The following is a 72,089-nucleotide window of genomic DNA, read 5'->3' as shown; positions in this document are numbered from 1 at the left end:
AAAGGAAATATTTCTTTGATCAGAGGCTTTGGTGATCTCTGCTCATTGAGAGGATCTAATATAGAATTGAATCTATGATCCTATGTGTTCTCAGGCAAGCTTCTGCTCTGAGTTATGCCTATGCCTAGGGTGTACTGTGATAGAACAGAAAGTTTCTTCTGTCATGTATTATTCTTCATCTCTAAAAGCCTTTGGAGAACAATAGAGTACAAGTTTCATAAGCTGCATGGTAGATGAATGCTATCCCCTCCCCTCCCCCCCGGAGTTTTGGTAGTAGAATTGAACCCAGGGATACTTAACCTCTGAGCCACATCCACAGTTCTTTTTTTTTTTTTTTTTTTTTTTTTGCATTGGGGATTGAACTCAGGGGTTCTCTATCACTGAGCCACACCCCCAGGCCTATTTTGTGTTTTGTTTAGAGACAGAGTCTCACTGAGTTCCTTAGTGCTTTGCTTATGGCTGGGGACTCCCAATTCTTCTGTCTCAGTTTCCCAAGCCATGGGGATCACAGGCGTGTGCCACTGCACACAGAATTTATATTTTTTAATATAAAATTATATTTCAAGAAGTTGCTTCTGCTGGTCAGCAAGTGGACTGTTGTTAGATTGATGGAAGTATATGGCAGGGGTGGGGGTCACTAATAGTAGAATAAAATTGCAAAATATTCAGTGATAAGAAAAAAAGAAGTTGCTTAGGGCCCTATTAACTTCTGGCTCACTTTCATATTGGAATCCTCCTGCCTCTGTATCTGAAGCAGCTGTGGATTACAGGTTTGTCCCACTGCACCTAGCTTGGATGAATTTCTAAAATTTCAGAGAAAAGGCTGGGACTGGGGCTCATTGGTAGAGAACTGGTGTAATCTAGGGAGCTCTAGTTTCTAGTGGGACTGAGGTGAATTCATTCCCAGCACAATTAAAAAATAAAATTAAATAAATAAAAGCCTCATAACATTTCTATGTGAATATGAGTCCTATCGATAGCCTAAGGTTCATTTTACTGGAAGAGTTGATGATAAGATTTAAAGAAATAATTGTATGCTTATAATTCCTAGTAAAACTGTATATATATATATATATATATATATATATATATATATATATATAGAGAGAGAGAGAGAGAGAGAGAGAGAGAGAGAGAGAGAGAAAGTAATTTTTTCATAGCATAGAATGGCTCCTCAATGAAAAGTAATGGTTTGTTGTAGTTGGAAGCATGACATTTTCTTTATCTAATCATAAATTGGAGATCATGTTTTCATTGTCATCCCCTACCATTTTTTAAATTATTATAAAATTAAATTGTTGACACTGCATTTTTAATGTGCTTATAAAGCACTCAAAATGTAGTTTCCATGTGCATTACTTCTGACAATTATAAAGTTCACATAACTTTTTGATCTGTTGGGAAAAGAATTCTACTTACAGGTGATCCAAAAAAACTAAAAAAGAGACCAGCATTTCAAAAGTCAAGGTATCCAGGTGCCCACTAGTGTTTTGTTACCACAACTGCAAAAGATACTTTTGCAAAATTGCTATTCCAACCTGGGTTCTACAATCAGTCCCCTTTGTGCATATGAATACATTCATATCCATATTATCACCGTTTCTGGTGATCAAATGTGATCATGAAAGGATTGTCCATGACCTACAATTCAGCATATATATCTCCACATGTAGAGCACAACTTTGGCCAATTTCAGGACATTCCAAAGGGTGGCCCTGTGTATGCCATCAGACTTTAGCGTCCTCTTGGAAGTCTTCTGAAGGCCAAAGGCTCTGTTATATGGGTATTGCCAGATACCATCCACTCTGATGTCCAAGCTGTGCAAGCAAATCAATTTCCTCCTGAATAATACACTTAACTTCTTCAGGGAAATCCTCCAGACATGTTCCTGGTCATCACTCTATTGCCCCCTATTTGGATGGCCTGAGCCTCCTCTAGGTGGTCCTCTTGGTACAGAAGCTCAGATTCCTTCTCAGTCTTACCCAGGCTTCTATTTGTACCTCTATTTTCTGAACAAGGTGCAGGAAAGTCACTTGAATGAGAGGGGCTCCAGAAGTGAAGGAGGGAGTAAATATGAGGTGTTGTGGCTTTCTCCTTTCTAAGCAATCTCAATCACATTGAAGTGGTATGTTTCTTCATTGGATGTGGATTTTTACAAAACACAAAAGTGCACAGATGAACCCAGGTGAGGAGGGCTCAGGTATCCAACTCACTGCCATGATAAAAATCGCTGTCTGTGCACAGTGCTGGGAAACCCATCTGGGGAACCTTTTTTCACCATTCATATCACACAAGTTGTATACCTGATGAACCCACAGCTCATCTCAGGAAGAAGCCTTTAAACATGTGGCCCTTGCAGGGACTTTCAGATCCCACCTATAGCAGATTGTGAACCTGGAAATCAATCAATTACTTGTCTATTGTTGACATTACTCATTGGTATTTTCTGCCCTTACTTGTTAACTGCAATTTGGGGAGCATTCTAGTGCTATAATAGTGTTTGTTGGTGATAACTTTTATTGGTTTATTAATCCTTTCTTTCACTCCATTTGTATCATGTACTATCTTGTAAACATTGCATTTTAGATACAGGGAAAATGCTAGTAAACATGACAAACACTACCTTCTGATCATGGAATTTAGAGTCTAATAGTAATAAATATCTATCATTTGATGAGAGTTTCTTGGAAATTAGGAGATGGTATAATATGCATGGAGTGTGTAATAAGAGGAACTGCCCTGGTCCAGGGAGGTAGGGATGGCTTCCCTGAAAATCTTTTGAGCTGAGATGTGATGAATGACTAGGAATTGAAGAGATGATAATCTGTTAAATACCAAGATATACCCAGCTACATCAGACTTCAGAGAAATCCAAGCACCTTTAGGAGCTTTCTGTTATTTAGTTAACTAAGACATAAGTCACTTCATCCTTCTGCAAGTGCTTGCCTCAAATATGTAGATAAAATATTTAGTTTGCAATGTGGGTGAACATTGACAGTTTTATACTAAATGATACAAAGAAGACACAAACAGTGACAGATATAATTCCATTTTCATGAAGTTTCTAGAACACAAATACATAAAGACCTAAATAGTTAAGAGATTTCTGGGTGATGAGGATGGGAAATTAATGGGAAGTAAACATAAATAGGTATGGAAATTCTTTGAAGGGACTGAAAATCAAGCTCCAATCACATAGTGGTATTTTCACAGCTCTTTATTAAAATAAAAGGTAATAAACAGACATATAAATTCAAAGTGGTTTTCACAATTTGTGATATTAAAATGACTATATTTCCATAAGTTAAAACAGGCCCACAAATATCTTGTATGGACTTCTAACAATGAATGAGAAGACCCATAAAAAGGTTTCATTAGACATGTGCATTTACCAATGAAATAGAATATTCTTTTCTATTCAATTTTATTTTCCAGTACAGAGGAATGGACCCAAAGCCTCAAACATGGTAGGCAAGTACTCTACTACTGGGTTACATCCCTTCCTCTTCTTCCCTTTCAAATCTCTTGAAAAATGCTCATTCAGGCTTCAAATTTTTTTGGTTCTCCTGTCTCAGCTTCCTTTGTATCTAAGATTTTATGTGTTTGACACCATGCCCATGGAAACTTAAATTTTATATAGAATCAAAGAAAAAAATTGGATTCAGAGAGGAGGCTAAGGAGGAAGAGAAGAAATTATATATGAGGAACCTTGGTAAACATCATAGAAGCTCATGTTTGCATTGTCATGATCCGGAAGAACCCCCAACAAAACTCTCAGGCCTTTGTCCATAATGAGATAAGTGTGAGGAATTGGTGAAGAGACTATACTGGTTGTTCATCTTCAAGGTAAATAGAAGAAATGCTTCCTCACAACCAAAACTGTCACTTGTGAAATCTTTACAGACGCCAAGAATCCAGTTGGGGATATTTGACATATCTACCTCCCAGTAGTGCCCACTGGAGGTAAAGGCCTCAACACCCCATGCAACATAGCATCCTACTCTCTGGGACTCTTCAGTTGCACTATCATCTCCAAATATTCTATTTCTAACTTCGTCAGAAAGGCTCTTATATTTGTTGGCCCAACCTTGAATCATTCTATTATTCATTGGGCAAAAAAAAAATCAACTCAGTAAATGACATTTACATTTCTTGGGGCAAAGATTGACTACCTAATCAATCCCTTCTTTTGTCACACCTGTAAGGAATGGTGGAGAGCAGAGAGAGTTCAGACTCACTCATATATGAAGAAGGGTTCCTATGCCCTCAGTAGCACACAGACATCTTTAAACTAGAGAGAGAGAGAGAGAGCGAGAGAGAGAGAGATAGAGTGCTGAAGTATCATGTACTGTGTTAAGGGGTGATTTAATATCTTTTTGTCAATAGAAAAGTAGGGACATGCCGAAAAACCTTTTTTTTTTTTTTGTAGAAATCTCTTCTTGAGATATTTTTGATATCATTAATAAATAGACATCAATTTGCTCTGATTGTGCCTGATCCATGATCAAACATCAAATAATTTGATGAAAAGCAACAATTTCACACTTTACAGAAAATAATCTCTGAATTTCATGATCTGTTGAGACCATACATTCAGTCTCATTTGGGTTTTGGCCTTCTGCTATCTAGACCCCTTCTCTACTGGGGCACAAACATGGCTTGGTTATGTTCAGAGATCACTCACCTTTCAGTTGTTTTGAAATCCATCTGATTGTATTAAAATTGTTCTATTTATGGCAAACTTAGTTCCTTTTTTGTTCATTGAAACTTGTATTTTATAAATAATATTCACCATTTTCAAATGCATAGCATAAAAACACTTGAGATATAGAATAGGTTAAAAACCACCAATCATATTTAAATCTTCAAAATTAGAATGAACTGAAGTAACACAAAATATTGATTGCTTCTCTAAGAAGGAATCATTGTATTGCTTAATAACCACAAAACACCAATAGTATTCCTTGTCTTGTACTACCTGTATCAGAACTAAATATGGATCTGAGCTATAAGTTAATAAGGGCGGTCTTGATCATTGTATTATGACTAGACAGAGAAAGAAGATACAAATGATTCTATGACAGAAAATTAAATGTGAGAAGCCTCTTATTTGAAGAACCTATTAAAAAAATAAATTTGTCTGCCAAAGGCTCACTCTTACCTCTGAACTTTTCCAGCATGTCCAGGATTCCAGTAATATGTAATGAAGACAGCTCTGGGTTCACTGGCTGGGTCTTCTGCATCTGCACCAACTCAATCCTGGGAAGAATTAAATCAGTTATACTTTCAAACCAAAGGTTAAACACAAAATAATTACAGAAATACCAATTTTAATCCAAGATATTTTATAAATCTCCCATTTTGGTGAATTAATTGTACATTTTATTCAACGCTCTTGGGGATATAAAATATGCTACTTTTTTCTAATATTAATGCACTAAAGTTCAATCTCCTTATTCTTCTCAAACATTATCCAACTTTAAAAATTAATAAGTGTCATTCCCTCTATTTGTGAACCCATCCTCCAGGAGTACAAAGATCCTTGGAATCTCACAGAGAGCAGAAAGTTCAACCTTTGAAATATCATTCCATAGAGGTCAGCAATGATTTCTAAAGGGTAAAGTACCTTGAACCAGTGATTTTGATAATCTCTACCAATTGAGGGGATCCAGTGTAGCCTGGCAGTACTGATTTTGAAGGTTCTCAGGCAGCTCTTGCCCTCTGAGTTCTGTCTACATGGGCCGTGCCATGATGAAGCAGAATGTGCTCTCTCTACTTATGGTAATGAAGCCTCCTTCATTTCCTATCCCTGTGGAGTATTACTCTTTCCAGTCTTGTTTACCATCTACCTTACTAGAATAGAACACTTTCTGGGATACCTTAAAAATTTTTATTTTCTAAGATTTATTGGGACTGGACTGAAGAGGATAGAAGGAATGGGTGAAAGAAAGCCCAGAACACTAAATCATTTGTAGGTATAATTGAATTCATCCATGTAAGAAGGACATTTTTGATACAAAGGAACATATTTTCTTGGAGCCTCTTTTCAAACACAACATTAAGTAACCACAAGAAAATATGTTAATAAATGAAATCATGAACATCCTCCTTTCAACAACAACAACAAGAACAACAACAATGTCTCATAAACCAGAAATTATATAACTCACCTTTAATATACATTCCCAAATCATATATATATATATATATATATATATATATATATATATATATATATATATATATATATATATAATAGTAATAATAAGATAGAGAAGAATCATCTCTAGTACTTCGGCATGCCTATTTATTCATTTGGTTTGTGTGACATTTTCTTTTCCTCAGTCCTCTCTAAGAAATCACCTCAGGCTATGTTAATACCAAAGGCCTCACTAAACATAAAAGACAGCCTTGGTGTACACTGAGAGGATGGAGTTAAAAAGGGGTGGACCCCAAAAGTGGGGTACCAGCATCAAAAGAGCTGTGGTTGCGCCACAACTAATTGTGATAGTAGAAGCAAATGTGACTCCATTTTGTTTTATGACTTCATCCTGTAAAACAACCATGCCAAGTAGAAGAACAATGACTGGGGCAAGATGTTCTTTTCCTTTTGCTATAGAAATCTTTAAGAACACAAAACTACCTTATGGGGTATTGTTTCTGTAACTAGGGTAAGGGGCTCAGTTTCTGTAACTGAAGTGACTAGGATAACTGTGATTGGTTAGGCTTCCCTCCACTTGACTGCACTCTTCTGCTTCTGTAACCTAGCTTGCTTGCATTGGCTAGACCCCCGAACAACCTTTTTGCAGTTTGCAGGCTTTTTGCAGTTTGGAGTTCCCTTGCAAATGTTCGGGGCTGATCAGGGGAACAAATTTATGTTCTGGTCAGTCGCCACCGGTGTGCTTCAATAAAGGCTTGATTTGATTATATATGAATCTTCTGGAAGTCAGTTTATGAAACCCTGGGACGAAGCTTTAACTATAACCCTATGGCTCTGAGAGTCCAGCCAAGCACTCTTGCTGTAAGCTTCAGGTGGGGGAACATGGGAGAGCTCTCTGCAGGAAAGCAGCTCAACTGGAATGTTTTCTTGGTTAGTGCTACAGAAGGAAATTCATTAAGGACTAGCCCCCAATTAGGACTGAGGTCTGTTTGTAAACATGCACAGAATGTGAAAAAATAAAATTGCCAAACTAAATTTTTTTTCCATTGTCGGCTCCTGCCATCCATCAACTAGCAACTTCTAAGCAAACTTTATTTCAGGGTTTCTGGTTCTAAGATTTTATAGTAAATAAGTAAATAAATAAACATACAAAAAACAAGTAAGAGTTTGACAAGAACATTGTCGTATAACAATCCAATCTTATTCTCATTTTTGTGGTGGCAGTAGATACCAGTGAACTGTTCAAAGAAAAAGGAAACATACCTGAACATTTCCGCTGACTCTGTTAACAACTTTCAGATCCATCTTGAAAGGATCTTGGATAGATTTTCTCAGGGGAAAGTGGTGCTTATTTCTTTAGGCAAAACTGAAAGTTTGCTTTCAAACCTTGAAAAACTTTAAGTGAATCATACATTATTTTTCTCGCAAACAAGGCAAAAATATATTTAGATTTTACTTGCAATTACACAAGAAACACATGAATTAGAATTATAAGGATTTTGTAATATACCAAAAAAGAAAATAATAAAATTAAATAATTTTACTCTCATTACTTGTACAGAAACTTTATAAATACTTTGGGAAAATATATATAATAGTTTCTTTTATCTTTCTTTCTTTCTATTTTTTTGTTTTGTTTTGTTTTTGTTATCTTTCAATGAAGGAGGTATAGTTACACAGCCCTTTATTATTCTAAAGGTCAATTTAATCTTTATTTTTCTTTTTTTGGAATAGAACCTAAGGACAATTAATTACTGTGCCACATACCTAACCTTTTTAAAAAATATATTTATTTATTTATTTAAAATTTTGAAGACACAGTCTATCTAAATTTCTAAGGTCCTCACTAAATTGCAGATGCTGGCTTCAAACTTTTGGTATTTCTGCCTCAGCCTCCTGAGTGGCTAGGAATACAGGCATGCACCAACACTCCTGCTTGGATTTTCTTAGTATATATTATTTTTTATACTTTACTGGGGAGAAGATGGTGCTAGAAAGTTTGATTTAGAACTGGAAATAAAGCCTTTGGTTTCAGCAATTTTAGGTCCTGAGATTGTAGCACATTATAATGAAAATGAGAAACATACATTATTTTAAAAGCCACAAGAGAAAGGAATCAGATTATATATAGGGGAACATCAATTAGGATAATGGCAGATTTTTCAACACAGACACTGAAAGCTGGACGATCCTGGGATAACATATTTCAAGTTCTGGAACATAATGGGTGCCAACCAAGAATCTTCTATCCAGCAAAATTAAGCTTTTTTTTTTTTTTGAAGATGAAGTAAAAACCTTCCATGATAAACAAAAGTTAAAAGAATTTATATCTAGAAAACCAGCATTAAAAAACAGCCTTGACAAAATATTTCATGAAGAGGAAATGAAAAACAACAATGAAAATCAGCAGAGGGAGGTCATAACTAAAGAAAAAAGAAACTATTCAAAGAGGAAAACTGAGTCAACTTAACTAATACTTATAATGCTATTACCCTGGCCCTAATGTTCATAATAGTGATAATATTTTCTTGTTTTGAGATGCTTATGTAACCATATAAAGGACACTGACTGATGTCCTGGCAGCATATTCAGAAAGGGAAGATGTGGGTACAAATTCATGGAGTATTGTATACATGGCATATGTTAAGGGTGTCTGCATGGCAATCCACTTCCCTCATACTAGGTGCTTGAGCAACAGGCTATTCTCCCTGTAGATGCAGCCCTGGGTGTGAGGCCATCTGTTGCTGTCCCTGCCTTGGCTCCACAGCCCTCTCCTTGATTGGTTGCTACAAGGACAGTTAGCAGACATTGAATTGGTGGCTGCCTCTAATCTGCTTAGCTACTGCCTGAGTATATATACATGGTAACTGCACAATAAAATCAGACCTGCTTCCTGTTTGGTCTCTGAAGGTCTTGATTAGCAACTCCACAGCCACACTCTCCTCTACCCTGTTCCATGGACCTCCGCACTGGACAAGAGATAGCTCACACATATATCCTTAGCTTTTTATTATTTTGTTTTAAGTCAGGATGTCAAGTAATTTTCCAGGCTTATTTCAAACTTTACTTTCTTATGCCTCAGCATCCCTAGCACCTGGTTTCCAAGACCAACTATATTCTATCACAGACTGTTTTAGCTGGCAGCCAGCCAAAAATCTTATGTTTTCTTTGTATTTTCTAGTGTTTTATTTTCAAATTTTCCTTATCAAAGTGCTTTAGTGTCTCTTCTGTGCAACAAATTGCCATTTATAGATTTATGATCTGATATCAAATTATCTATTTGTTCACTGGTCAATTTAATCTATTTATATTAAATCTAGTTATTATCAGTTTAATTTTTAAAGCTCATTGTTCTTGTATCAATTCCTTTTTCTTTTACTTTTGGTACTGGGAAATGGATCCAGGAGTTCTCTATCCTTGAAATATATCCTCAGTCATTTCTTTCTTTCTTTCTTTCTTTCTTTCTTTCTTTCTTTCTTTCTTTCTTTCTTTCTTTCTTTCTTTCTCTCTCTTCTCTCTCTCTCTTTTTCTTCTCTTCCTCTCTCTCTCTCTCTCTCTCTTGGTTCTTGAGATAGAGCTTGCTAAATGGCTGACATTGGCTTCTATCTTCCAGACCTCCTGCTTCTGCCTCCTGAATCACTAGGCATACAGGGGTGCACCACATTGCCTGGCCTTTCTTATTATTATTATTACATCAATCAATAAAATTATGCCTTCATGTCTATTTCCATTTTCAAAGAACAATTATGCTCGTATTTTTAAAATCTACATTTTAGTAAATATATATCTATTAGTTTTCTTTGCTTTAATATTATCGTTAATAAACTTTAAGGCATTTGATCATTTTTGTTTCACACATTTGTACATACTTTAAATTTGTTTTTATTTGATGCTTCCTAAAAATATATTAAAACATCTTTTTGTAGCAAACTTCTGAATCTAGTATACTTGAGAAATATGTTAACTGTGTCATCACATTTAAATGTTATTTGGTTAAATTTATGATTCCAGGCTTTACGTTTTGTCTTAGTAATTTAAACACTACTCAGCTTTCAATTGGCAGCCACGGATATTATGTCAAATATTGATGCTAATCTAATTCCCATTCTTTCAAAATAATCTCTTCTTTTTTACTCTTGAAAGATTATGTACATTTTGGCTGCCTTTAATATTCTTATATTAGACCACAATATTCTTATCTTTTTTGTTTTGACACCAGTGATTGAAACTGAGGAGGCTTATCCACTGCCCCACAACACCAACCCTTTTTACCTTATGAGACAGGGCCTTGCTAAATAAATAAGTAAATAAATGCTCAAATAATAAATGGTAGAAGATAGTCATAGATCAGACAATTGTAATGTAGAACACAAAAATAAGTCAAAGAAAGGCTAAAATACTGATTGGTGAAGAAAATTACTTCTTTTTGCTGAGAAGTTATTAAAATTCAGAAATATTAAGAATTAACAAAAAATTTCTAAAAATTATTTGTTTTAAATATTTTATTATGATTTACTATATATTTTTCTAAATTTCTCAAGTAATAATGAAGCATTTGGCCCTTTTGAAAAAATCTCTAAGACTATGTATTATAAAATACAATTAGCCTCCAACAACATTGAAATCTCTAGAGTTTTAGAATTTTTCTAGATTATGAAATATTGAAGAATCATTACTGTTGAAAAGCTCATAATGCATGTCTGCAAGGGTTCTCCCAAATCTAAGAATTTGGACATTTTATATTTTATAAATGTGGGTGGGGGAAGAATTTGTGATGGTAATGCTATCTAGATTTCATGGGATTCCTTTCTTTAACAAACCACTTTTTACAATTCAGATTAATCAGATATTTAAAATGAAATAATAATCTTTGAAATATTTTTTAAAGTTTCTTTTCTTTTTCTTTTTTCTTTTTTTTTTTTTTTGGCAGTTGTAGGGATTTAACCCAGGGCCTCATTTGTGCCAGGCAACAACTCTACAAACCAGTCAGTCATTTAAAGATTATCACTTTACCTCTTGCCCTCTACAGAAATATTTAATTTCATGGAACAATGTAAACCTGCACTGATTTGTTTTACTTATTGCAGTTTTCCATTTGCCATTAACATATTGCCTGTCACAGTGGCACATGCCTGTAATCCTACTAGCTTGCGAGGCTGAGGCAAGAGAATGGTGAGTTCAAAGCCAGCCTCAGCAATTAACATATTGACATACTGGTAATACCTACATGTGAATCCCAAGTACTTTGCTGAACCACACACCTAGCCCAGCTCACACACAGGTAACTAATGTATTCTTTGACAGATCTGGAGAAGGGAATTTCTGAAATCAAAAGTATGGGCTGTAGCTAGGCATGGTGATGCACACCTATAACCCTAGTTACTTCAAGCCTGTATCATGGAGATCACATGTTTGGGGTGAGGCTCAGCAGTTTAGCAAGTACTGTTTAAAAAATAATAACAAAGAGGGCTGGGGACATAGTTTAGATGTGAATTGCCCCTGGGTTTAATCTACAGTAATGAATACATATAAATAATCTTAATGGTAAGTTTTTAAAAGGATTCTCCACAAGTTATTAGCATTGAAGTATCTAAAGAGTTTAGTCTTCTAAATATTTTATTTTACACATTCTTGGCTATGTCTGTGTCTATCCATAATTTTAAAATGCTTCCAAAATTAAATCATATTTAACTATTTCTTGTTTGTTTCATTTTGTTGTGCTACTGGGATTGAACTCAGGAGCATTCTACTTTTGAGATACATTTCCTGCGCTTGTTATGTTACTCTGAGACAGGGTTGTATAGGCTGACTTTCAAATTGGAATCTTTATGCCCTCTACCTCCCAGAATAACTTGGATTACAGGCATGCACCCCTCTAACTTTATTTTAGTTACTATTTTGTAAAACTAACCATTTATTCAAACTTTTCATTTACTTTCCCAAACAACAATTCATTATTAGTTATAATCAGTTAAATATTACTTGGTAAATTATTTATATATAAAGATTTTGAGTGTATAAAATGTATCTTTAAAAACATGTTGAAGCTGCCAGGTGTGGTTGAGACATGTCTGTACTCCCAGGGACTTGGGAGAATGATGCAGGATAATCTCAGTTTCACAAACATAGCAAGAAACTGTCTCAAAAAGAAAGAAAGAAAGAAAAGTCCTTGTATGAAGCTCAGTGATTAAGTAGGCTCATTTCCCCTGGGTTCAATCTCTGGTGCTCAAGAAAAATTATATGAACAAATAGTCTTTTTTAACTTGTCATTGTTTGAATTGCAACATCTTTTGACCAATTTAAGTTTAAACAAATTGCTTTCAAGGAGATATATATATGTATTTTTTCTTATAAGTGCTTATTTCATATTCCTAGATTCCTAAATTCAAAATCAAATCAATCAGCATACAAGACATTTAGTCTCTACTTTTACTTTTGTCAAACTATCTAAAATAATCATTGCTATTTCAATTTTCAGTTCTAAAGGCTGGTAGAAATTGGCCAGAAGTGAAAGAAATTAAATGGCCAGGATGAAAGTGAAGATGACAAAAGATTGGAGGTAATAATGAAGAAAGGGCAATATTTTTGATGAAGAAAAATATTTATGTTAAAATATTACATTAAAACATTATCAAATAGGGAAACAGGATTGTAAGAATGTGGTACTATACAAAAATAGAAATAAATTTTCCTGGGAGTATATTTTTAGAAATCAGAGGGAGTGGGAATGTGATTCAGTGGTAGACAGCTTGTCCTGTGTCCCATCCCCAGTGCTAAAGAGAGAGACAAAGAGAGAAACCAGCATTAAGACAAGTTTGAAATGTATTGAGGAGATTAGTAAAGGAGATAATTGGTTCAAGAAATGGTCTTGACCTTTTGTCCTTTATGCTAATCCACTCTCCTGCTGAAATCTAATGAGGGTGGTGGACTTTAAGGATCCCAAATAATATAAGAGTTTCCTGAAGAAAAAATGTGTTCTCTTCAGAGGCACTTGAGGTTAACTAGATTTTGGAAACCTAAAGAGGTTACAGCTGTTATTCTGAGAGCTCAGAAGACACAGAACCCCTGAGCCACTTGGATGAATTTTCCTGCAAGCACTGAAAAGACCAATTAAAGAGTTTTCAGGTGAGCACCTAGTTCTGGGTAAATGAACTTATACTTTTCCTTGTTCTTTTATTTTTAATTCAGTTGTCAGAGGGCTTTCCAAATAGATGCTGAAGTCTATTAAATAAAAACCATATAACTATTTCCAGTTCATGATTGAGCTACAGAATTTTAAACTATCATTGTTTTGAGATGTAGAAATTAATATATTTTATTTTATGATCCATGTGTACCTAAATTGTGAATTTATGGAGAAAAAATTCTTGATGTCTTATACCTTTATTTTGGGAGTGGGATCTAAGCTTAATTGGAAAGCATTGAAAAATGTGCAAAATGCTGTTTTCAGGAACTTCAGGTTATGGCTTTGGTCTATGAAGTGCCCAATGGCAATCCAGGATATGGTGATGGCTGTGGAAGGATGATATTCATTGGTGAAACAATGAGGTGCAGAACATGAAAGGGTTTTCAGTATTCATTCTAGTTTAGAAGTGGGAATTTTGATGACCTCCAGTCATTCATTGTAAAAGCACAGTGTATTGGATAACACCAGTTGCCATTTAAACATGGGGTTATCATATTTCCAAATGTGGATGATTTTTTTTATCATAAGTCTGATATGATTGTTGGTGCCTTGCTCTTACACACTTCTTTCCAAATGGTAATTTTACACATCTATTTTTGAATACAAACACTCAGAATATATTCTATACTCTTTTTATTTTTAATAACCATCATTTAAAAATAGCTGGAGGCTTAAAACAAATGTTTGTTTGTTTGTTTTTGCAATGATTTCAGAGTAAGTTGTGACCATAAACACAATATACAGGGTTATTTTTTTATCTTTTTTTTTACATTATTGGGTTAATGTTACTTTTATCTCAGCTATGCTCACTCTTCTATGATTAAGTTTGTTTTTATTTTATTTTTCTAAAGACATTGATGAAGTAGGTATTACACTAGAAAAGACAAGGATGGTAAGAAACAGTAGGTACCAGATATGCCATGTGTCTAAGTTCTCTTAGGTAATACGTGTTCTGGAGTGACTATAGAAGGGGCAAAACTTTCACTGAGATTTCAATTTAAGAAACAGAAAGCCAAATAAAATTGCGAGTGTTATAATTCTCATGAAAATTGGCTGTCTGACAGCAGTTTTTCTGGGATATATTTGTTTCCGTCTGCAAGGTCCTGAAGCATCTGTCAGCCAATGACTTCAGGTTCCACCTTCCACCCATAGACCACAGTTAGGGGCATGGCATGTCTGGAGAGTTCATTGGATTATCTTGTTTCATTTTCAGTTTCTTATCTTTAGCATTAGTGATATATCTTTGGGCTGCACATAAAAAATTGCTTCTCACTTAGGCCACTACAAAATGAAAATACTTTCCCTTTTAGTAAGTCCTCTACATTTAGTCCTTTTACTCTGTCTTCAGGGTCTTTATGTTATCTGAAGATTTTTGAATGAATAGACCAACATTTTTATTATTGAGTTCTACTGAGGGGTCTCTGCTAAGAATTGGCTGAAGCAGCCAATGTTGGAGAGGCAGAGATTTTAAATATTGCAAGTACAGTATATAAAAAGCAAGCACAAATTCCATTTTAGAAGTAAATAATTTTCCATTTACATTGTTAAGTCTAAACTACTCAAGGAACATAATGTAAGTGAGGTTGGATTTTTTCATTAACCGCTAATGAAAAAAAAAAAAGTAACTTTCTCTTTCTCTTTAGAAATACAGTACCATACATGCTACAGGGCTTCCAGAAATCCTTTATCTGCCCAATTGTGAGACTGATTGAATTTGAGCACTTGTTGAGGTGTTTGCACAACTGAAACATTTTCAGTGGCCCAGGGAGAAATATCAAAATGGCATCCTGTCATAGCTAAGGCCACAGGTCAGACAAAAACATCCTGAGGTTACTGAAATTGGAGAATAGCATCCAATACAATGATAGAGAAACCTTTAAGACTACCCTGTCACATATGGAAAGGGAAAAAAAGCTTTTAAGCTTTATTCACAGAAATGTGCAAAAGCATAAGGGTTAGAGTTTTCTTGAGGAAGTTGCATATATTGAAAGAATTAGTTCTGGAAGCCAAAGAATGTGTTAAAATTCCCAGGAAATGCAAAAAAAAAAAAAATATGAGAAACATCTAGACTTTCCCTTCCAAACCTCTGACTACCTATTTCCACTTTTAGAAAGAGAAGTGGACCCAGGATTGTGCCCCCTGAACACAACAACCATGAGTAGACCAGGTCCTGTCTGAGAAAGAAAAGGAGGTCCTGAAGCAAATAAAGATGAAATACATTGAAGGATTCCAGAAAGAGAAATGGGAGTTTGAAGAAAAATGGGTTCAATTCAAAGAAATCACCCTGATCTAGCCCAGGAATCTAAGACATCTGATGTCTACAAGAGGTGCCAAACCAAGGGCCCAAAGAGAAAAGCTATGGTAAGCCTAAGAACATGACCAGGACAGGAGGTCCATAATCCAAGTAGATAAGAATAGACCAGAGGTTCGCATAAGCTGGGAGTCTGCAACAAGGCCATGGAGAGAAGCAGGGGCTGAAGTCTCAATGGAGGGATTCCCTGGAGATTTCTCAGATGCCATCATCTATCAACCATCATCCCTCACCAAGATCAAAACAGAACAATGAGGAAAAGTTTGAAGAGGAAGAAAGAAATGACTATTTAAATTCGAGCAGTGGAGATGAAGATGCAAATGGTGGATTTTGAGTGTTTATATTGTAATTAACTTTAATAATTATTTTCAGAAAATAATGGTGATATTTCCAATTGCTGCACCGCTGTTGTCTTTTTACTACTAAATTTTTTGCATGAATATCCAGAACAGTGTTCAGCAAAAACACTGATATGACTTTATTCTGATTTTCAAGATAACTATTACTAAATTTTTAATTATGAATATCATGCTGATATACACTTTAAAATAAATTATGACATATGAAGGACATGTCTAAAGTTTTATTATTAATCAGTTTGAATATATAGTGTTTACTCACTTGTCAAATACCCTTTCTCAGAGAGTGACTTTTCTTTATGTAATAGGCAAGATTTTCCAAATACAAAACAAAACAAAAGAAACTACAGACAGAGAGATTGCTTAATTATGAGGACCTGATTCACACAGACATGGAGGTTGAGAAGTCACCTGATCTCCTCTAGGCAAGCTAGAAGCTCTGGAAAGCTGTTACTATAATTCAGTCCAATCTGAAAACCTGAAAACCAGTAGAGCCAGTAGTATAAATCACAGTCCAAGGTGGAGAGAAATAGATGTCTTAGCTCAGGCAGTTTGTCAGGAAATGATAAAACCTTCCATCATTTGCTTTTTGGTCTATGTAGTACCTCAGTGATGTGGATGATGTTCACTCATTTGGGGTAGGGAAACTCCTCTACTAACTCCATTGATTCAAGTTGAAACATAAAACTGTCACACTTAGTAATATTAGTAAAGAAATTGAGTTTTGACATGCCTACTGTTAGCTCTTTGTTACATTCTAGAAATGAACCCCCTTAATTTTAAAATTATGAGTACAGTTTATGCAATTCTTTCACCTTTCTTATGTTGGTAATATTATATTTTGACACTTCTTATGACTATTAAGCTTGACACCTCTTATTTTTTACATTTTATAATCTAGATTGGTATTGATCCCCACCCCCAGTAATAAGGTTCAAGGGGTATGAAAAATCTGACACATACTAAATATTTACCTAAATCCCAAAGATGTCTCTCACTCTCTACCCTAGAAAATTAAAAGAAAATGTAAAAGAAGAAAGGGAGAAAATTCTCTCACCAGCTGTTCCATACTCAGAGTCTGACTACCTCTTTTACTTTGTAGGAAGTGGGATAAAGAACTGAATGACAAATATACATGGGTTCCCCTTAATGTTCACAACACTTAAAATACCAGAGGAGGGGCAAGTTCTCCTTCTTCCAGTGATGATTGAGCTAAGTCTTAAGGAACTAGTAAAATCAACAGGATAAAGAGAATACAGAGTTATTTTGGCTCATAAAAGTTCTTCTTTGGCAATGATACCACCCACACACGCACACACACACACACACACACACACACACACACACAGTCCACATCCTTTCAATTCTACATTTAGTATTATCTCCTCTCCTCTTCTCCATCATCACAGTGAATGTGACCTGCTCTCTCAATACACAATCATAAAATGGACCCCAGGAAGGGAATCATAATGCTGACAAACTGTAGTAAAATTTCTTCTCCTTTTTCTAAATGTTCTTTAATATCCACTTAAACAGCTGAGGGCACAAGCAGAAAGAAAACTTTATTGATTTTTCACGTTGAAAGAAATGAGGATTCTGAATGTTATCTGCATTACAAACCAATTTTCCCATTATCTCTTCTTTTGCATAAACACTGTGGTTCCTACATCATTTTAAAATGGTCATAAAGACGGGTACAAGATAGATCTAACTCCTGGTGCTATTTGCAACCACATATACTTAAAATGTAAGGAGATAAACACCCTTAACACATTAAACCCACTAAGTTAAACAAAACATCTCAAGATATGTACACAGGGTAGAGGTAAAGGCTTTAATACAGCATAGCAGTCCATTCCATGTGTTTAAGAGATTAAATAAAAATTATTGCTCTCTCAAATATTGTACTGCTTAGTTTTCACAAAAATCAAGTTTTTACTGAGTTTTCTGATTTACAATAAAATGTACTAACTTAAAAATATCTATGCTTAAGCTATCATCTGTAAGTTTTTTTTTTTTTTTGGTCTATGTGCAAACTGAAAACTGTGTGTTTTTAATCCCTAGAAATGTTATGTAGTATGTATATTTTAAATGTATGTATTAGGAATAAATGAAACCATATTTTGGTGACTCATGGTGCATGCATTAAATGAAAAAAAATGTCTACCAAAATGCATTTTTCATTGGGAAAAATAAACCTTGGGTCTATGGAAAGTAAACATTAACTTTTGTAGATTTCAGTGTAGGACAGTCTATCACAAACATATTTGCCACTTTCCCCTCAGAACTGCTTAACTTTCAAATTATAAAATTCAAATGTTAAGAATGTTAAAAATCTTTTTAAGTGTGATTTTATTATTTCAACATTTGTTTTTCATTCCACATGATTTTCAAGCAATCCCAGAGCACTTAAAGCTGTGACTAGTCATTGTGAATTTAGATAGCAACATCTGCAACAACTGTGGTGGAAGAGTTTGCTGTTAACACATTCAGCAAGTGAGGTGGCTGTTCACACACAACAAGTACATTTTTCAGATGGTCCACGGCTTTCTCAAGTTTGCCTTGAGCTAGTGACTCTTTACCAAGCTGTATTTCTTCAAGGAAGACTTTCTGAACAGCTTCAGCATCTTTAAGATGCTGTAACTTGGAAAACGCACTCTCCTGGGCAAACTTCTGCTTTTCTCTTTGTTCCCCAAGTGTGCTCTTGAAGTTGGTGTTGCTCCACCTTTTGTAATTGAAGTAAATGCTATAGCAGATGATGATCCCCACATACCTTTATGGTCACTGCACTGCTTGGGCTGACCTCTTCCTCAGATGCAGAGAGTGCCACTGCCCTCCCTGCTGACTGGTTGGTGGCTATGTGAAGAGAGAGTGAAATTTTAGTAAATTTTCTTTATGGTAAAGTTTATGTACTGATTGCTTTTCACTCATCAGGCTTTGCTCTGCTTTAAATACTATAATCTGTAGTTTCTTGATATGCATTCTTAGTCACCTTTGCTGCTTTCTCTTTCATTCAGTTCTGTGTATTTTCTTAGTCCTTAACTGACTGTATCTGGTGCTTTGATGTATCATTATTACATTAAGTCCAAAATAATATCAAGATGTGTCAAAAACTCAGAATTCATCTTACTTCTAAATCCTGCTCATTTTTTTAGCATGTTGTGTTTTTCCTTGTAAATTATTCACCCAAGAGCCCACATTTTTTTCCCTTCTTATTTAGTGTATTTCTCTTGCTTTTCTCCATCAATCAAATGCGATGCCCAGGAAGAATGCTATTGGACTGCCAGCCTCTGATAAATTTAGTAAATTTTCTTTATACTTAAACTTTCTTTAGGCTTTGTTTGTTGTTACACACAAACGATGTAGAGATGATAGACTAGTGGAGGAGAAAATAGAAGTTGCCAACTGATGGCCTCCATTTTCTCAAAAGAAATTAGATTTTTTTTTTAGACAAAGGTCTTTGAAAGATTCTTCTTGTATATAATTGCATATTTATATTATGCATTTTACATAGTGAAAACGCTTCATATCATTTTTTATTAAAACAAAAATTTATCAAATATTGTGTTGAATTTTTATCTAATAAAGAAAGATGGAAATAATGCACAAGGCTTTAGGAACTCAAAAAATACTTGTATTTTTTATAGAGTCTTGTAGGCAGTTTCAGCAGTATGATGTATATAAATATATGCTTTTGCTTTCTTAACACGCTTTGGGAATTTAGACTATTCTATATAAATTCTAGATGGATAAAATGTTGAATTTATTTGAAAATAAGATGTTGGGCTGGGGATGTTGCTCAAGTGGTCACACACTCGCCTGGCATGCGCAGGGTGCTGGCTTCGATCCTCAGCACCACATAAAAGTAAAATAAAGATGTTGTGTCCACCAAAAACTAAAAAATAAATATTTTAAAATTCTCTCTCTCTCTTAAAAAAAAAGCTGTTGCAGATTATGTCCATTATTTCCATTCTGGACACAAAATTTGAAAATTCAAAATTAAAGAGCTTTTGTTGGGGATATACCTCAATAGTTTAGCACCTGCGTAGCATGTGTGAGGTTTTAGATTTGTAACATGCACTGGAAAAAATAAAAATAAAAAATCTGATTTTCATTCATATTTATTCATTTTCTGACTGCTTTACTCCTCTCTGCTGAAGCTGTACCTCAAGGCCTCATGCCTGCAAGGCAGGTACTCTATCACTGAGCTGCACCCTCAGACAAAGACCTGACTCTTTTTCTTTTTCTTTTTTGAGTATATAGAAGATCTTTAATGGTTTTATCACATACATACAAAAGAGAAACAATCATGCTAGGGTGTTCTCCATGTTAAACAGCATTTCTTAAAAAAAAGCCAAATCATATGTAATAAGTGAAAATATTGATATTCTTGTGTTGTAAAGTTGGGGGTGGGGTATGTGCTATTTGTATTTTCAATTAACAGAGAAGTTTACCATGGTTGTGAGCACAGATTATGAAACTTATTTATTTTGTGTGTGTGTGTGTGTGTGGGTGGGGGGTTACTGGTGATTGAACCCAGTATTATGCATATGAGGAAAACCTTTAAATTTGGAACATTTCATAAGTCACATTTGCCACCAGATGGGAGTAAGGCTGATAGCACAGGTTAGAAAATGAGATGTATGACTTCAACTGGAGCTCTGTGTGGCTAAATTCACATGGACAATGTTGAATAAAAGTGGTACAAGAGTCCATTTGTGTATAATGGGTTAAACATTCTCTCCTAGAAAATATTTTTAATTTTCTCCATTTAGAATGATGTTGACCTTGGGTTTAGCATATATAGCTTTTATAATCTTGTGTTATATTTTACTACTAGTTTTTCTAGAATTTTGAACATGAAGGGTTATGCCGCAGTCTGGCTAGGCACAAAATCATGAGCCACTCAAGCAGGAACAAACTTTATTTTTTGAAACTGCCGCCAATGTTCTGTACGCCCCCAGGAAGATCGCTGATCCACCCACGCACCCTTCTCCTGGAACCCCCAGAGGAAGTGCCTCCCCCGGAACTCCCTCCTACTGTACTTCCCCAACCAATGGGAACTCTCCAGGAGTCCAGTAACAGGCCGAGGTGAACAGCAGGAGTCCAATATCCATATGAATGCAAATATTAACATAATCATATCATCTCAATGGCTAGGTGGCATCACCTTTCAACCAAAAATGCCATGCACCATATACTTGGCTGACTCTTAGCATCTCCCCCCTTCTGTTTAATTAAGCAACAAGCAATGTGGCTAGGGACTGTGCCTGTTAGGTTTGTCCAATTCAACATATGGTTCTTACCCGACATCGGAAAACTGACCTCTAGGTGTCAGCCTCCTGTCTTAGGTTGATACCACTGCAATTGGATCATACCCGTCACTGACTACTGTTCCAGCATATAGCTATACTTGTGGATAGGCCTATGCACCAGTGGGAGGGTGAGGTTCTTTGCCTCACCTCTGTTGGCCCCCAAAATTAGACCATCACTAGTAGAAGGGAGGAGGATACAGAAATGCCACGACACCAAGTCAATTGATGGTTTCTAGGAAAAATTGCATCACTGGTGACACATCAGCAAAGATACGCTAGCACTACCATAATTCGCTGCATCAACAGATAGATCACAATGCATACAAGTGATACATAGTCCAGGCAAGTTCTGTAAGCAGTTCAAAGCGGAGGAATCTATCAATATGTCCATATCCTCCCAAAATAAATCAACTCATTGATTGAGCATTACTTGTTGAGTTATTAATCATTGATGTATCAGTTTATACAGTTTGTTGTGATAACTCTCGAAGAAGTTGTAGTTTGGTTTCATCTTTGTCTTCACCGGCACTGGGATGAAAATAGGAATTTTGACAATGATGCTAAAAAAAATATGTAACATTTCAACAGGTACTAAGAAAACAATTTTTAGAACAATTTACATTATCCTGAACAGAATTATTAAATATAATGAAAAGGAAAGGTGAAAGTAAACAAACAGATCTGTTAACCTCCTATTTGTTCATATATTAAAACAATCCTCAACAGCTGTTTACCCAAATTAAATTAAACTATTAAAATCACGTGAATAATAAAAAAAATTCGGATCCATATTCATGAGCGTTCCTCATATATGATATATGGACATACGCACATACAGACATACAACACAAAACAGAAGTGTGCACACGTAACATACAACACATAAGACAACAGTAAAGGCCTTGTAGCTTTACCTAGGTGAAATCTCCATTGCAATGTTTAAAAACTCCACAGTCAAAAAATAATTCTGATCAGAAAAACATTAACCTAGGTCTGTATGAGCTCAAAAATAAAATAGAACTTTATGATGTGGGAAAAAGCAATAATAAAATAGATATTGAAAAAAGCATCCTGGGTTAATCACTGTCGCAGATGTAAGAATAGCCAAGCTGGAGTTCTGGATATCAGCTGTTACGGATTTGAGTCAAATCATCTTCCTTTTGGTCTGTAGAAATTGTTTTGGTTAATCTCTCTGGAATCCAAATCGGCTGCTGTTCTCCCTGTGGAAAAACACAAACAGAGCCCCGACTCCAGACTATCACTGGGTCAGGACCTTTCCATTGTCCTGTTAGAATATCCTTCCAAAGTACCTTAGGCTTATGTACATTTTTTGGATACAAATGTGTTTCCGCAGCACTAAGCCCTGATGAATCCAAATTTTAAAAGTTTAGAGTAAAAAGGGTTATTTTAAGTTTATCTTTGGGGGCCTTTCCAATTCCCTCCTTTTGTTTTAATAAGTACATTTTAATAGTTTGATGAGCTCCTTCAACTATGCCTTGTCCTTGTGGATTGTATGGAATTCCTGTTATGTGAGTAATGCCAAATGATGAGCAAAATTGTTTAAAAGAGGTAGAAGCATAACCAGGGCCATTATCTGTTTTTAACTGTTTTGGAACACCCACAGTGGCAAAATTTTGTAAGCAATGAGCTATAACATCTTTAGTTTTTTCTCCAGCATGAAGGGAGCCCATCAAATATCTGGAAGAAGTATCAACTGTAACATGCAAATATTTTAATTTTCCAAATTCTAGCAAGTGTGTGACGTCCATCTGCCAAATATGGTTAGGTATCAGTCCTCTAGGATTGACTCCAAGATTAACTTGTGGTAAAAATGTCACACAATTTTGACATTGTTTTATTATATGTCGGGCTTGCTCTTTAGTTATTTTAAAATGCTTTTGTAAAGTATTAGCATTGACATGGAACCTTTTATGAAAATTTATAGCTTCTTCTATTGTGGAGAAAATATGTATGTCATGTGTAGATTTATCTGCTAATTCATTGCCCAAACTAAGGGCTCCAGGCAATCCTGTATGTGCCCTGATATGTCCTATAAAGAATGGATCTTTTCTTTCCCAGATTAGACTTTGTATAGTGGAAAACAAAGAGAAAACAGTAGAAGAAGGGGAAATCCTACCAGCATCTTCAAGGGATACTATAGCATTAACTACATACTGACTATCAGAAAATTAAATTAAATACAGAATCTTTAAACATCATAAAAGCTTGTAATACTGCATTAAGCTCTACCTTTTGAGCTGATTGTTTGGGTACTAAAAATGTAAAAGTTTGATCAGTGGTAAATACTGCTGCTGTACCATTATTTGACCCATCAGTGAATATATTTGGAGCATTCATGATAGGGGTTTTTCTTGTCATCTTTGGAAAAACTACAGGATGCTTAGACCAAAAAGACAACAAAGGATTAGATGGTAAGTGATTATCAAATGAAACATTAGATTTACACATGATTATTGCCCAAGTATTTAACTCATTAGCTAACTCATCAATTTGATCCATAGTATATGGAGTAATAATTTTATTGGGAGAAATCCCAAACACTCCATTTGCTGCTTTTAGTCCTTTGAGTATTAATTGTCCTACAGCCTCAGGATATCTAGCAAGAACAGTGTTAGGAGAATAAGATAAATGTATCCACAATAATGGACCTTCTTGCCAAAATACTCCTGTAGGAATATTTTTTTGGCAGTACAATAAATAATAAAGGCATACTTATATCAATTCTATCCAAATGCATATTTTCCATATATGTTTCAATGATTTTTAATGCCTTTCTTGCTTCAGGCGTCAACGTGCGGGGTGAATTTGGATCTGATGGAACTTTTAGGATATCAAATAAAGGTCCCAACTCTCCTGTTGGTATGCCTAGATAAGGCCTTATCCAATTTATGTCTCCCAATAACTTTTGAAAGTCGTTAAGTGATTTGAGTTGATCTACTCATATTTGAATTTTTGGTGGATGGACCAAAAATTAAAATTAGGATAATAGAACTCCTAAATAATTAATTGGAAGATTTAATTGTACTTTATCTATTGCTATCTCTAGGTTATAATTTTTTAATAAATTTGTAAGTGTGGCATAACATTCTAGCAATGTGTTTTTATCTTTATGTGCCAATAACATATCATCCATATAGTGAAATATTTGTAGTTCAGGATTTTGATTTCTAAGTGGATGGATTGCTTTGTTAACATAAATTTGACACATAGTTTGACTATCAGCCATCCCTTGAGGGAGTACTTTCCATTCATATCTCTGATCAGGACCTTCATGATTTAGTGCATGGATAGTAATTGCAAAATGTGGACTATCCTCGGGATGAATTGGAATTGGAAAAAAAAAAAAAACAGTCTTTAATATCTATAGCTAAAACATACCAGGTTTTTGGTAAAGCAGACAATTGGGGAATCCCTGATTGAGCAGGTCCCATAATAACCATCTCATTATTAATGGCTCTTAAATCTTGCAATAATCTCCATTTACCAGATTTCTTTTTAATGACAAAAATGGGAGTATTATGGGGAGATATGGAAGGTTGTATATGTCCCTCTGCTAATTGTTGTGTGACCAGGTCATGGGATACTTGTATCTTTTCTTTAGTCAGGGGCCACTGAGGAACCCACACTGGTCTTTCTGATTTCCAAGTAATTTTGATTGTCTCAGTGGCCCTTTCTGAAAACCCAATCCATGTCTATTTATTTCTTGATCTATTTGAATTGGTGCTGTCATACCTTGTTCTTGTTCTCTTAATCTTTTTTCTTTCCTAAAGCCTTGTCTAGCCCTAGTAGTGGGCACGTTAGGATCGATGTTATTTGTTAATGTCAAACCTAATTGATCTAGGACATCTCATCCCCATAAATTTATAGGAAGATGATCCAATACATAGGGCTGTATAGTTCCTTCACATCCTTCAGGATCCTTCCAATCTAATACCATTGCACTTCTATGGGGATTAGTTGCCACTCCTAGGCCTCGAAGCGTCTGAGTGGCTTGTTGTAATGGCCAATGTTTTGGCCATTCTTGACGAGATATGATGCTAAGGTCAGCACCTGTGTCCAGTAGCCCATTAAAGTCATGTCCTTGAATATTTAGTTTTAGCATGGGGCAAGAATCTAAATTTAAAGGCAGCATAGCCCAATCTACACCTGTGGAGCCTAATCCCTTGGAACCTCTTTCTACAGTATGACTGGAAAATTTATCATGCAGGCTGGGTATTATTAATAACTGTGCTATTCTATCTCCTGGTGAAATTACTGATATACCTCTTGGAGAACTAGCTATAATTTTTATTTCACCTTCATAATCAGGATCAATTACCCCAGGACTTATCATAAGTCCTTTTAGTGTTGAAGAACTGCGTCCCAATAATAAGCCTACTGTTCCTTGGGGAAGAGGTCCTTTTACTCCTGTGGGAATGATGTGAACTCCCATCTCTGGAGTTAGTACTGCTCTGGCAGAGGCGCAGATGTCCAACCCTGCGCTCCCTCCAGTTTGTCTGATGAGGGATTTAATGGATAATGCGTCCTGGGCACTACCTTGATGGTGCTGCTGGGTTCCTCCATTGCCCCGTATATTTGTGGTTTTGGGCCCCAGAGCATTGGGCCCTCCAGTCCGTTTTTTGGCAATGGAGCCTGATGCCTTTCTCCACGATATTGTGGGTAAACACTTGGTCCTTGTCTGTTTTTTGATAATGGAATACCCTCTATGGTGGTTTGAGAACGGCATTCATTAGCCCAATGTTTCCCTCTACGGCATCATGGGCAAATACCCGGTATTCTATTCCTTTGATACCTAGCTTTGTTAAACCCTCCTCCTATGGGGCAACTCCTCTTAAAATGTCCTGTTTGATCACAATTATAGCATGTTTTTGGCCTGGCATCTAAAGCCTGTTGTACTGCTGCTAAGACTTGCCCTTGTTCATTAATGTCTCTACATAATTTAATATATGTGTTTAAATCTTCATGTCTCCATGGTCTAATGACCTCTCTGCAGCAATGATTTGCTTGGTCATAAGCCAGTTGTTTTATAAATGGCATTGCCTGTTCTGTATCTCCAAATATTCTAGAAGCTGTTTGAATAAGCCTATCTACAAATTCAGCGTAAGGTTCATTAGTTCCTTGTATTACCTTAGATAATTGTCCTTGTAAATCTCCATGCCCCTGTAAAGTTTTCCATGCCCTAACCGCATCTACAGCAATTTGTGCATATATGCCAGGATCATATTCAATTTGTTGCCATTGACCCTCATAAGGTCCTTTTCCTAATAACATATCTAGATTTCTTTGAGGGTAACCGGCTGCTGCATTTCGCCTAGCTGTCTCCATGCAAAATTCCTCATTGGCAACCTTCCATAACAAATATTGTCCTCCATTTAGCACAGATCGACACATGTTAGCCCAATCTGCTGGCGTCATGTCTAAGTTGGTAATGGATTCGACCATGCTCACAGTGAAGGGTGCTTGTGGCCCATAGGTTGTTACAGCCTCCTTTAATTGCTTCACTGTTTTGAAATATAAAGCACGGTGAATTCATTGCTCTCCTGCCTGCTCAAGTACAGGGCATGCTAATCTTTGGGGTCCTGCCTCAGGATTCCGTCCATCAACTACTGGAGTTGAGGGCCGCTCAGCTGTAGATGGAGCTGTTGGTTGAATTACGCCCTCTGGTGATAGAACGGAGTTAGTAGCAGCCTCCTGTTGTAATTCCCCGCCTGATGGTTGTTTTTCCTCTAAGCTTTCTTTCTTCAAATTTTCCTCTGTCTGACTAGCTCGACCTTCACAATTTTGAGGAATACTACATAGGTCTTTTGTAAAATGATCTTCAGTTTTGGTTTCCAGCTATTTTCTCATACATAGACTAGAGATATATTTTTAGAAAGAAAGAACACACACAAAAACTTCTTTCCTCATTATATGATATTAAAATATGTGATATCCGCATAGTCTGTGTATTAAAATAAGTTCATTGGTTTTAACAAATGCATCATTCTGACTAGGGATTTTGGAAATGAGTGAAGCTACACACTTGTATTTAGAAAGAGGGGGCAGTTAATACATGTAATTTTTTTTAAATTTCCTCTCAGTTTTGCTGTTAACATAAAACTCCTTTAAAATAGTTTAGGAAATATAAGGGAAAGAGGAAGGTCCAAGTTTAATGGCTTCAGTGAAAAACGAGTCCTTGTCCTGAGTGTGAGAAAGAACTTCATTTGTTTTATTTCCCAAGGAAAAATAAATTATATTTTCTTAGATCAATAGAAAGATGAAAACATCAAAATAATGTTTATTGCAGAGAATGATATAAAAATCCATCCTAAAAAATGTCATTCAGCTTAAATCATAAAATTATGCAATCTTAAATCTGACAAATTCACAAAACATGTAAGAAGTCACAGCATGTAGTGCATCTGGAACACATAGTTTGCCAATCATTTTATGTTCCACAAAAGATGACCATTATTAGAAGAAAAAAAAATTGAGTCAACACAATTTGGTAATTTACACTGTCTTTATATTTAAAAAGAAAGTTATATTCAACAAAATGCCATTTTTATTTTTTCATTGGGTATTAAACCCAGGGGTATTCTACCAAAGAACTACATTCCCAGCCCTTTTATTTCTTCTTCTAATTATTATTATTTTTAATTATTTTGAGACAGGGTCTTGCCAAGTTGCCCAGGCTGGCCTCAAACTTGAAGTCCTTCTACATCAGACTCCCAAATTAACCAAATTGTGTGAATTAATAGGCATGTGCCACCATGTCTGGATCAAGTACCAAATTACTTAAAAAGCACTAAAGTACAGTATTGTAAACTTCAACTAGGAAGGGCTTCCTGAAATGTAAATTCCCCAGGCATAGAGTTCCTGACTTATCCCTGTTCACTTGTGGCCAGTGTGAACAAAAGGCCTGACTGGGAAATTCAAAGAGCCTGAAGGGTACCGCCATATAAGAGAACTCTTGGCAACGTTCAAAAAACTCACACTTTCACTCTCAAAATCAAGAAACACACCAACCCGGCCCTGAGGCTTCTCTATATAGTGAGAAACCATTGGGGAGGTTGTCAAGAGACTATGGTCATCATCTTCCTTGACAAAAAGGAGAAGAAACACGTCTTCGGATTCAATCACTGTACCATTCCTTCTTATCCAGGAATCCTTACAGACTCCTACAGCCCAGTCCAAAGGATCCTTCATATCTAATTCCCAGTACAGTTTCCCAGAGTTGAAAGTCTCTGTTCCCCATGCAGCAAAATATTTAATTCCATCAGAATTCAAAGATAAGTCTGGAAGGACGTGGCCAAATCTCAAACTTCTCACATCATCAAATAGCTTGAGGTTATCACTGGACACTTTATTTTCAAAGGATATCTCCACTGTAGAATGAAGAGAATATTCAAATCAAAACCAACTTTTAAATTGCTGTTAGATGAGAAGGTCTACCTGAGACTTAATGTGGGGGGGAGGGGGTGGCAGAAGAAGAGGGGTAATTGTGGCTGAAGTGCATTGCACTCACAGGTTTCTAGAATACTGCAGAAGAAAAAATAGTCCAATCACAATGAAAACACTGATAAATATAAGGACACTGTAATACAAGGGTGGGCATGTCTACTTCCAGCTTGTTACTTTTCATTTTATCTGAGAAATTGGAGGTCTGCATTCCCATTCAATCCAAAGAAATAATTCCTTGCTATGGTTCCTACTTAGTTCTACCATGGAAATCTAAAAACTGCTTCATCATATACCAACTTGTCTTTTTTTGATGCTTGTGAAATATTGCTCTGTGCATTCAGTTATTTTATGTTTGTTCATACATGCTATTATATTAAATTTAATGCATTTTGTATATTATATATATATATATATTTATATATATTTTTAATAAAATACATATCACACATTCAATTTCTAAGACATTTTAAGGGTAATGTTTAAATAACCTTCATCACTCAGTGCACTTAATTTAAAAAGGGAACATACTGAACTAATTTATAATTGTCTTATTGATTGAAATGGTTTTGTATGTATAGCCCAAACCACATTTATTATTTTACCAGTGATCACTTATTTTTTTCCTTATTTAATCATGGTGATCAGATTACTAAATATAATTATAAATACCAATTGGCAGACCATTCCCTTTGGGTAAATTAAAGGTTAATAAATGGAAAGGTTTCCCATAGAAAATCATTATTGAAAGTCATTACACTATGCTCCCATCACTGGGCTGACACTCACCTTGGAAACACTTGAGCCTGTCTATCAGTCCAGTGATGGTCTGGGCAGGAAGTGCTGGCTTTATTGGCTGAGGCAAGTGCAGCTGCACTGATTCACTCCTGAAAGTAGGAAGAGGACATGAATCTTCTGGTGACAAAAATGACATCACAGTTTTTAAGGAACTAAACAACAATTCTGCTGAAAATGTTTCTTGAAACCTTTTTCTCATGAATGTACCTCTGTGAACATGAGAGGGGACTGTTTCTAGGAATCTTTCCTACTTAATTTGCCAGTTAACAACCCATTTCTCAGAGGTACCCATGTCTCTCATTAGCTAACTAGGAAAAACTGTCCATTGCACCTCAGTGTTTCTGATTTACAATGTCAAATCATACATGGTTGCATTTATGAACATCAACATTCAGCCCAGGATGACATATATCCCTCGACCAACAGGGGAAATACAGGCTGACTTCTCATAAAGGGGAAGAGGAAATCATATTCAAACAAACACATGAACACACAGTTGATTACTCTCTACATAAAATATGCCTTCACTTTGTTAGAAACAACTTAAACACTTTCATAGCTCTCCATGGTATCCCAGTTTACACTAAAGTCAAAATTTACCTGGCCAATAGGTCTCCCAAGTCCTGCAAAGAAAACAAAAAAAGGGCTTATTTTTTTTTAAGAAACTGAATAGTATTTTGTTTTTGGAAAGATCATGTAGCATCAAATATCATCACATCAATGCTTCTTATGAATTCATTTTCATCTCTCAGGACAGTACCAGTAAAGCATATTTAAAGATTCTGAATTTGTGATTAAATCAGAATCCAGAGGGTCTAAAAAGTGTGAGAATGAAGAATATCAGTACACAGTGTTTACTGTCCCCAATTCCATAACTTTTAAACAGAAGAAAGAGAATGCAAGCTTTTCCAAGATGTCTGCATATTGTCAAATGGCAGGCAAAAAATGAAATGTTCATGAATAAATTGTTATTTTTCTGGATCTTAGAGAAGCAAGATACAACAGAAAAATTAAAAAAAAATTCTAGGAGAGCTACTCACAAAGTTTCATAAATCTTGCTTATTTATAGTCAGGATAGAAGGTAAACTTTAAGTAGATTATATCCAAAGAGGAAAGAACCCCATAATTGATGCAGGAAATATAAAAAACTACCAAATAATGTGGTCAAAATGAGAACACCAAATCATATAAAATACTTTCATGCACAACTCAGTTCTTACCTGGAGCAGCTCCACATATGGTTTATGGGACATTTTCACCAGCTCCTCATATATTTCTCTTAAGTCTTTCTTCTTTTGAACCATATTGGCTTCACTTTTTTTGAGTTCCTCTAAAATTCTTTTGCTTTCCTTTCTAAGAATGTCTAGATGTCGATTTTCCTCCTCATGAAGAACTGGATGTAGTTTCCTGTACTCAGCCCTGATCAGCTCTTCCCTGAGATACACATAGTACTGTAGAGAGAGATTGTCTAGATCACAATTCCAGTATGATTTTAACCTCCTCCACCTAAACCTCTCTCTTTGACCATTGGCTTTTTACCAGTATGTTACATATGCCATAATTTTATATGCATTTCAGAAATTAGAAATTCACTCTTCTTTTATCTTCATTCTTTCCCTAGTTTTTATAACAAAGGCAAGGAACCAAACCCATCCTTCCCTCCAACCACTTTTATCTGCTTCATGAATGCCTGAAATATCTTAAGAAAAGGTTTTGATTGACAATTTATCCTTGAAATATAAATTTCTACATGCAAGCGATTAGAATTTAGAGCTGTCACTTAAATCACTATATGCAATATTCTGATCTCTGGTTAGAAAATTAATTTTCACCTCAAACCTCCCTATGACACTGCCTGGTCATTTGTTTGATCAACAAAGTCAAATTTGACTTTTAGGATTCCAAGCCACCAGAAATGATGTACCTAATATCCTTACACCATGATGCCATAATGAATAATGGATGGATTTCTAGTACGTCTGTTTCAAGCTGAGTCTCAAGGAAATAGACTCATACTTACGATCCATGGACTGATTATTTTGTTCTCTTCATTTATATTTCTTTGATTTACTTGGATCTTTTCCCGTAATGATCTTATTTGCTTTAGGAGCTTCTCCTGTAAAAGAAATATAAACTCAAACAATAGAGAAGCAAGCACATTTGGTTTCAATCTCACAATGATAGAGAATAAAACAAAAAGAGATAAGTACTTTAGTGAGAAAAAAAATCATATTGCTTTCCTTTTGCTATTGATGATTGTGAATTTTAGGAGATTTCAGACTGCAAAAGTGCATAATGTAGCCATGTGCCTAGGGATAGTGATAAAGATGAATAGTTTTTAGATAGTGTGGCAATTGGCTTCAGATTTTGTTTTCCAATGCTCTACCCTGTTAATTCCCCAAAGCCTTTTATCTAATTTATTCCCTAGTGTTAGTAAATGTTCATGCTGTATAGAAATGTATTGCATTTGTCATTTTGGTAGCCAGTAACTCTTTTCAAAATGAGCAGTTTCTAATGCCTTAACCATGAAAATTAAAATTAAAGTGACCAACTCCTTTATCACTACCTCTGTGGAATCAAGCTCCACCAAGTCAGGCATGCTTACATATTTTATTTATTGCTTACATCTTTGGTTCTTAGCTTCTTCCTTGATGCTTATAAAATTACCTAGCATACACAAAAGAGTAGGGCAATCATCATCAACATCCAGATCCTCAGCTCTTTTGTGATCTCTTAGCCTTCACAGTGCTCTCACTGGTGTCACTTACCTGGTATTCCTCAGCAGCCCTTTCCACTGAAGGGTGGTTGTGAGCCCTGTGCTCCTGAGGGTTGCAGCAGAGCCAACAGAGCAGGTTCTTGTTCTCCTCACAGAAAATCTTCTTTGTCTGCTGGTGGGTCACACATATATTTTTCTCAGAGTTCAGGAATTGCCTGAGATGAGCCAGCCTTGCGATAGATGTAAGATTCTTCAGAAGAATATTGTTTTTGACATCTCCCTGCTGTGATGGCTCCCTGCACACAGGGCAACAGGCAAGAATTTGGGCTTGTCCCCAGGGAACGAAGAAACAGGGCCAACAAAAGCTGTGCCCACAGCCTATGGTGACTGGGTATATAAGGTACTTCAGGCAGACAGAGCAAGTGAGTTCTTTCTGGAACACTTGTGGTATTTCTGAATCCATTATTCTGAGGGAAGAAAACCATAAGGATTTAATCATTTACCCTTAAAGAGATAAAGATCTGAACCAATTTTTACTCATGTTCTCATTGAATAGCACACTACTCTCCAGGGAATAATAAACTTGCTTTTGTACATGACAAAACAGAACAAACTGAGTAAATAAAGAACGCAAATAAATCAAATATTTAAGTGAGTAGCTCTCTATACAAGTCTGAACTATTATCAAGCACCTTTCATACTGTGAAAATATGTGATTATTTTAATCTGCTCCAAAAAATAAAGACTTCTTTACAGTTTTTATTTAGCTAAAAATCTGGGTTCTCATTTCTACTATAGTTGAGCTTCTAAGAATGGAAGAGATAAAATATTCCTAAAAATAGTTTTGGACCTACAGGTAAAAAATTATACATTATCTGAGAACTAGTTTCAGAGTGCTTATAAAGTATGTAGGAGCACTGGGCATGGTAGCACACACCTGAGACAGAAGCAGTGCAAGTTCCTCACCAGCCTCAGCAAAAGCAAGACTCTAAGCAACTCAGTGAGACCCTGTCTCTAAATAGAATCCAAAATGTGGCTCAGTGGTCCAGTGCCTCTGAATTCAGTCTCCAGTACAATCAATCAATCAATAAAAAGAAAAAAAGTTTAAATTACGAAATTACATTTGATTTTGTTTGGGAAAGTAGTAGCTACAGCTCATGTGGCAATTGTATACATACCTTAAGAATTACTCTATGGTTTCAGCAGTTCTTGCTACAGAATTGAAACTATGAATTAAGCTTCAGGATCAGGCTCTCAAGGTGTGGAGGGGATCGATTTTGAAGTCATTCAGCCAGGTGAGCTTCAAACTCTACTCGGGAGAAGAATGAGCTGGTCTCCTGGAGTGCACTTTTATTGAGTCCCTGAAGACCACACCCACTTCTTCCTTGATTGCATTTAGGGTGTTTCCAATCAGTGTTAGGTAATTAGTGTAGGTAATTAGATTAGCATGGGCGATTAGATTAGTGTGAGTGGTTTGGATGTGTGGGTAATTAGTTTTCAGGTAGTAAATTTTGATGTAATCCCTTCTCTAATCTTCATAAACAAACATTTAGAGTCTTGCCCTGGGTTACTGACTTAAAAAAAAATTGATGGTTTTTGGGGAGGGAAAAGCGGCCAAAGGGGATTATTCAAAGTACTGAAAACCTTCTCCAGGGATCCACCACAGTGGCACCCCCCAGGCCAGGGACACACTCTTGCCCACAGTTACTGACTTAAAAAAATTGAATCCCCAAATTCAGATTATATCTAAAGATTTTCAGTTTTGTTCGTTTATTTTTCTCCTTTAAGAACAGAAAGAGGGTGTCATCATATGTATTTTTTTAGTATGTGTTTTTGAACATTTATAAACATTTTTCTTTCTGACTTTTGCTTTAGTTTTATTCTCCCAGGTGGAGAGGGATTAAGTTTAGAAATTTTGTTTTCCTCACCAGATGAGGTGGCCCACACCTATAATCCCAGTTCCTGAGGCTGAGGCAAGAGTATCAGAAGTCCAAATGAAGCCTCAGCAATTTAGTGAGGCCCTAAGCAATACAGAAAGACTCTACCTCTAATTAAAATATTTAAAAGGGCTGAAGATGTGGTTCAGTGGTAAAGTGTCCCTGCGTTCCATTTTTGTTTAAAAAAAAGAGAAAGAAAGAAAAAAAGAAAGAAAGAAAGAAAAAAGAAAGAAAGAAAGAAAAATAGTTTTGTTTTTATTTTTGTCACATCAATCTCATGCTTTCCCAAAAGAGACCCAGGACTCTTCCTTGGGGCTACTTCTTAAGTAATGCCACATACACAGCATGAACTGCAAGAGCAAAGATGGCCACATTCCCCACACCCCATTCTGTGTGGCAGTGAAAATTTGTCACCCTGAAGCCTCTATTGATTCTTTCTAGCTTTGGTAGACTTTCCTGGAACCTCCCTTTTACACAGATTAGTATCAAATATGATTTTGTCCAATAGTTACTAATTATGATTTTAGGATGTAAAAACAATGAGACTTCAAAAAATAACATATTGGTTGGTATGGTATGGAAGCATGAGTTTTGGTTTATAATACAAGAATCCTGGGCTATAAAGAAAAATGTATAGAAGTCACTGCCCTGAGATTTCCTCTGCTACAAAGGCATTAGGCTGTCAAGGAGGCCCTATTTCTTCCTCAGATTATCAGAGTGATAGATGAGGGAAGCACCTCATTTCCAGGGACCTCAAATGTTCACACTTGCTAAATTTCTTCCCAAAGGAAGAAATCAAGTAGATACAACCTCTCAGACTCTGAATTATAGACAGAGTGGCTATATAGTACTATGGTTTAAATGTGGATTTTTCCCAAGAAAACTCAAGTTGAAATATTATTCCATAGAGCAGTAGTATTTTGAGATGAGGTCTTTAAGTCATTAAAAAGAATTAGAGCCTTTCTCCTTGGACTGAGCCTGAATGAAGGAGTAAATTCTGGGCCCTTGGAAAACGAGTCATTTTCTAGAAAGTGGGTTGTTATGAAGGGTGTCACACATGTGTTCAGATTTTCTTTACTGGACAATTTCTCCTACTGCTTCTCTGCTATGAGCAGATTCAGCATGAAACCCTCACCAAAAATTCAGGCATCATAACCTAGAACTTACCTGTCTTAAGAACTGTGAGATAAATGAATCTTTTCTTTATAATTTACCCAGATTCAGGTATTATATTAAAAGAACAGAAAATGGACCAACACAGAAAAGAAAGAGACACATTCTCTTACATTGAATTTTACCTTTATTAAATCAAAAATTATCTAATCCTTCATTTTGTTACATTTCACAAATAAAACCAGAAAATATTTCGGACTTCATGTATCATAGGTGATTATATTCCCAAAATAAATTAATTAAAAAATGCATAAATTTCAAAACTTTATGGGATTTTAATATTATCACCACAATTAATAACAGATTAAGTAGATTTTTACAAAATTTGAGGTAACCTAAACTTAAAAAGATATATTCTGTTTGACATGTTTCATAAGGCCCAAGGGAGACGGCTTCTTTAGATATTGGATTTTCCATAGTATTAGCGGCACAGTCCTTATGTATGTCTGGTCAGAAGTGACTACAGCAGAAAAAAGCTTTGATATGGGGAGAGAAAGAATAGGAAGAAATACTGTATATCAAAAAACTTTGAGAAACATTAGTAGAGATCACAGTTCTACCTTCTCAATCTAGGAATACTCTTATTCAGCCAATGGCCTTAGTACTTACTGAAAAACAAGTATAGAGGTGGTAAAGAGAGTGTAATGGGAACCCTCCTTAACACATCCAAAGAGGAAGAGCCCTTCACCTCATCCATCTTGTCATCTTTGTTCCCTTTCCAGTAATCATTACAGACTCCAAAAGCCCAGTTCCAAGAGTCTCCCACTTCCATCTCCCAGTAATATCTGCCCATGGTAAAAGTCTGAAAACCCTAGGCAAGAAAGCATTCTGATGTTGGAGTGATCCAGGAGGCACCTTGAAGATCACATCCAACATTCACACTTCTCAACTCTCAATACAGGAAGATGTGGCAGTTGAATCTTTCAGACACAGAGTAAGAAAAAAAAAACCTGTAGATCTGTCTGTAAACAGAATAACAAGTTAAAGTTCTAAGAAAAGTCATTCTGTGAAGAACTGACATTACTGGAAACTGTGAAGTTATAGCAGAAATGATGATTTTGGCTGTAACATCGAATACAATTGTGGGCATAAAGAGTTAATCTGCAGAACAAATAAATTTTTATGTATTTGTTATCTATTTATTTGTTTTCATTTATTTGTTATTTATTTATTTTATTATTTATTTGCCACAGATATGGAAAATTGTTGAAAATGTGAAAATTTACATACTGAGTCAAATATAAGATCAATATCTTTGAATTTAATTTTTATTTCAAAATAGCTACAGAAAGTATGCCCTTAACTCTCTTCAGGCATCAAAAATATTAGTATCAAAATAAAATTCCCATTTCTAAAACATGGTGTCATTAATTTGTATGATGTGAAGATTTCCTCTCTTTTCAGCTTCTCTATACAACTGGATAAAACAATTTATACTTTTTAGAAAGAGTAATTTAAAATTTATTTATGCAAAACTCCTCATTATCCCTGACTCTTGTGCATTCTCTGCACTGCCCTGCATTTTTTAGATATAACATGTAGCTTTTTATACTGAGATTTAACATGTAGCATTTTTTTTATCAATTTATACAATTCATTTTATTTTTATTATTTCTTCTTGGTGATAAAAAGAGCTAAAAGAATTGCATAAAATCTAGTCATAATTATAAAAAGGCATAACCAGGGGATTTACTTCTGGAATGTGACAAGGGAATAATCTGAGGTGTGTCATTAATTCAGTTTCCTTTACTAATAATACTAAGTTTTCTTTATGTGTCAACTTCACTCAGTGGAGTCAGTAACGTAGATTTCCCTTCTCAAAATGAAGGAGAATTATCCACCCAACTGACAGACTGCATAGAACAAAAAGCAAATGATGGGAGGTTTTACCATTTCTTGCTTACTTGCCAAAGCTGAGACACCTCATTATAGTTCTCTTTACCTTGGACTATGATTTACATTAATGACTCCTCTGGTTTTCAGGTTTTCAAACTCAGGCTGAATTATAGCACCAGATTTTCAGAATGTCCTTCTTGCATATAAAAGATCATGTGACTTCTCAACCTCCATATCTGTGTGAGCCATTTCCTCACAATGAAGCAATCTCTCTATGCCTGTATGCAAGTTCTATTTCTGTGCATAAACCTGCCTAATACACCTAAGAAAACTCACCATGACATAAGAGAAAAGGAAATGGATAAATTATTAAACACAGTATATTAAAACCAATAATAAGAAATATACGTTTTCTTAGTGTGTCAAAATTTATATTTAAATATGTATATCAGCATGATTTGTATCACTTTTTATTACATTTGCTTTTTTACATATCTGTAATTTGTTTCTGAATGCACAAGTGTTATTCAATTTTAGGCAGAAAACTTCCAGTCAAGTAGGCCCAACAATAACTTATTAGAAAACTACACCATGGCATCATTGCATTGTGCATTTACTTTCAAGAGCTATTCTTGTAACCTACATAAACTGCAGTTAACTTCAAATACTACATTTGATTTTGAATGTAGAGATTGCTCATCTATTTGGAATTTTGAACCTGAAGTTTATCTAAGAGCCTTTACAAAGGCCTTTCCTCTAGGTTGCTTCAAAGCAAACAGCAAATAGGAAGAAATTCACCCTGAAAAACCACATGTCTCCTGGTAGGAATTACACAACCACTACATTTCCCAAAAGTGAACTTTCTATGTAATGGTAACAACTTAGATATTTCTAAATATCCGGTTTGACATCCATGAATATACGTGCCTCAGTCTTTTTACTAGAGCGGGGATTTCTTCCTTTAGAACCAGTGAGCAAAAAAATTTCCCCTTAATATTCATTAATGGGGTACGGAGTAAAAAATAAACAAATAAAGCCAGGATACTTTTAACAGTCCCAATGACCCAAGGTGGGTTCTGATGTCAACAAAGTACATTGAAAGAGGCAAACCTCTTCATGCCTGGGGCCTGCAGGTGGGGCAGTATTGAGTCTGGATTTCAGGGCATTTTGGAAAAATCACTCCCACTTGGCTGCCCAGTGTGGGTGGATGATGGGTAGGTTCTGCAGCCATGCCAGGTTCTCACCAGGTCCCCACACGGAGTCCAGAACAGGCCTTGGCGGTGCCTTCTCAAATTCTGAACTTATTCCACCTCTCCCAGACCAAGACTTCAAGCCAAAGTTAATCAAAAGATGGACATTACATACTGCTCAAGGGAACCATACACCCACTAGACATAACAATCATAAATATATATGCCCCAAACAAAGGTATAGCTATGTTCATCAAACAAATTCTTCTCAAGGTCAAGAGTCAAATTAATCACAACACAATAATCTTGGGTGACTTTAACACAACTCTCTCATCACTGAATAGATCTTCCAAACAAAAGTTGAATAAATAATCTATATAGGGCTTGGGATGTGGCTCAAGTGGTAGCACGCTTGACTGGCATGTGTGTGGTAGTGGGTTCGATCCTCAGCACCACATACAAACAGAGATGTTATGTCCGCTGAAAACTAAAAAATAAATATTAAAAAATTCTCTCTCTCTCTCTCTCTCTCTCTAAAAAAGAATTTATAGAACTCAATAATGTAATCAATAACTTAGGCTTAACTGACATATATAGAATAGTTCAACCTTCATTATGTGGATACACTTTCTTCTCAGCAGCACATGAATCCTTCTCTAAAATAGACGAGGTACTATGCCACAAAACAGTACAAAAAAGTAGAGATACTACCATGTAGTTTATGAGATCATAATTGAGTGAAATTGAAAATCAATGACAAAATGAAAAAAATAAAATTTATTTCAACACCTGGAGACTAAACAATATGCTACTGAATGAAGATGGGTTGCAGAAGACATCAATGAAGGGATTTAAAAATTCTTAGAGACAAATGAGAACATATACACAACATATCAAAATCACTGGGACACCATGAAAGCAATTCTAAGAGGAAAGTTTATTGCATGGATTTCATTCCTTAAGAGAAGAAAAAGTCAACAAATAAATGACTTCACTTTGCATCTCAAATCCCTAGAAAAAGAAGAACAAACCAACAGCAGAAGCAGTGGAAGGCAAAAAAAAAAAAAAAAAAAAAAAATTAAAATTAGAGCTGAAATCAATTAAATCAAAACAAAAGAAACAATTGAAAACACAAAAAAGGTGGTTCTTTGAAAAAATAAATAAAATTGACAGACCCTTGGCTACTCTAATGAACAGAAGGAGAGAGAGAAAACTCAAATTACCAGCATACATGATGAAAAAGGTAATATCACAACAGACAATACAGAAATACAGATGTTTATTATAAATTATTTTGAAAACTTGAAAACTTATATTCCAATAAAATGGAAGATATTGAAGGCATCAGTGAATTTCTTAAGTTATATGACTTGCCCAGATTTCATTGCAAGAAAATAATCACAACAAATTTGATTGATAATGTAATTGATCTTTATTTTCAACTCATGAATTCCATCTCATTTATAAGTAGAGATGTGCAAAAAAAAGTAGAAAGAGAGAGAGAGAGAGAGAGAGAGAGAGAGAGAGAGAGAGAGAGAGAGAGAGAGAGAAAGAGCAGAGACACTATGTCAGATCTGGCAAAATAATGGGTTGTTAAAAGGTAGTTTGAAAAGAAGCTAGGGAAGGACATAAGACAAAGTGAACTAGGACATAAGACAAAGTTAACATGAGCTTGAGCTTATTTTCCTTGTAAAGGTTAATGCCCAGAAAATTCTCTTACTGAGCTGGCCCAAACATGCCTGTTTAGGTAACTGGCTATTCTAGTCTTTCAAAAGGTCAAAAAACAGAACAAAAAACTTGGTTTTAATTTGGTGATATGGAACATTAATGCAAGTGGCTCTATTTTGGTTTGGACTGTTGAGGTCTAGTTCAAATCAGTGGTCATCTATTGATTTTATTTAACCAAATATACACTTTTAAAAAGCATTTAATTATGTACAACTATAGCATACTAATTAGAAATATGAGAAAATACTTTAGTGTCAAATTTCTATGATTCATGAGATTTAATTTTCCACCTTTGATGCTTCTGGTCTTTCCTTTGAAAGGTTAAGGGTAAAAAAGAAAAAAAAAATGAGGTCACTTACTTTTTGCATATAAGTTTTTGAGGCCTCAAAATCTTTCAATTGAGAACTCAGAAATTTGCAAGGATACCTTTGGTTTAGGTTGGGAGTTTAAATTGAGCATTTTCTTAAGGGAAAAATCTAAGGAAGCACCATTTTGAAAGGGAGGAAGAAAATTCAGTGAGAACTGAAACTGGAGGAAAATATTACGTAGAAAAGAGATCAATGATAATTATTTCCTTCACTTATTATTGCTTTTTGTTTGCTTGTTTGTTTGTTTTTGTATGAGGGTTTGAACCCAGATGCACTCAACCACTGACCACTGAGCTACATTTTCCAACCCTCCATCTTTTTTGTTTGTTTGTTTGGAGACACAGTCTTCATAAGTTGCTTATGCTGACATTGAACTTGCAATTCTCCTGCTTCAGCCTGTTTAGCAACTGGGATTAAAGGCACCTGCCACTCCTCTCAGCACCTTCAATTCAATCTTGGAGAAAGATCACTTGTTCACTCATGTGTTCTCTTACCCCCATGCACTTGGATGTTGTTCATCTTCCCACATTGCTAGTCTATTTCCAAAGAAATTAGGGAAACATCCAATTCTAAAGATATTTGGGAAGGTCTCCTAAGTAACTTTAAATTACTGTAATGCTATTAAGAAATGAGAAAATAATCAGCAGACCCCAGTGGTACATGTATGTAATCCGGTTGACTTGAGGCTCAGACAGTAAGATCATAGATTTTATAGTCCTGTTCTTTGAAGAACCACTTTGTTTTTAGAAAGAGCTGGATCAGTTAAGTAGTTCAGGGAAGTTTAGTCTTGTTTTCTGGCAGGGGGGAACGAACTTCGAATGTTTACTCCTGAGTTATATCCCCAGTCCTTTTTAGTTTGTATTTTGTAATAAACTCTCCCTAATTAGGTGAGGCTATCCTTAAATTTGGTATCATCTTATCCCAGTCACTTGAGTTGCTGGGAATACAAGTGTGACTTACCTCACCCAGCTACAGAAGACTCCTCTATGAAGTGAAGGAAGGACAGCTTCAGTAGAAGTTCAGAGCAAAGTGATATAATTTTTAATACATCTTTACTTACATTCATTTTGCAAAGTCAAATAAGAACAAACTGTGGAGGCTGTTACTTTCCCCAACATCCTTTTCTTAAATACTTGTCTGTAATTCTATGTAGTATGCATCACAAACTGATTTTTTCCTAGTAACTGTTTTGCTAAATTGTAAGTAAATAATGTTTAGTATTTTTTTACAATTATATTTATTCACTCGTATGCTTATATTTTGCAAGCAAAGTTTGTACTGATAATTTTATATTGCAAGTAATCTACTGACCCTCTTATGTGTTACTGCCTTATGTATTCATCTGGATTTGAAGAACCAGGTCACATGTCTAAACTGTTTTTAAGATCTTATAAATGTCTCATGTTTGTTTGTTTATATTTCTCAATAGATTGTGCAGCAGTTTCAATTATAATGGTATTTATTTCCAGGGTACATTTGTAGTAGTCTGAAACACTTATGATTGTCATAGTTTGGTGCTTTCCACATGTATCTAGTAAGTCAAGACCAGTTATTTTGTTGAACATGTCACAAGGTCTTGGTCAGCCCCTCAGAAAACAACATCCCAGTTTTAAGGTACCTAACTCTGCTGTTGAAAAGTTGTGAACTACTGAATCTTAACATAGGTTAACAATAATACTTAAATCAAAGGGCTAAAGATGCAGCTCAGTAATAGAGGATGTGTCTAGTATATACAAGGTCCTGAGTCTGATTCGCAGCAATGCAACTAATAACAAGAAATAATTCCTAATACTTAGCCAGCAATTGGAGAGAACAAGCAATTAGTAGAAGTCCTACATAAATTGCAAGCTAATGCCCAAAGCCAAAATTAGAGCAATGGAATTTAGTAACTAAATACTTCCTTCCATAAAACATAGAGTAAGTATTCCAAAGAGTTGATCAGAATCAGGCGGTATAGCGATACCAGATTTCAAACTATATTACAGAGCAATAGTAACAAAAACAGCATGGTACTGGTACCAAAGCAGGCGGGTGGACCAATGGTACAGAATAGAGGACACAGAGACTAATCCACAAAGTTACAACTATCTTATATTTGATAAAGGGGCTAAAAGCATGCAATGGAGGAAGGATAGCATCTTCAACAAATGGTGCTGGGAAAACTGGAAATCCATATGCAACAAAATGAAACTGAATCCCCTCCTCTCGCCATGCACAAAAGTTAACTCAAAATGGATCAAGGAGCTTGATATCATATCAGAGACTCTGCGTATGATAGAAGAAAAAGTTGGCTACGATCTACATATTGTGGGGTCGGGCTCCAAATTCCTTAATAGGACACCCATAGCACAAGAGTTAATAACAAGAATCAACAAATGGGACTTACTCAAACTAAAAAGATTTTTCTCAGCAAGAGAAACAATAAGAGAGGTAAATAGGGAGCCTACATCATGGGAACAAATTTTTACTCCTCACACTTCAGATAGAGCCCTAATATCCAGAGTATACAAAGAACTCAAATAATTAAACAATAAGATAACAAATAACCCAATCAACAAATGGGCCAAGGACCTGAACAGACACTTCTCAGAGGAGGACATACAATCAATCAACAAGTACATGAAAAAATGCTCACCATCTCTAGCAGTCAGAGAAATGCAAATCAAAACCACCCTAAGATACCATCTCACTCCAGTAAGATTGGCAGCCATTATGAAGTCAAACAACAACAAGTGCTGGCGAGGACGTGGCGAAAAGGGTACTCTTGTACATTGCTGGTGGGACTGCAAATTGGTGCGGCCAATTTGGAAAGCAGTATTTAGATTCCTGGGAAAGCTGGGAATGGAACCACCATTTGACCCAGCTATTGCCCTTCTCAGACTATTCCCTGAAGACCTTAAAAGAGTGTATTACAGGGATACTGCCACATCGATGTTCATAGCAGCACAATTCACAATAGCTAGACTGTGGAATCAACCCAGATGCCCTTCAATAGATGAATGGATAAAAAAAAATGTGGCATTTATACACAATGGAGAATTACGCAGCACTAAAAAATGACAAAATCGTGGAATTTGCAGGGAAATTGATGGTACTAGAGCAGATTGTGCTAAGTGAAGCTAGCCAATCCCTAAAACACAAATGCCAAATGTCTTCTTTGATATAATGAGAGCAACTAAGAACAGAGCAGGGAGGAAGAGCGGGAGGAAAAGATTAACATTAAACAGAGACATCAGGTGGGAGGGAAAGGTAGAGAAAAGGGAAATTGCATGGAAATGGAAGGAGACCCTCATTGTTATACAAAATTACATATAAGAGGTTATGAGGGGAATGGGGAAAAAAACAAGGAGAGAAATGAATTACAGTAGATGGGGTAGAGAGAGAAGATGGGAGGGGAGGGGAGGGGAGGGGAGGGTTGCTAGTAGAGGATAGGAAAGGTAGCAGAATACAACAGTTACTAATAGGGCATTATGTAAAAATGTGGATGTGTAACCGATGTGATTCTGCAATCTGTATTTGGGGTAAAAATGGGAGTTCATAACCCACTTGAATCTAATGTATGAAATATGATATGTCAAGAGTTTTGTAATGTTTTAAACAACCAATAAAAAAAAATTAAAAAAAAGAGTTGATCAGAAGAGTTTTGGTATTTTGTATAGAAAAAGGCCAAAGAAAGCAGAAACAAAAAGCAGATTGATGTCTTCAAAACTACCTACCTTGTAAGGTGGGAACAGAGACAAGGAGCAATGGAGAAATAACCTATTGTTTAATATCCAATTACTTAAGTTTACTTATTTTGTGTAAGGATTAAGGTGGAGAAAATTTATTATTATGCTCATGAAATTGTCCTCTGTGGGAAATTTTGTCTTCGCCTATTAATCTTTTTATTTTTATTTTTTTAGGGAGGAGTAGATACCACAGATTCAAACAAAGTATATTTCACTGCTGAGCCAAGTCTCTAGCATTTTTAATTTTTATTTTGAGACAGAGTCTTCTTGCTTAGGGCCTCACTAAATTGCTGAAGTGGCCCTTGAACTTGATTGCTGAAGCTGTCCTTGAACTTGTTGCCCCTCTTCCTTATCCTCCAGCTTGTGCCCTGGAACTCAGCTTCTTTAATCCTATTTCAGCAGGAATCAGATTTGGCAGTTTAATCTCACTCTGATGAGGTGTGGGTCCATTTTGTTTTTGTTTTGCTCTGTTGGTGATGTAATCCACAGAGTGACACCCTCCTCCACAGAGATACTTATTCAGACCCTCCATTAAACTTATATTCTGGTCTGTTAGCTGTTATGTGCAGGAGCTTCAATCAAAAAGTAATTTTCTCTTTTCCAATGATGGAGTTGGGCTGGGGACGTTGCTCAAGTGGTAAAGCGCTTGCCTGGCATGTGCGGGGTGCTGGGTTCGATCCTCAGAAGCACATAAAAATAAAATAAAGATGTTGTGTCCACCGAAAACTGAAAAATACATATTAAAAAATTCTCTATCTCTCTCTCTTTAAAAAAAGTGATGAAGCTTAGTCAAAAAAAATGATGTTTCTCTGTGATTTCTGTTTAATATTAAGACTTCGAGTAAAATGCTTTTGGTCTAAGATTTATATAGTATTCCTAGATGAATTTATTCTAGATGATAATCTAAATTCATATATATTAGAGAATGATACTCTAATGTGATCATTGCTACTATTATTTGATACTCTGTTTTTGGTTTGTAAATATATTTTCCAAATTGTGAATAATGATTCTAAGTGTATTAGTAAATTTTTTATTGCATATTTCTTGGTACTGAGAGGCAGCCATGATCAGGCAACAGTCTAACTCATTGAATGTAAAGTCAAGTCTCCTCAGGGGACAGGGTATTCGATTTACAAATATAGAAGTTAGTTATAATTTTTTTTCTATGAAAACAGTAACTAAGAGAATATATATAAAGAACATAAATTGAGACCAGAGTAAGAATTTGAAGATAGACTTATAGGATGGTTAAGGTGTGGTAGGTGGTGATTGAAAGGTGAGAAGGTCTTCAAGTAACAGAAAAAGCCATTAAATAAGAAAGGTAGACAAAAACGCAAGTGGAATGAGCTACCAGTACATTTTAAGTTTTGTAAATCTCAAAATTTCATCGCTTCTCGGCCTTTTGGCTGAGATCAAGTGTAGTATCTGTTCTTATCAGTAAATCTCAAAATTTTTTTCTTTTACAAATATGTTTTTAATTATTGTAATATTTGTATAAATTTGTGGGTAGAGTACTGTTATTTTACACATACACAATGTATGAGGAGCAAATCATGGCAGTCAGAATTTCTTTTTTTTTAAATTCTAATTTGTTATAGATGACAGCAGAATTTCAGTCTTGTCAAATACAATTATTTCTGTGTCTTAGAAATCTTCAAATTCCTTCTAGTTATTATTGCATCCAATCAACATTTTAGCATCAGATTCGTCATTTTAGGTTGGTAGCCATTTTATCTGGAGGCTCCACGGTTTGGCTTCTGAGGCAATAGTGCTTACCTTCCCATCAGAACATTTGCCTCCTAAACAGTCAAACCCACCCCAGCTTATGATGCAACTCCTAAACAGCTTATGAAATTCCTCTTGTGGGCTATAAAGCTGCTCTGTGTGTGCCCATGCGCTGCTGCTCTCCTGGGAGGCATAACCTTGTCTGTTTGCCTCATTCTTCTGACAATAAATCTCTACATGAGATTTCAGTGTGGGTCAGGTCTTTGGACTTTGTGTGTACTCTGTGAGTGTACTTTTATTTATGATTAAGTGTATAATTAGTCTTCAATACATTTTCTTACCTGTTTTCTTTTTTGTCTAATGATTTGTTAGTATATGTTTTTTCTTTCCTCATAATTATTCCCTACAGGTAAGTAATACATCAACAATTTTATGTCCTTCTTACCAATATTGTAATTTTCTCTTTTCCAATAATTTTTTCCCTCTTTTTTTATACAATGCCAGATAGGAAGTCCTGACAGTATTTTATTTATTTATTTTTGGTCAGAGGCACTTTACTACACCATCAACTCCAGCCCGCTTTTTTTTTTAAAGGGAAGTTCTTACTAAAATGCTGAGTGTAACCCTAAATTGCTGATGCTGGTCTCTTATGTGATCTCCCTGCCTCAATCTCCCAAGTTGTAGGTTTACTCCAATGAATGGAAGTAGTACTAATGAATATCTTTATTATTGTTCTTTTATCTGATTTCAAAAAGAATGATTTTAAGAACTCCATATGTATAATGACATTAATCATATTGTCTTAAATATATTCTTATTTGTGGGGGGAGCATACCTGGGATTAAACCTAGGGGACTCTATATTGGCATCAGATCAATATTGGCATCAGATTCATCATTTGAGTTTCAGAGCCGTTTTATCCATAGGCTCCAAAGTTTCAATTCTGAGGCAAAGCTGATTAACTTTCCATAAGAACATGTGCCTGTGTTAGGATGGCCTTAGGCATGAGCCTAAACAAATCCATTTTAAAAACTCCAGTTTGAAATCTGCAGTTTCACCAGGCACACCCACAGAATGCTCCAGTATGGCCACAAAAGAGTTATTTCCCCTCACCCTGATAAAGAGAGTAAAGCCCCTGGCAGGCTGCCATCACTTGATAAGATGAAAAGAAGAGAAGATCAAGGTGGAGACCACCAGACCAGAAGTTTCTGACCCCAAGGTAAATGATATTACTGACAAATCAAGTAGTAGCTTATAAGGACTGAAGGGGGGGGGGGTTCAAAAAACCCTAAAATTTAGGATAAATAATAGAGTAAGTGAACAGGGATTTAACCAGCTGAAACAAGGATGCACTCGAGCTGGAGAGCCTGATGAGGACCTGACATTGTCATCATTTCCTGAGTCTCTGCATGATCCTCACCACTCTCAAACTCTACCACCTCATCAGGACCTTGGTGAGAGCTTCATCTCCTTGCTATGACCCCCTCCTCAACAAGTCATCCACTCCACTCCAGGAAAAGCCTGCCTTAGTTCTGGTTCTGGTCCCCGCAGTCTGAGGGTGTGCATCTCCTGTACATAAACCCTAAGGCTTAATATTTTTGAACTTAAAATGCAGAGGAAATGTCTGTCATTTGCCTATCATGATTAAGTGTGTTTTACAGTGCTTAGAATTAATCTAGAATTTTTTGCTGTGAAGTAATTAATCTAGAATTGTTTGCTGTGAATTGATTATGTCTATTGCAGTGCCTAGCATTAAGGATTCTCATTTTCTTGATTAAGAACCTATAGAGTGAAACTGTATTGAGTAATTTGAGTGAAGAAAGCATTTAAAAGGGCAGAAGAGCATGGACATTCTTTGTTTCTCCCCTCTACTGCATAAGTAGCAATTCTGCCCTTCTCAAAACAGTCTGCTAAAAGATCAACCCCACCCCAGTTTATGATATAATTACTAAGTAGCTGATGAAATTCCTCTTGAGGGCTATAAAGCTGCTCTGTGTGTGCCACATGCTGCTGCTCTCCGCTCAGAGACAGCATTGCCAGTTTGCTTCATGATAATGATAATAAATCTTTTGGTGATATTCTGGTGTTTGTCATTGTTTTTGGACTTTGGACTCTGTGAGTGTCCTTTAACTCTGTTACTGAGTTTCATTCTCACACTTTTTATTTTATTTTAAGACAGACTTTCCCCAAATTGCTGAGACTGTCCTTAAACTGGCATCCTCGAGCTTCAGGCTTCAGAGTAGCTCCTATTATTGTGTGTGCCATTCTGTTCCCAGTTAAGAACACACTTTATTGGATTAAAATATCTTTTTTATTCATGGTTTAATAAACGCTTTCATTGTGACAGTGTATATGCTATATTAGGGTATAATTTAGGCCCTAGAAAATGCTCAACATATATTTCAGAATAAATTCAGTAACTATTGGATTCAGTGCTGGCTGGTCAACATAATCTTATTAAATGAGTAATTCAGCTGGGCATGGTGCTGTGCCCTATGCAATCCCAATGGCTACAGAGGAGGCTGAGGTACAAGGATTGCAAGTTCAAGCTGGCTGCACCAATATAGGAATACCATATGCAATTTAGAGAGACCCTGTCTCAAAATTTTTTTAAAAAGATAATGAAAAGGGCTGTGCATGAGGCTTACTGGATGAGCCAGATACAAAAACAAAAACAAAACAACAACAACAAACAAAAGAGCATTTTTCATATGAGAACATATGTCCCTGATCTTTTGAGTTTGACTTAAATTTCCTGACATAATGGTCTCAAGTTTTATCCACTTTCTTACAAATACTATATTTTCATTTTTGTTCGTTAACAAATAAAACTTCATTGTGTATATATACATTTCTTTTTTTTCCATTCTACTGTTGGTGGACATCGTAGTTGGCTCCATAGCTTGATTATTGTGAATTTTGCTGTTGTGAACTTGATGTGTCTGTGTCATTATACTATGCTGATTTTAAATCTTTTGGATATATACCAAGGAGTGGTACAGTTGTGTCAATTGTGGTTTTATACCTAGACTTTTTTGTCTCTATTGAACTTTGTGTGTGTGTTTGTGTATGTGCTTGACTTACCCATAAGTAAACATTTTTTTCCTAACACAATGGGAATTTGTCACATATCTGTATTTCTATGAGTTCTCTGCTTTTAATTTTGAGATTATTTGTCAAGTGTCCATATATTTAGAATTGGAACAGCTTAATGACTATTTTTAAATGTAGAGTATCCTTTTAAAACCAACATTTTTTTAATGATACTGGAGATTTCACCCAGAGCTTCATGCATGCTAGACACACACTCTACTGATCTATACTCTCAGATCTTTTTTATTAAATTTCAAGCCAGAGTTTCAATCAATTGCTCATGTTTACTTCAAAATTTGCATCCTCCTGACTCAGCCTCCCTACCAGCTGTATTCCATGATCAACTACACTTTATCACATAATGTTCTAGCTGGGAGAAAACCATATACAAGTTTTTTTGTTGTTTGTTTGCTTTTTGTTTCATTTTGTTTTTGTATTTTACTTATCAGAATTTCTTAGTGTCTCTTCCATGCAGTAACTTGCCATTTATTATTTTTTGGTCTGATATGAAAATATGTATTTCTTCACTGTAAATTTAATCTATTTATGCTAATTCTAATTGTAACCAGTTTGATTTTTAAGGTCAACTTTTTCTGTATCAATACTTTTTCATTGTAATAATAATGATATCTATTTGCCGGGGTCCTGCCCTAGCGGGGTCCAGGGAGTCCTGAAGGATGAGTGGCGTCGGCGGAAAGATGAGACAGGAGTCGTTCCGTTCGAGCAATCTCCAGAGAGAGAGCTAATGCAGCTTTCTCTGGGTCATCTTTTATTACAATTTTTCTCATCATTATAGATTCAGAATACGTCATTGATTATATAATTTAAAACTTTGCCAAGACATGACATTTCCTTAACCATGATTGGGGGTACAAAAAATGTAACATTAATTTACATTTTTCCAGGATATGTCCTTCAGTTATATAATTATTAAAAGTACAGAATCATTAATAAAATACGTCACCAATTTACATTTTTCAGATTTTCCCAAGATTTACTATTTTTCCCAAGATATGCTATTTTCTTATTAACTAATGCCAAACTACGCAACCAGACTCTAAGTCTCTTAACCAATCATTAACCTAAAGTAAACCTGTACTTTATTTCTAATCTAAAATTCCCATCTAAGAAAAGTCCCTTTAAATCTTATATTTAAAATATACTAAAGTTTATGAATCATTCTTAAAACATATCAGAAACCTATACAACTAAAAACTTAAGAATTTCTAAACTTAAGAATCTAAATAAAATAATATTTCTAACATTATTCTAAAACTGTGTCTTATAAAGGTGTTTTAATTAATTCCTAAATTTATTCTCATAAAACTGGTTGAGCTACTTTCTCAAAGAGTTCCTTTGTTTCTCAGTCAAGGTGCACTAGTTCTCATATCTTTATAATCTTTCTCAATAGAAAGTAAGTTCTAAAAATCAATCCACTTTCCACCAATATTAACTATGCTCATCATATATCCCTATGTAAAGTAAGAAAGGGTTTATAAAAAGAGAAAGATATATCTTTATATGTTTTAACTTTCCTAAGTGTATAATATAACTTTCCTTAATCAAAAATGAAACTGCATGTGGTGAACTTTGTGAAATAAGCATACTGATTAGGTTTTCTAAGAGGCCGGAAATATGGGCTTGGGTTCTAGTTGATATAAGCAATGTGGTGCCTAAAATTCTCATGACCTTTCAAAGGATGATTGTTGTCCATTATCAGGTTTATCCACAATGTACTGAGATAGAAGAACAGCCTTCTACTTTGTCCTTGATATGCTGAGGGGTAGTAGAACAGCCTCCAAGGCATGAACTACCTGTTATGTTCTAGCCATCTGAAATTTAATTTGTTTGGCATTTAACATACTCATGCCTCCTGTCAGAAACATAAGCATGAAAATGAAAAGTCCCAATTACATAAAAAAGGGTCTCATGGTTTTGGTTTCCCATCAACCAGCGTGGCTTTGCCAGCATTCATCCTCACTGTGTCCCTGTCAAGACAGTGGGAGAGCGGCTTTGCCAACACTTTTTCTCACTGTGACCCTGTCAAGACAGTGAGTGGGGGAATCACCTTCACCAGCTGCCTATCATTACTGGAAGCCTAAAAGTGAAAGCAAAACTTACTTCAAGAATACTCAGTGTGTTTTTGTGTGCATTCCATAGCACAATTATCTCATTCTGTAATCTTACAATCTTTTTTCTTTTATTCTAATTTTTTATAAATGATATCAGAATACATTGCAATTCATATAACATATATAGAGCACAATTTTTCTTGTCTCTGGTCATATACAATGTATATTCACACTATTTGTGTCCTCATACATGTATTAAAGTAATGCTGACCATCTCATTCCACCATTTTCTGTACCCCCATGACCCCTCCCTTCCCCTACCTCTCCTTTGCCTTATCTAGAGTTTGTCTAATCCTCCCATGCTCTTCCTCCCAACCACACTATAAATCAGTCTCCTTATATCAGAGAACACATTCATGTTGGCAAGGATGTGAGGAAGAGGTACACTCAGATATTGCTAGTGGAAAAAAAATTATATATATATATATATATATATATATATATATATATATATATTATATATTTATTATATATTTATATATAATATATATTATATGTATTTATATATTTTATATATATATATATATATATATATATATATATGTATATATAATTTTTTCCACTAGCTATATATATATATATATATATATATATATATATATATATATATATTATATTGTTCTAGATTGGTTTTCCTTTCCCAGTTTACAAAACTGCCATAGATACTAGTGATCCACATTCCCTTCTTTCCAACCTGAACTCTTTTGTGTTGATAGTTCCCTCAACATAACAGCATAGAGTATGAACAAAGATGAAGTCTTAGTCTAAGGATTGCCCCAGGGAGATGAGCTAGAGCCACTGCCTTCAGACCCACCACATCCAGTTTCATCTCCACTCCTAGAGTCTATGGAGTCACTTCCTTCATCCTCTTTCTACTTGTTCTTTGCTGATCCTTGTGAGGGATGATCATTGTTAGTTGATTGCCATCTGAGTAGTGTCCAGTGAGTCCCTCCCTGGAGACTTCAGTCCCTCCTTCTTTTCAAGGCCTTCTTGAAGACTTTCAGCTGATGGGGACTGTTGGTCTATTCGTTTGAACTTGGGGCTTGGGCCTCCTGCATTGGTTATGTTTTTACGCTTCCCATAGCTAGTCTCTTTGTAGGTGGCATACTCCTTTGGTGACAAACTCATGAGCCAGAGGTCCAGGTCCACCCTGTACTGTTTCTGCAACTCCTCAGCCTGTCTTTCATATTGTTCCTTCATGCTCTGTGGGACATGCTGCCAGCGCCTCCCAATCTCTACCATGCGCTCCCTCAGGCGCAAATGTTGCAGCTCCCTACTAGACCATGAATCTTGATGAAATTTGTGGTATCTATTCATGGGAGGCTTCTTGGGCTCTCCATGAAATTTCACCTTCTTAGAAAATCCATCAGTTTCTGTTAGAGATCTCACATTTTTTACATTTCCTTGTAACTTCTTTCTGGCTTTGGTTTGGCATCTCTTATAGACATCAGATGTTTTGGAGACCTGAGCTAGATCAGGGTGATTTTCTTTAAAACAAGCCAGGTTTGCTTCAAATTCCCGTTTCTCCTTCTGAAAATCCTCAATATATTTCTGCTTTATTTCTTCTGGAAGCTGCTTGTATTTCTCAGTCAGGATCTTGGTCAACTCCTTGTTGTTCAGCTCAGGGAGCTCTTGGGAATACTCAGCCCAATTCTCCTTGTAGAAGCGGATGTAAGCAGTCAGGGGTTTTTTGGGGAAGTCTGGATGTTTGTCATATTTTTTTGCATTTTGTGGGAATTTTAACACATTCTTTGGCTTCCAGAACTAATTCTTTCAATGTACGTAACTTCCTCAATTTACGAGAAATCTCTAACCATTTGCCTTTGCACATTTCTGCAGAGAAATGATTAAAAGCTATTTTTTCCCAGTCCATATTTGAAAGGGTTGTCTTGAATGTTTCATTATCATTGCATTGGATATTATTCTCTATATTTTCCAGTAACCTCAGAATGTTTTTGTCTGACCAGCAGCCTTGGCTGTGGTATGATGCCATTTTGAGATTTCTCTCTGGGCCACTGAAAAAGTCTCAGTTGTTGAAAAAGTCTCAACAGGAACTCAAACTCCTCCAATCTCACAACTCAGCAGATAAATTATTCCTAGAAGTTCTGTAGTATGTGTGATATTGTATTTCTAAACAGAAAGAGAAAGAAGGTTACTCTCTTTCTTTAGTGGTTAATGAAAATAACCAAACCTCACTTGAATATGTTGCTTGAGTAGTTTAAAGTTTACAATGTAAATGGAAGAATATTTACATCTAAAATGAAATTTATGCTTGCTTTTTATATGCTGCATGTGCAATATTTGAAATCTCTACCTCTCCAGCCAGGCTGCTTCCAAAATCTTGGAAGAGCCTACTTGAAATAGAACACAATAACACAAATGCAGTCTACTCACTCCAAAAGCTTCAGATAACACAAAGGCCCTGAAGACCAAGTAAAAAGACACAATGAAGAGAACTGGCTTAAAGGGAAATGTATTCCATTCTCTTGTGCCCTAAGTGAGGCACTTCTAATGGCAGCCCAAATAGGTATCAGTAAAGGTGAAGCTAAGGAGTGGGAAGCAATACAACATAATCCAATGAACACCCAGTGAAAACCCCAAAAATGCAAAATGCCTCAATCATGGTCTATGGGTGGAAGGTGGACCTTCAATCTGTGACTGATGAACAGATGCTTCAAGACCCTGGCAGTCATAAACAAAACTTTTCTAGAAAATCATACTATCTCTCCTTTCAAATGGGAAGGTTTCAGAAGAATTCCAATACTTACAGCTTTATCTGGCTTTCTATTTCTTATATTGTAGTCTCAATGAAAGTACTGCCTCTTCTATAGTCTCTTCAGAGCATCTGTTACCTAAAAGAATATCAACATATGGCAGATCTGGAAGCTACTATTTTCTTACCAATCTTGTCTTTTATAATGTAATACTTCATCATCAATGTGGTTAGATAAATGAAAATAAAAACAAAATTAATCATAGAACAGAGACAGTAACTGGGATAAAAGTGGCAAATACCCAACAAAGTTGCAAAGTAAATGCAGAAATAATTCCATACTCTGTGTTTATGGTCACAACTTATTCTGAAATGTTTGGAAAGAAAAAACATTATTTGTCTTAAACCCCCAACTATTTTGTAAGTGGCAATTGTTAAAAATAGCAATAGTACACAATATATTTTGAGTTTTTATACTCAAAAAGAGATGTATAAAATTAACATTGGAAAAGAAGTGTGTAAGAGCAATGCACTCCACAGTCATTTCAAACTCACTATTCACGAGGTAATCCACCTTTGGAGATACAAGAACTCCAAGTTTAAATGGCAGCTAGTGTTTTCCAATATAGTTTGCTTTTGAATGAATGACTGGAGGGCCTGGGGTTGGGGCTCAGTGGTAGAGCACTTGCATAGCATGTGGCAGGTGCTTGGTTTGATCCTCAGTACCCCATAAAAATAAATAAAATAAAGTTATTGTGTCCGGCTACAACTAAATACAAAACAAAAAAATGAATGACTGGAGGTCATCAAACTTCCCATTTCTAAATTGGAATAAATACTGAAAACCCTCTCATTTCTGGCACCTCGTTGATTCACCAATGTCATCCTTCCATAGCCATCAGTAGATTCTGGCTTGCCATTGGGCACTTTATAGACCAAAGCTAAAACCTGAAGTTGCTGAAAATAGCATGTTGCACATTCTTCAGGGCTTTCTAGTGAAGCTCAGATCCCATTCCCAAATAAAGCTACAGAACATCAAGGATTTTTTTTCCTCTATAAATTTATAATTTGGATACACAGGGAATGTAAAATAAAATACATTAACTTCTATATTTTAAAACAATGTGTGAATGAAAAATAAATACATGATTTTTATTAAATAGACTTCAGCATCTATTTTGGGAAGCCTTCTGAAAACTGAGTTAAAAAATTAAGAGAGAAAGTATGAGTTCATTTACTCAGACCTCAGTACTCACCTGAAGACTGTTTACTCTGTCTTGGTAGCACTTGCACAAATATTCATTCAGCTGGCTCAGGGTTTCTGTGTCTTCTGAGATCTCTGGATGACAGGAGTAACCAACCTAATGAGGCTTCCACACTCTAGCCAACTCCGAATGCCTGTAAAGAGAACATAATTTTTCTTTGAGAAGCTTTCATATTAGCTGTGATCCTTAAAGCCCCACCCTGATTAGATTTCTGCAGGATAGATTACTACCTTAAGGGCAAAAGGTCAAGTTCATTGTTGATCCAATTGACTTTGTTTCTATATCCTGAATACATTACAAACACCTCTTAGTGCTGGATATTCTCTCTCTCTCTGTCTCTCTCTTTTTCTCTCTCTCTGTCTCATATTTCTACATTGAAAATCAAATCAGTCAGTATACCAGATATACCAAACTCTTTGGCCATATCACATTATTTTTAAGTACTAGAGATTGAACCCAGGGACACAGACTGCTTAACCACTGAGCCACAATCAAGCACACACTTTTACTTTTTTTTTGAGACTGAATCTCACTAAGTTGCTGAGGCTGGCCTCAATGTTGGGATCCTCCTTCCTCAGTTACTGGGAATACAAGCATGAGTAACTGCCCCTGGCTGCTTCAACATGTTTTTAAAGAAACATTTCATCCACTTCAAATGTTTATATCTAAATAAGTTAGTAGTAATTAACTGAATATTAGTAATAATGGGTTATTATTTAGAAAAGACTGTTAATGAAATGTTTGAGTAAATGGTTAGTTTTACAAAATAGTAGCTAACAACCTGGTTATAAACTATCCACATTATTTAGGGAGGTTTAGGCATAAGGATTCCAAATTCAAGGTCAGCCAAGGAAACCCTTGTCAAAATAACATAACTAGGGCAGGAAATGTAGCTCAGAGGTAGAATGCTCATGGGTTCAATCAGTAAACATTTTACAATCATTGATATACATAGACTTAGAAACAATGTGTGTATGATACAATATTCAGAAGACTAAACTCCTTAGATATTTCAATGGAAGTAACTTGTTGAGAATCCTTTTAAAAACTTTTCATTGTTATAGCTGTACATGATGTTTTTTTCAGCACTGCACAGAGGCATTTTACCATTAAACTATGCCCTCAGCACTTTTTATTTTTGAAAACATTGTTTGCTAAATTTCTGAGCTCAGTGGTCCCATTCCTCTGATCAGTTCCTAGTACAAAAAAATATGTATAAACTACAAAATTACATTTGATTTTTTTTGGGGGAAAGTAGTAGCTAGAGCTCATGTGGCAATTGTATACTTACCTTAAGAATGACTCTATGGTTTCAGCAGTTCTTGCTTCAGAAGTGAAAATATGAATTACACTTCAGGATCATGCACTCAAGGTGTGGAGGGGGTCAATTTTGATGTCATTCAGCCAGGTAAGTTTCAAACTCTACTCTGGACAAGAATGGGCTGGTCTCCTGGAGTTCACTTTTATTGAGTTTCTGAAGACCACACCCACTTCTTCCTTGATTGCATTTCAGGATTCTTTCAATCAGTGTTAGTATAGATAACTGGATTAGTATGGGTGATTAGATTAGTGTGAGTGGTTTGGATGTGTGGGTAATTAGTTTTCAGGTAGAAAAAATTGATGTAATCTCTTCTCTAATCTTCATCAATAAACATCCAGAGTCTTGCCAACAGTTACTGACTTAAAAAAATGAATCCCCCAATTCAGATTATATCTAAAGTTTTTTAGTTGTGTTCTTTTATTTTTCACCTTTAAGAACAGAAAGAGGGTGTCATCATATGTGACTTTTTTAGTAAGTGTTTTTGAACATTTATTAACATTTTTCTTTCTGACTTTAGCTTTAGTTTTATTCTCCCATGTGGAGAGGGATTTTGTTTAGAAATTTTGTTTTCCTCACCATCTGAGTTGACCCACACCTATAATCCCAGTTCCTGAGGCTGAGGCAAGAATTTTAGAAGTCAGTCCAAACCCAGCCTCAGCAATTTAGTGAGTCCCTAAGCAACTCAGCAAGACTCTATTTCTAATTAAAATATTAAAAAGGGTTGAGGATGTGGTTCAGTGGTAAAGTGTCCCTGGGTTCAATTTCTGTTAAAAAAATGAGAAGGGAAAGAAAGAAAGAAAGAAAGAAAGAAAGAAAGAAAGAAAGAAAGAAAGAAAGAAAGAAAGAAAGAAAGAAAGAAAGAAAAATAGTTTTGTTTTTATTTTTGTCACCTCAATCTCGTGATTTCACAAAAGCCACCCAGGACCCTTGCTTGGGTCTGCTTCTTAAGTAATGCCACATACACAGCATGAACTGCAAGAGCAAAGATGGCCACATTTCCCACACCCCATCCTGTGTGGCAGTGAAGTTTTGTGACCCTGAAGCTTCTATTGACTCTTTCTAGTTTTGGTAGATTTTCCTAGAAACTCTCTTTTACACAGATTAGTATCAAAGATGGTTTTCTTCCGTGGTTACTAATTATGATTTTAGGATGTAAAAACAAGAAGACTTCAAAAAATACTATATTGGATGGTATGGTGTGGAGGCATGAGTTTTGGTTTCTAATGCAAGAATCCTGGGCTATAAAGGAAAATGTGTAGGAGAAGTCACTGCCCTGAGATTTCCAGAGCTACAAAGGCATTAGGCTGCCTAGGAGGTACTATTTCTTCCTCATATTTTCAGAGTGCTGGATGAAGAAGTTAAATAAAGATAAAGCAGTTACTTAAGGTCTAGCTCAGGCAAAAATTTTGAGACAGCTGCTGTGCACAGGGGTTCATGTCAGTGATCCCACCTACTCAGGAGGCTGAGGCTACTTGGAAGGGTAAGAAATTTAAGAACAGACTGGAAAACTGAGCACAACTATCTAAAAAAAGGTGTGGGATTGAGACTGTGTTAATCCTGCTAAAATGTTAGCCATCGGCTTGACTTTCACCAGCAAACCAGTGAAACTTTCACCAGTTTCTGTTGGAGTGTTTGGAGGGTAGAAGTGGGCAAAGACATAAACCTGCCAAATAGCAGACTCAATTCTCTGGGGGTCTGTGAAGTCTAGATACCTAACTTCTGAGGTACTGTTTTTATCTCTTTTGCAGGTGGAGAAGTGGTGCTTATGGGAGCTTTAAGCACAAATTGAAGACCCCCACCTTCTGCACAGGCAGCCAGGTCAGACATTATTAATCCTGTCATATGAAGCCAACAGCATGAACCTTTAGAACACTTCATCCCTTTGTGTTTCATCCTCATGATTTTATACTTTTAAAAGTTTACATCACTTGCTTAATTCTTAAAATTTGTCTTTTTAAATTTAAACAGAATAATAAGTGTAAGACTTTTCCAGATTTTAAATACTTAAAACAAAAGAGTGATGTGTAGAAAAATAATAAATCTGATCTATTTACAAAACATTCTATAAAATTTCATTTTCTTAGCCAGCATGGTGGCATACTCATATAATTCTAGCTATTCAGGAGTCTCAGGAAAGAGGATCACAAATTTGATGCCAGGCTGGGCAATTTAGCAAGAGCTTGTTTATTTCTACTGGAATACCTAGGCACTGGGAACTGGGAAATTTTGTTTATTCATATGGAGGTCTAGAATTTATAGCTAGAAAACCAGCACTACAAAACATTCTTGGAAAACCATTCCATGATTGAAAACAAGGAACAACAATAAAAATCTGCAGAGGAATGTAGTGCCCTAAAGGAAAAAATCTAATCAAAGAAGAAAATCAAGTCAAGTTAAATAACAAAATAAACGAAGATGGCTGCGAATACAAACATGTTTCAATAGTAACCCTGAATGTTAATGGCATACATTCACCAATCAAAAGACATACGCTAGCAGATTAGATTAAAAAAGAAGACCCCAACAATATGCTGCCTCCAGGAGACTCACCTAATAGGAAAAGACATACACAGACTGAACGTGAAATGTTGGGAAAAAATCATATCACTCACATGGACTGCAGAAGCAAGCAGGGGTTTCCATCCTCATATCAAATAAAGTAGACTTCAAGCCAAAGTTAATCAAAAGATGGACATTACATACTTCTCAAGGGAACCATACACCAACGAGACATAACTATCATAAATATATATGCCCCAAACAATGGTATAGCTATGTTCATCAAACAAATTCTTCTCAAGGTCAAGAGTAAAATTGATTACAACACAATATTCTTGGGTGACTTTAAAACACCTCTATCATCATTGAATAGATCTTCCAAACAAAAGTTGAATAAACAATCTAGAGAACTCAATAATGCAATCTATAACTTAGGCCTAACTGACATATATAGAATATTTCAACCTTCATTATGTGGATGTTTTGTAGTGCTGGTTTTCTAGCTATAAATTCTTTTAACTTTTGTTTATCATGGAAGGTTTTTATTTCATCTTCAAAACTAAAGCTTAATTTTTCTGGATACAAGATTCTTGGTTGGCACCCATTTTCTTTCAGAGCTTGATATTTGTTGTTTCAGGATCTTCTAGCATTCAGGGTCTGTATTGAAAAATCTGCCATTATTCTATTTGGTTTTCCCCAATATGTAATCTGATTCCTTTCTCTTATGGCTTTTAAAATTGTCTCCTTTTTCGGTTTGTTTGAAATTTTCATTATAATGTTCCTTGGTGTGGAGCTGTTGTGATTTTGTGCATTTGGCATCCTATAGGCTTCTTGAATTTGGATTTCTAATTCATTCTTCATGTCTGGAAAGTTTTCTGATATTATTTTATTAAATAGATTGTTCATTCCTTTGGTTTGGAACTCTATCCCAAATTTTAAATTTGGTATTTTTATACTATCTCATATTTCTTGAATGTTCTTCTCATGATTTCTATTATCACTGTGTGGTCTAGGTTCTTTTCAAGATTATATATTTTGTCTTCATTGTCTAATGTCCTATCTTCCAAATGGTCTACTCTCTTGGTGATACTTTCATTTGAGATTTTAATTTTGTTTATTGTTTCTTTTATTTTATTTCAAGGATTTCTGGTTTTTTTTTTTTTTGAACCTCTATCTCCCTGTCTAGGTGATCTTTTTCTTTCTATATATGTTTGTTTAACTCCTTGTTGAAATGATCTTTCCCTGCCTGTATTTGCTCTCTTATATTTTCCTTGAGTCCACAGAACATTTAAACCATGTACATCCTAAACTACTTCTCATTCTTCCTCAAAGAAAATAAGATACTTGCGAATCAACCTAACAAAAGAAGTGAAAGATTTATATAATGAAAACTACAGAACCCTAAAGAGAGAGATAGAAGAAGATCTTAGAAGATGGAAAAATGTACCCTGTTCATGGATAGGCAGAACTAACATCATCAAAATGGCGATATTACCCAAAGTTCTCTACAGGTTTAATGCGATGCCAATCAAGATCCCAATGGCATTTCTTGTAGAAATAGATAAAGCAATCATGAAATTCATATGGAAAAACAAAAGACCCAGAATAGCAAAAGCAATTCTAAGCAGGAAGTGTGAATCTGGAGGTGTAGCGATACCAGAGTTCAAACTGTACTACAGAGCAATAGTAACAAAAACAGCATGGTACTGGTACCAAAACAGGCAGGTGAACCAATGGTACAGAATAGAGGACACAGAAACCAATCCACAAAATTACAACTTTCTTATATTTGATAAAGGGGCCAAAAAACATGCAATGGAGGAAGGATAGCATCTTCAACAAATGGTGCTGGGAAAATTGGAAATCCATATGCAACACAATGAAACTGAATCCCTTTCTCTCGCCATGCACAAAAGTTAACTCAAAATGGATCAAGGAGCTAGATATCAAATCAGAGACACTGCGTCTGATAGAAGAAAAAGTTGGCTACGATCTACATACTGTGGGATCGGGCTCCAAATTCCTTAATAGGACGCCCATAGCCCAAGAGTTAATGAGAAGAATAAACAAATGGGACTTACTTAAACTAAAAAGTTTTTTCTCAGGAAGAGAAACAATAAGAGAGGTAAATAAAGAGCCTACATCATGGGAACAAATTTTTACCCCTCACACTTCAGATAGAGCCTTAATATCCAGAATATACAAAGAACTCAAATAATTAAACAATAAGATAACAAATAACCCAATCAACAAATGGGCCAAGGACCTGAACAGACACTTCTCAGAGGAGGACATACAATCAATCAACAAGTACATGAAAAAATGCTCACCATCTCTAGCAGTCAGAGAAATGCAAATCAAAACCACCCTAAGATACCATCTCACTCCAGTAAGATTGGCAGCCATTATGAAGTCAAACAACAACAAGTGCTAGCGAGGATGTGGGGAAAAGGGTACTCTTGTACATTGCTGGTGGGACTGCAAATTGGTGCAGCCAATTTGGAAAGCAGTATGGAGATTCCTTGGAAAGCTTGGAATGGAACCACCATTTGACCCAGCTATTCCCCTTCTTGGACTATTCCCTAAAGACCTTAAAAGAGCATATTATAGGGATACTGCTACAACGAAATTCATAGCAGCACAATTCACAATAGCTAGACTGTGGAACCAACCTAGATGCCCTTCAATAGATGAATGGATAAAAAAAATGTGGCATCTATACACAATGGAGTATTACACAGCACTAAAAAATGACAAAATCATAGAATTTGCAGGGAAATGGATGGCATTAGAGCAGATTATGCTAAGCGAAGCTAGCCAATCCTTAAAATACAAATGCCAAATATCTTATTTGATATAAAGAGAGCAACTAAGAACAGAACAGGGAGGAAGGGCATGAGGAAAAGATTAACATTAAACAAAGATGAGTGGGGGGAGAGAAAGGGAGAGAGAAGGGAAAGCATATGGAAATGGTAGGAGACCCTCAATGTTACACAAAATTACATATAAGAGGTTGTGAGGGGAAAGGGGGGGGGGACAAGGGAGAGAATTGAACTCAGCAGATGAGGTAGAAAGCGAAGATGGGAGGGGAGGGGAGGGTGGATAGTAGGGGATAGGAAAAGTAGCAGAATACAACAGTCACTAATATGCCATTATGTAAAAATGTGAGTGTGTAACCATCTGCAATTTGTATTTGGGGTAAAAATGGGAGTTCATAACCCAATTGAGTCAAATGTATGAAAGATGATATATCATGAGCTTTGTAATGTTTTGAACAACCAATAAAAAATAAAATAAATAAATAAATAAATAAATAAATGAAAATTTAAAAAAATAAAAAAATAAACATGTTGTCAAAATATGCAGAATTGGGTCAGCAGTAGGTCAGATGGGGAGCATTAGAAACATGGGCTACTTATATTGCAAGCTGGACCCTTTCATAGTGAGGTTATGTAACAACTGCCTTCTCAAAAAATTAACTGCATTATCTAGGATTCCTTCAAATTATTATTATTATTATTATTATTATTTGCTTCTGATGATATCCCACATAACAATAATAATTTAGGCTTTAAATCTGACTTTCTTCTAACTCAAGATTGCTCTTCTCCAAAACACCGCCTTTTTTCAGTACACAAAGGATGAAACCTACAAGACTGTCTTCTCTAATGCTAAAGACTATGATTAAGTTGCAGAAAAACCTTTTAAAGGAAATGGATCCATTATGGAAAATGAGTCAAGAGATGCAAGATAATCTAAATGAGGAAGTTCACAAAACTTATTTCTTCATGGTAAATATGAAAATGTTTTATTTTTTTTAATGCAGACTAAAATGATGCTGTCAGCTCACTTGAGGTATCATTGGAGGATAGCATTTTTCTCTCAGAAGAAGCAGGTTTTCTGGTAATATTACAAATTGATTGGTGAAAACAAGCTAATGTGAAGAATATTACTAATTTGTTGGGGTGAGTTGAGTCATGACCCATATTACTTGTCCAACTTTGGAGGTTTGGTTAAATCTTCCCCAGACACTGAGGATAAGATAGTAATGAAGTCCTTAGTTTGAAAGAGAGGAGAAATATAGATTTTTAACTACAGCAAAGTTGAGTTGGGGGTTTTTAAAGTAATATATAGTGTTATATAATTATTTAAAAATCGTCAGAAAAATCAAACAAAGGAATAAAAGAAAAGAAAGAAGATTCATATAAAAGAGGTAAACTAATTCAGATAAAATAATGTATTAAGATCCCTGAAGAGACATCATAAGGAGACAGCCTGAGATCCCTCAGAGGTCTTGATTTAAACAGGAGAGAGGAAAGAAACTGAGAAAGAAATTATCACAAAATTCCATTGAGGTAAAACGTAAAATGCTGCACCCGAATTGGCAACCACAACTTCTATCTCAACTCTGAAATAGAATAATCAGCAAACTGAGAAGAAAAGTGGTTCAGGCTCAGCAGATTCAGAGGCTCAGTACTGCATGGGGAATCATACTTCAGACACAGTAGGCTGTGTCAGTAGGCTGATACTCACCTTGGAAGCAATTGAGCCTGTCTATCAGTCCAGTGACGGTCTGGGCAGAAAGTGCTGGCTTTATAGGCTGAGGCATGTGCAACCGCACTGACTCACTCCTGTAAGGAGGAAGAGGACATGAATTTTCTCATGTAAAAGATGTCATCACAGTTTTTAAGGAACCATTCCATTGAAAATATTTCTTGAAAACCTTTTCTCATCAGAGTGTACCTCTATGATCATGAGAAGGGACTCTTCCTAGGAGTCTTTCTTACTTTATTTGCCTTTTAACAACTCATTCTCAAAGGTGCCTGTTTCATTTCCTAACTAGGAAAAACTATCCCATGCACCTGAGTGTTTCTGATTTACAATGTAAAACCATACAGAGTTGTGTTTATGAATGCTAGCATTCAGTCCAGCAAAATATACATCCGTCAACCACAGGGGAAAAGAGAAGCTAACTTCTGATAAAGGGAACAGGAAATCATATTCGCACAAACATATGCACACACAGTTGATTATTATCTACAAAAAATATTTCTTCACTTTGTTAGAAACAGCTTGATCCTTTTCATAGCTCACAGGTTGCTCTAGTTGCACTAAAAACTAAACTTACATTGTCATTAGATCTCCCAAGTCCTGAAAAAAAAGGCTTAGATTTCTTAAGAAATATGATGGCATTTTGTTTTTTGGAAAGTTCAGGTAAGTATCAAATATCATCACAGCAACCCTTGTTATAAATTTATTTTCATATCTCAGGACAATACTGGTAAAGCATATTTGAAGAAACTGAATTCTTGAAGAATTCATTACCCAGAGGGTGAGAAAAGAGTGAGTAGGAAGGACCTGGGTAGCGCAGAGTAGATAATGTCTCTAATGAGGACATTTCAAACCCACAACTTCTAAACAGAATTAAGGAACCATTAGCCTTTCCAAAATTTCTTCATATTATCCAGTGGTAGGAAAAAATGGAATGTTCATGAATAAATGGTTATTTTCTGGTTCTTAGGGAAACAAGCTTCAAAACAATAATTTAAGAAGTAAACATTTGCTAGGACATCTACTCACAAAATTCCATAAATTTTGCTTATTTGTAGTGAGAATAGAAGTTAAACTTTACCTAGATTATATCTAAGGAGGAAAGAGCCCCCATCATTGATACAGGAGATGTAAAAATTTAGATGTAGCACTGTAGGGATAGGTTACCTAGATCACATTTCCACATGATTTTATCCTCCTCCACTTAAACCTCATTTTTGGCCAATACCTTTTATCAGTATGTTACATATACCTTAAATTCATATCTACCCATTTCTCAGAAATTGCAATTTTACTCTTCTTTAATCTTGATTGATTTTCTATTCTTTATAATGATTGAAGTTACCAAGCCATCCTATTATCTGCTTTTATACAATTTTATCTGATACATGAGTGTGTAAAATATCCAAAGGAAAAGTTTTGATTGATAATTTATCCTCCCACATATAAAAGCATCTATGCAAGCAATTAGAATTTATAGATGAGTCACACTTCATTATATGCAATAGTCTCATCTATGGTAAGTAAATAAATTTTAATCTCAAACCTGCCTATAACACTGCTTGGTCATTTGTTTGACCAGCATAGTCAAATTTTACTTTGAGGATTAGAACCCACCAGAAAAGCTATGCCTAATATCCTTACACTATGATGTTAAAGTTACTATAGATAAATTTCTAGTATGTTTCTTTTAAGCTAAGTGTTAGGAAAATAGACTTATCATTACCATCCATGAACTAATAATTTTGTTCTCTTCATTTAGATTTTTCTGATTTACATGGATCTTTTCCCATATCTTATTTGCTTTAGCAGCTTCTCTTTTGTATGTATGTATATGTATACATCTATATGTAAATTAAAACACTTGTGAAGAAAATACATTTGTTTCCATCTCACAATGATAGAATCAACAAATAAGATATAAGTACTTTTGTAGGAAGAAAAAAATTGTAATACTTTCTTTTTTACCATTGATGATTATGAATTTTAGAAGATTTCAGGCTCAAAAAGTACAAAATGTAATGTAGCTAGGGATAGTGTGGCAATTGGCATAAGAATTGGGATTTTTCTGATGCTCTCCCCCAATAATTCCAAAGCACTTTATGCTATTTATTCCCTTGTGTTAGTATATATGCATACTATATAGAAATATTTTGTATTGATAATTTAGTATCCTGTAACTCTTTTGAAATGAGAACTTTCTAATGTGTTAGTGTTAAACTCAAAATTAAAGTAGTCATGTACCTTATCAATAGCCCTGTAGAAGCAAGCTTCACTATGGCAAGTATATTTATATACTTTATTTATTGCTTACACATTTGTTACTTAGCTTCTTCCTTTATACTAATTGTGTAGGATGCAGTAAAGAACAGGGCAATCATCATCAGGATCCTCATCTTTATTATAATCCCTGAGCTCTCTCACTCACTTACCTGGTACTCCTCAGCAGCCCCTTCTACTGAAGAAAGCTCCTGAGCCCTGTGCTCTTGAGAGCTGGAGCAGAGCAAATACAGCAGGGGCTTTTCCTCTTCACAGAACATCTTATTTTTCTCTTTGTGGATCACACACATTGTCTTCAGAACTCAGGAATTTCCTGAGACTGGCCTTTCTGGAAGTAGACATCAAATTCTTCAGAAGAATATTGTTTTTGACATATTTCTGTTGTGATGGCTCTTTGCACACAGGACAAGAGGCAGGAGTTTGGGCTTGTTCCCAGAAAAGGCAGAGAAAGGGCCTACAAAAGCTGTGCCCATTGCCTATGGTGGCTGGGTCCATAAAGTAGTTCAGGCAGATGGAGCAGGTGCATTCTTTCTTGAAGGCTTGTGAGATTTCTAAGTCCCTTTTCTGAGGGAAGAATATCAATAGATTTTATTCATCTATCTTTGAAGAGAAAAAGTCCTGAATAAAATTTTACTCAAGTTCTTATTGAATAGCACATTTCTGCCTATGGCAAAATAGACTTCCTTTTATGTAATACAAGAAATTAATAAATAAACAGATAACACAAATAAATTATGCATTTAAGAGAATATCACTCTCTACCAAGTCTAAACTATTACAAAGCAGCACTTCACACTGTGAAAATATGTAATTATTTTAATCTGTTCCAGAAAACAAGGCATCATTTATAAGTTTATTTAGCTAAAGATTTGGGTTCTCATTTCTACAGTGGTTGAATTTCTAGAAATATGAGGGACAGAATATTCCTAAATATATTTTTAGATCTACAAGTGCAAAATTACAAGTTATCTGGAAACTAATTTCTGAGTCCTTATAAATACAGAGGACCAACTAGGGAATACACAACTAACAAAATTAAATTAATTATCACTTTATTATTTTTTTTGAATTTTATTTGTTTTTTATTTGTTGTTCAAAACATTACAAAGTTCTTGACATATCATATTTCATACATTAGATTCAAGTGGGTTATGAACTCCCATTTTTACCCCAAATACAGTTTGCAAAATCACATCAGTTACACATCCACATTTTTACATAATGCCATATTAGTAACTGTTGTATTCTGCTACCTTTCCTATCCTCTACTATCCCCCCTCCCCTCCCCTCCCATCTTCTCTCTCTACCCCATCTACTGTAATTCATTTCTCTCCTTGTTTTTTTCCCATTTCCCTCACAACCTCTTATATGTAATTTTGTATAACAATGAGGGTCTCCTTCCATTTCCATGCAATTTCCCTTTTCTCTCTCTTTCCCTCCCACCTCATGTCTCTGTTTAATGTTAATCTTTTCCTCCTGCTCTTCCTCCCTGCTCTGTTCTTATTTGCTCTCATTATATCAAAGAAGACATTTGGCATTTGTTTTTTTAGGATTTGGCTTGGTAAAGCAGCTACAGTTCCACTATAAATTGTGTGCTTACCTAACCAGTGGGTCCATGGTTTCACCAGTGCTTTTTGCAGAAGGAAAAATATGAAGTCAGCTCCAGGATCACATGCTCAAGTTGTAGCGGATGTAGATTAAAATGTCTCTCAGAGTTCCAAAATGTGCTTTAGAGAAGAATGAGCTTGTCTTCAGGAGTGCCCTTTTACTGATTGCCCGAAGTCCACACCCAGTTTTTCCTTGATTTCATTTCAAGATGCTTCCAATCAATGTTAGTGTAGGTAATTGGGTTAGTGTGGGTGATTGGATTAGTGTGGGTGGTTAAGTATGAGGGTGATTAGTTTTCAGGTACAGAATATTGAAATATCACCTTATCTAATCTTCATAAATAAAGCTCCACAGGCTCACCAACCGTCACTGATTTAGAAAAACAAAACAAAACAAAACAAAAAACAAACAAAAAAACAAAGTGAATCCTCAGTTTCAGATTGTATCTAATTTTTTTAGTTGTGTTCTTTTAATTTTTTGATTTTAAAAACATAGAAAGAGGATGTCATCAATATATGATTTTTAGTAAATATCTTTGATCATTTATAAATATTTTGCCTGAGATTGATTTTAGTTTTATTTCATCACTATGAGAGCGATTTAGTTTAAATATTTTCTTTTACTCACCAGGTGTGGGAGGTCAAGCCTATATTCCTAATTGGGGAAGCTGAAGCAGGTGGCTCAGCAGTTCAAACCCCAGCCTCCGCAATTAGTAAGGTCCTAAGCAAGTCAGAAAGGACCTATCTCTAACTAAAGTGTAAAAAAGGGCTGGGATGTGTCTCAATGGTTAAGTGCCCTGGGTTCAATCCCTGGTATACACAGACACACACACAAAAAAAAAAAAAAAAAAAGAAAAAGAAAGAAATGAATAGAAAATAATTTTTTTTTCTCCCTTCAATCTAATGCTTTCCAGTAAGAGACTTAGGATCATGCCTTGCAACTGCTTCTTAAGGAATGCCACATATTCAGTGTAATCTGCAAGAGCAGATGAGGCTACATCCTCCAACCCATCCTGTTTGGAATGCAAAAGGTACCACCACGAAGCCTCTACAGACTCTTTATACACTGGATGGACTTTCCTAGAACTTCCCTTGTACACAGATTAGTATCAAGAATGAATTTGTTCAATTGTTACTAATTATGATCTTAGGATGTAAAATCAAGACTTTTAAAAATACCATATGGTATGAAAACACAAGCTTTGATTTCTAATACAAGAATCCTGGGATTTAAGGGAGAGTGGTCAGGAGAAGTAACTGCCCTGAAATTTTCTGAGCTACAAAGGCATTAGGTTTCCCAAGAGGCCTTGGTTTTTTCCCCAGATTTTCAAAGTGTTACATGAGGAAAGCCCCTCATTTCTAGAGAACTCAAATGTTCACATTTGCTAAATTTTTTCCCTAAAAGAGAAATCAAGGAGATACAAGCTCTAAGACACTGGCTTGGGCAGCCATACTTTCCATCTGAAAGGTGCAGTGTGATCACAGTGATTTCTGACACCTTGGATAAAGCAGTTATATAAAAGGTCTAGCTCAGGCAAAAATTTTGAGACAGCTGCTGTCCACAGGGGCTTATGTCAATAATCCCAGGTACTCAGGAGGCTGAGGCTACTTGGAAGGATAAAGAATTTAAGGCCAGACTGGAACAATGAGCAAGATGATTTAAAAAAATGGTTGGAAAGGCTGGTTGCACTCAATGTTAATGTTAGCCATGAACTTGAGTTTCCCCTGGGAACCAGCAAAGCATTCACCACATTCTGTTGAAGTGTTTGGGAGTAGAAGAGGGGAGAGACAAAAACCTGCCAAATACCCTGTGAGTCTGTGAAGTCAAGATAGTGAACCTTTGAGCTACTTACTGCTTCTATCTCTTATGTTTGTGGAGGCATGGTACAGGCAGGAGGTGGAAGGTACAAGCTAAAGACCCAGACCTTCTGTACAGACAGCCAGGTTGGGACACTGTTAATCCTTTTGCATGTAGCCAACAGCATGAAGCTTTAGAACACACTTCAATTTCTATATTTCTTCCCCATTATTTTTATTTTTAAAACTTTATATCACTAGCTTAACTTTTAAAATTTGCCTTTTTATGTCAAACAGAATAATAAATAGAAGACTTTACCAAACAGAATAATAAATAGAAGACATTACCAAACAGAATAATAAATAGAAGACTTTACCAAACTTGAAATAAATGAGTGATCTGTAGAAAAGTAATAAATCTGATCTATTTACAAAAACATTGTATAAAGTGTCATTTTTGTAACTAGCATGGTGGCACACTCCTGTAATCTCAGGTACTAAGGAGACTGAAGAAGTAGAATCACATGTTTGTTTATAGGCTGGGAAATTTAGCAAGGCCCTGATTCAAAATCAAAAATGAGTAAGGCTGGAGATGTAGCTCAATGATACAGAATCACTAAGTTTAATTCCCAGTACCACACATACACACACACACACACAATATATATATATATATATATATATATATATATATATATATATATATATATATATATTCCCTTTCCCTTTCCATTCTGTATAAGTAAGCTTAAAGTTCAAACAAAAGATAACAAAGTCACAAATTGCAAGGACACCTTACCCACCTTTTGTAGAACTGTGCCAACTGATCTAATTGTAAAGAGTTACAACACCTGTGCCACATCTCAATATAGTGCTGTTGATTGCTTGGTGTCTGAGTGGTGTTTCTTTTACTTTTTTCTTGTTTATTTTTATATGTTATAATTTTCTTATAAAATCTAACAATTCTGTGATAATGTAGATTGTAAATTGATAGGCTTTCTCTCATACTAGACTTTACCTGTGTGTGTTGTGTCTGAGTCAATCTGGTGGGAAGTTGAGTTGGTTTTGAGTTGATATCATTATTTCAGTGCTTCATGAGCTGCATATTCACCTAGCATTACTTTGTTTTTAGGGTTGGACTGGCTCAATATTTGCTCCACACTCTATTTCTCCCTATAAATTCTTTTCAGGCTCTCAGACAAAATGTTTTCCATGTTACTCATCACTTGCTAGTCTCATTGGGCAATGGAAATATGAAGGATGTAGGAGCATTCTTTGTGATTCTGATGAAGCTGAGATCTTAGGCACATTCCATGACACTCACATTGATATTCCCTGAGTCATAGGAGGGGCTTTATCAGTGATCGTGTCCACCTTTAACTGTAGGTCTAGACTCATCACATATTTGTGTCTACTTTAAAGTTTCTCACTGATTTTTATATACTTTATTTCCCCTTTCCAAAATTGTAATGCTCTTCTCTTTGTGGCTTAAAGTTTTGTTAAACAGGAGAGATAATTATCCTCCTGATGAAACAACATATCTTCCCCTCAATTGCAATTTGTCCTATATTTTATTCCCAGTTATTACTGACCTGTATAATTATTTTCTCATGAAGTTATTTACTATTTTAAGTCTGGAGCTTGGGATACAGCTCAGTTGGTAGAATGTTTACCTTGCATGCAAAAGGCCCTGGGTTAAATCCCCAGCACCCTGCCAAAAAAATTAAGTTTTAAGGTTACTTCATGGAGTCTGCAATTTATTTATGTAAGTTGCCATTGATATTGTGTGTGAGTGTGTATGTGTATGTTGTGTGTGTGTGCGTGTGTGTGTGTGTGTGGTAAAATTTTCTAAAACATATTCTCTTAGTAAATATCCAATATATCATTCCTTAGATATATACAGTGGAAAAACTGAGTATTTTTTTTCAGCTTGTGCTTTTGAGATTCATTCACATTGTTGAAATGAGAGTTTGTTCATTTTCATTCACTTCATAGAATTGTTTTGCATGAGTGTATAACTATTTACTTATCTATGTTACTGTTGGTAAGTATCTTTGGCTCCAAATTTTAGGGCATTATTAGAAGTCATGAAAGGAGCAACATTGCATATAAATTTTACCTAACAAGTATATGTAGAAATTGCTGATAATATATGTTTATCCCTACTGGAATACCTAGGCCTTAGGAAATGCTGTCAGTAAGTAAGCCAAAATTTATTTTTTTCAGTTAATATTTTTTTCTGGCCTTGAGTAAACTTCATTTATTCTACATTTTTGTCAACACATATTATTCATCTTTAAATTTGATTTATTCTTGTCAAGGTCTAGTGATTCAATTTATGGTTTGATTTGCAATAATCTAATGACTCATAAAGGTGAGTACTTTTTCATATTTCACTGATTACATAAGTGTATTCTGTTTTGTGATGTTACCATTCAAAAAAAGTTATCTAATTTTTTAGCAGGTTCACATTTCTTTATTGACCAAACTTTATGCATCTGTATTAGTCAGGGCTCTCTAGAGGAACAGAACCAACAGGGTACATATGATTATTGAAAGGGGATTATTACATTGTCTTACAGAATCAGAAGCTGCATAATCCCACAATGGCTGTCTTCAGGCTGGAGTTCTGGAGAAACCAATAGCTGCTGAGTCTAAAGTACTGATGCTTCAGAACAAGAGGGATTAATGATGTAGCCCCAGTGGGATCAAAGGCCTGGAAACAACCTGATAGTCACTGGCCAGAGTCCACTTTGGAAGAGTGAAGGAGCTGGATTCTGATGCTCTCAGGAATTTGCAGCAGCAATCTAGAACCCCTCAAGGAAAATCAAACTAGA

At 35.6% G+C, this 72,089-nt stretch overlaps 2 protein-coding genes and 2 pseudogenes across 2 annotated transcripts; 1 reads left to right on the top strand and 3 right to left on the bottom strand.

The window, feature by feature from the left end:
- Window positions 1-28,225: 28,225 nt before the first annotated feature.
- On the bottom strand, window positions 28,226-32,769 carry LOC139707471 (tripartite motif-containing protein 43-like). Its single transcript, XM_071618766.1, has 6 exons — window positions 32,359-32,769; window positions 31,611-31,706; window positions 30,811-31,041; window positions 30,191-30,213; window positions 29,582-29,679; window positions 28,226-28,719 (listed from the first exon to the last, which is right to left on the bottom strand). Exons 1-6 carry the CDS (start codon window positions 32,767-32,769, stop codon window positions 28,226-28,228), a joined length of 1,353 nt encoding a protein of 450 aa, XP_071474867.1.
- Window positions 32,770-35,866: 3,097 nt separating this feature from the next.
- LOC139707401 (tripartite motif-containing protein 51-like) lies at window positions 35,867-36,506 on the bottom strand (annotated as a pseudogene).
- A 9,149-nt stretch (window positions 36,507-45,655) lies between these two features.
- On the top strand, window positions 45,656-45,826 carry LOC114082254 (U2 spliceosomal RNA; annotated as a pseudogene).
- Window positions 45,827-52,131: 6,305 nt separating this feature from the next.
- Window positions 52,132-53,218, bottom strand: LOC114105336 (upstream-binding factor 1-like protein 1). Its single transcript, XM_027951769.2, is given in 2 exon segments — window positions 52,132-52,944; window positions 52,946-53,218. Coding segments are annotated over 2 exon segments (1,080 nt in total). The 5' UTR covers window positions 53,213-53,218.
- Window positions 53,219-72,089: the final 18,871 nt, after the last annotated feature.

Source organism: Marmota flaviventris, chromosome 10, assembly GCF_047511675.1.
Source record: "Marmota flaviventris isolate mMarFla1 chromosome 10, mMarFla1.hap1, whole genome shotgun sequence".
NCBI classification, from domain to species: Eukaryota; Metazoa; Chordata; class Mammalia; order Rodentia; family Sciuridae; genus Marmota; species Marmota flaviventris.
The sequence above is the reverse complement of the archived record's forward strand: the minus strand, read 5'-3'. Positions and strand labels throughout refer to the sequence as shown.

What these genes read in the sequence shown, in the direction of transcription:
- LOC139707471 (XM_071618766.1), bottom strand. Translation starts at nt 32,769, where the DNA reads ATGGATTCAGAAATACCACAAGTGTTCCAGAAAGAACTCACTTGCTCT. An exon ending in GGGCTGCTGAGGAATACCAG is followed by an intron (nt 31,707 to 32,358) that starts GTAAGTGACACC and finishes TTTCTTTTACAG; the next exon opens with GAGAAGCTCCTAAAGCAAAT. An exon ending in TTGGGAGACCTATTGGCCAG is followed by an intron (nt 29,680 to 30,190) that starts GTAAATTTTGAC and finishes TCCTACTTTCAG; the next exon opens with GAGTGAATCAGTGCAGCTGC.